Source organism: Diadema antillarum, unplaced genomic scaffold, assembly GCF_040938485.1.
Source record: "Diadema antillarum isolate AM-2024a unplaced genomic scaffold, OU_Dant_1.0 seq00000379_RagTag, whole genome shotgun sequence".
Lineage (NCBI taxonomy): Eukaryota > Metazoa > Echinodermata > Echinoidea > Diadematoida > Diadematidae > Diadema > Diadema antillarum.
The window spans coordinates 519,738-573,364 of NW_027271378.1; the positions used below are offsets into that span (position 1 = coordinate 519,738).

The window sequence follows — 53,627 nt, forward strand, 5'->3', positions numbered from 1 at the left end:
TTAATACAATAACTCAGTATATTGGTGACTGTTGTTTCAAGTTTGTTTATGGCAGAATCAAGGTTGCCCCCCCCCCCCCCCCCCCCCCCCCGAACCCAGTGGGGTGGGATGGGTCCAAATGGGGACTTAAAATTGTACATGTTCATATTCTTCTTGAAAATCTTCTTGAACACCCCTTGATGAATATTCACCAAACTTGGCAGGTAGCATGCCAAGGGATTAAGATCTCAATTTGTTCAACAGGGCACCATGCTCCCCTTGGGGGCCCCTGGGGGCCCCTAATCCCCCAACAATATTTACAACCAGAAGAGATAGAGCATAGTCCAATATTCTATAAAGTTCAGTGTACTTGGCAGATATTTTTACCAGTGTGATGGAATATGCAAATGGACACCATGCCCCCAGCTCTCAAAGCTAACCCCCATGACAAGTTTCCATTGTTCTCAGGTAAGTCTACTAGAATGCATGGAAGGTGAACTTGCGATACTCGGGTGAACGCTAGACCCCCGGGTCTCTTGTTTTTTTCTGCTTTGTTGTTGCTCAAGTACCAATTGCTTGATACATGTATTTGCAATTAAATACATGTATGCAATTTCTGTATTTTACTTATCATCTCATAGTACATTGTATCACTTCACAAAAATTTAGTGTGATTTTGTGATGATTATCATCAGTATTATCATTATTGACATCATCGTCAGCTTCCTCACTGATGTAAAATACCAACCCTTTATCATCAACAATCTACAATGTCACACAGCAGTGACACGACATTTGCTCCTAGTCTTATTTCTCCAAGGACTTAAGGGTTAGTGTTAGGGTGGTGGTAGGGTTTTAGGTTTAGTTTGATGTGAGGATTAGAATTAGGGCTATGTTTGTGGGCAGAAAATGTGTTTGGCCTAGCATGCAGATACAATGTACTGTATTTCAAGGGAGCAATTGTCGCCATAGCAAATGTCATGGAACCACCACAGCAGATAACTCACATAATTAAAGAAAAAACAAGGAAAAGTAGAAATTACGCGGTGCGTAACATATGTCCCCGCCGGAAGTAGCATTTTGTAACAAAATGTGCAATATAGGTAAAAAATCAAGGTCAAAGGTCAAAGAAGTCAAAGGTCAAAATTCTGTGTAGAAGTTTTGAAGCCCTCACCTAGTGCCATCACATAAAGCAAATGGAATCGAAATTGGGTTAGAAATGGCGAAGGAGTAGCATTTTGTAGCCAATGTACAATATAGGTCAAAAATCAAGGTCAAAGGTCAAAGAAGACAAAGGTCAAAATTCTGTGTAGAAGTTTTGAAGCCCTCACCTAGTGCTATCACATAAAGCAAACGGAATCGAAATCGGGTTAGAAATGGCGCAGGAGTAGCATTCTGTAGCAAAATGCACAATATAGGTCAAAAATCAAGGTCAAAGGTCAAAGAAGTCAAAGGTCAAAATTCTGTGTAGAAGTTTTGAAGCCCTCAACTAGTGCCATCATATAAAGCAAACGGAATCGAAATCGGGTTAAAAATGGCGAAGGAGTAGCATTTCGTAGCAAAATGTACAATATAGGTCAAAAATCAAGGTCAAAGGTCAAAGAAGTCAAAGGTCAAAATTCTGTGTAGAAGTTTTGAAGCCCTCACCTAGTGCCATCACATAAAGCAAACGGAATCGAAATCGGGTTAGAAATGGCGAAGGAGTAGCATTTTGTAGCAAAATGTACAATATAGGTCAAAAAATCAAGGTCAAAGGTCAAAGAAGTCAAAGGTCAAAATTCTGTGTAGAAGTTTTGAAGCCCTCACCTAGTGCCATCACATAAAGCAAACGGAATCGAAATCGGGTTAGAAATGGCGAAGGAGTAGCATTTTGTAGCAAAATGTACAATATAGGTCAAAGGTCAAGGTCAAAGGTCACGACTGAAATTCTGTGTAGAAGTTTCAAAGCTCCCATGTAGTGCTATCATATAAAGCAAACAGAATCAAAATTGGCTCATAAATGACAGAGAAGTAGCAAATTGAAGATTTTGATCACACACGGACGCACACACGGACACACGGACACACGGACGGACGGACGGACGGACGGACACACGGACACACACACGTACGGAGCCCGTTTCATAGTCCCCTGCTCGAACTCGTTCGGCGGGGACAAAAAAAGACTGGAAGTACTGTAAAACATAATATATTTGCAGCATGAAATTTTCACGAATTGGAGCCGACAGCCTTTTTTGAAGCATGAAATTTTCGCGAATTGCCACTGGCATTCAACGCATATAGTGTAGACAAGAACTTTCGAAAGCATTTTAATTTCGCGAATCTTGGCGCTAAATTAAAGTGCAAGGGAACATTCCTCACTTTACACTAGTCTCGAATGTGATAGTAGGGCTGTTTTGATTTTGCAAAGAGAACATCCGATCTTGACATCAACCTCGCTTTGACTTCTGTTTCGTCAAAATCTGCACAGCTCCGTCCAGAAATGAGCTTGGCTCACATGCCATGGTGACTACAGGAAATACAGGGACATGACTCAAAAAGTGATCATACTTGATAAAGATATTTTTATTAAAAATTTCAATTGCATACAAGATGTGAAATCATACAAATTAAGAGATAAACAAAACACGAAGGAAAAACTCATAGCTCATGGATTTGAACTGTGATAAGTTCCTTCCGTTGTGAGTTCCCTGAGAGTATGTAATACATATATGGTAAATGTATTCTGACCCTCATGAAACACATTCTTTATAATGATGTCACTTTAACAATAGAAAGTTCATACTTGCCTACCTTAACCATATAAAAAAATATACAATTCCTCAAAATGTGAGACATGATCACTCTTCATCTTTGTTACAAATTGAGTCCAGGAGAGCTGCCACTATTTTGTTCTTGCATGGTGTGGACCCTAATGGTAGAAAGTACTCTGATTATTGTACTATCACAAGTGTAGCTCTTGATAAATTCTCTATGACACTGCATACATCACAACACTTTCCATACATGTACAAGGAATTTGAGATTTGCACCTGTGTTACCTACAGAAAAGAACAGGAGAGGTATAGCCCAGATAGGTACTGACGTATCCTTGTCACTATTTTTTTTTCTTTAATTGGCAGTAGTCCAGTACTGGCAGTAGAGATGTTAGGCAGGACACTAATTAGGTCATGTCTCAATATTTTTGAAAGTGTGCCACAATACCAGTACACATGCCGATATGTGGCAGAGTTTTTGGTTCTTGATTCACATCTATGAATGCTTTTGTAAATAAAGTACAACCTATGTGAAAGTACTTAATTCATGCTCCATAAAATTGAGAACGATATTATCTGTCACTACATCACAAATCAACATGGAATTGTACAAGCACATATACCTAAAATGATTTGCATTGATTTTGATTACAGCATTCTATATAGACTTCCTCACACACAAATTAATAAACTTTCATCAAAAAGAATCCCAAACTCAACAACAAGATTACTAAATCATGTTCATAAATGTGACCTCATCACCCTAATCTTATGTGAAATACACTGGCTGCATATATAAAACCGGGCTAAAGTCCAGATTCTTTCATCAACTTTCTTTTGCTCACCAGGTTTTGGCCCATTATCTCTGCACAAAGAACTCGTCCAAAAATATCAACAAGGTAGAAATCATCTTTTAAAGTCCAAATCTCTCATCGTTGCAACCCCTTGTCATGACAAAATTTGATGGAGCATGAGTTTTGGCAGTGGCAGCGGCAGGACTGGAATGGTCTCCCTGGTGATATCACATATACAAAAGCATTTTAATTCTCTTAGAATGATGCAAAAAACACATTTATCATTTTACAATAAAATGTTCTATCTTTCAATACCACTCTAGATCTCACTATATCAATAGAGGGGATCCCCCCCCCCCCTCCATCATCTACTCTTTCTTGTCTCTTTTCTTCAACTGTACATAGAGACTTCTTTCAAAATGAGATATGAGCTATAAAAAAAAAAAACATTTCATCAATATTATAATTGGTTTGCCCAGAGCTCCATATTGAAAAAAAAAAACAACAATAATTATGGTGGAAGACTATTCAAAAAAATATAACAAGGCTGCACAACAGAGAGAGAAAGAAAGAGAGAGATAGGAAAAAAAAAAGAGCATAGGGTGCGAGCAGTCCTTTAAATTTGAGTCAATCAGGATTATTATTAGTTAGTATTCTTTGCTTGGTTGCCCCAATCTCTTATACTTCAATGATCATGAACTAAAGAGACAAATGTATTACATAAATGCATAAAAAAATGAACAGATAAAACACACATGGCACTTATTGGTCATATGATGCAGAACTGTGCAATTCTTAATATGAATATTATCATGAAGGAAAAAAAATGGATAGTTTGATAAAGAGTAACTCCTTTTCAAGAAACTTTCTGCTGCACTAAAAAATGACATCTACCAGTATTTGACCCCAAAAGACGAAAAGACTGAGAATTCACTGTGTTCTGGTGTAGCATACACATGCAGTAACAGAGGAAAAAAAAGTAAGGCATGCTTTGAAAGAAGACAATGGCACCCTTTGTTAGGATCTGGGAAAAGTGTGGAGGAACCATCCAGTACTGTTAGGGTAATACATATTGAAGATCTGTACGAGGTTCGTCATTGGTCTTTGTTCACATTGGACCAAATCTTGCATTGTAGTTATTCACCATAGCCATCGTTCAAATAGGTTCGAACAGCAACAACAAAATACATCCACGTACAAGCCAGCAATGCTACACTGTATGATGAGATACTCAAGACGGCAGAATTCTCCTCTTCATAACAAAATCTCCTGCGAACAAAAAAAGTCCATACGTTGCTTCACAAATATACAAAGGGTAGAAGGACTACAGACTGTTGTGACACATTGTACCCCATTTACTGACTCCCATTTTCATAAAGCACACTTTTATGAAGGAAGGCCTAAAACTCACTCATCTTTAGATCCTACATGTAACTCCTGCACAAACACACACACACACACTCACACACACATACACACACAGTTGTAAACAGCTACACGTATGCACATGCATTGTAAATTCATATGGACAAACGGGGCAATATAGCCTTCAAGACAAGACACACACGTAGAAATTACTTTCACCCAATAGATCGCCTTTAACATACCTGTAATATAAACTGTGTCTAAAAGGCAACATCGTGTGGGAATGACTTGTCATAATCTTTGGTATACCGGTACTGTTTTAATACTCTTCTTTTGGCAATCATTGATATTGCAGAAATATTCAAGTAAAGTTATAGAGTTCTGGTGGGGGGGGCGAAGGTTACATGTTATTTTACAGAATGCACCTCACTTTATATAGAATGGAATCTCCCAAATATCGCCATTGCAGAGATCAACTAATTTGACTAGTTGCAAATGACATGATTTTGTATTGGGTTATTAATGAATCAAGTACCTGACTACGCAACAACACATACTGTACTGTGTTAATTTACCAATTGGACACTTCAGGTTCAGGCCATTATCTTTCTAGGCAGCATGAAACAAGGGCATTTGGATAAAGTTGGGCTTTGAAACTTCATTAGAAGTCCTATGAACAATATTCGTCCATTACTTGAAAAGGAATCTATACGCAATAATACAGTGCTGTCAATGGGACCACTCTGGCTACAAAACATCACAACATGAGAACTTGAGACGTTTTGCAATACACATCCTCACTACTCTGAAAACTCACAATACTAGCTTCGACCCAAAAAAACTGAGAAGTTTCTGAAAGAACTGCACATTACTCATTCGACCATTCCAAGCATGCTGTTCTGTACGTGTGAAAGGCGAGTGGATAGATGCAAATAGCGCAGTTGCAGATATGAAACTCTCCGATACAGCCACTTTCATGTCTAATTGTCACATGCTATAATAGGAGGAGAGGGAGCGGAAGTCATGTGAGCGTAAACGCAATTTTTGTGCTGCGTGCTGTCTCATTACAAAACACCTGACAAAGCTTTGTGCCAAGTCAGAAAAATTGCACTCTGGTTTGAAATTTTTGGTGTGAAGTTTCCTGAGGAAAGTGGGAGAGCTGCTCCGTTCAACTTTTACCCAAGTTTTGGGATTTTTCTAACTTCACAAGTTTTTAAGCCCCATGAGAATGGCCCGTATGTTCAAGAATCAAAACCGGAGAGATTCCAGAAAACTTTTGGGAGGACTATCGTGAGCCGCACCCTGGTGGGTGAAATCAGATTCCAATCGTGGCAGCTTTCACATTCATCCCTCATGCTTCCAAGAAATAGTCACTGAAACAATTTCATGAAGCCTCCAGCAAAATCAAGAAGAACTGGCAGGTACTGCAATACAATCTACTTAATCAACAAGGACATAAAGGAATGATTCATGAAGAATACTTGCAAAGTTCTTGTGTCGTGCCACATGCACAAGTACCGAAAATTCAATTCAGTACACAGCTTCTACAACAGAGAAGTACTCAGAAAGACTGACCTAGAATCACTCAGATTTTGTTATCTACACTTGCTATTTACTTGCAATCTACAAGAGTAATTCATTCGTTATGCTACTTTCTTCACAAATTTGACGCATCGATGGCGAGTTTCGTGATGAAGAAAAAGGGCAGTGAAAATGAAAAAGAATTACAAACACACACAAGTAAGACTCATAATTACTTCCAAACTCACTTATTACAATGTTACCCTGTACTGCACAAAAATTCCTGCCGGCCACCTCTTGTAATGGACTATAATCCAAGCATTAGTAATTTTTAATCATCACAGGTACGTTACAACCACTTGGCGACTCATAACCTCCAAGCAAGCCCGAGTCACCTGAACAATACTTTGTTGGCATTTCAGTCAGTTTTGTTCAGACTGTGGCTTGTCCACATATATAGCTGATCCTTGTCGCCCAATCTCTAGTTGTAGATGCCCTTTATTCTCTGGTTGGTGGGGTCAAAGGGACTCTTGAGGTGGATCTGGGCCGGGTGGACATCCCCCATTCTCTCCAGGGTGTACTCCCCTTCCTTCAAGTAGCTGTTCGTCACCTTCCCACCGTCCGGCCGCATCACGTAGCCGTAGCCGAGGCTCTTGTTGAGCTCAAAGGCAAACTCGGCACGGCGCAGGAAGCCGACGACCTCGTCGTTGCGGCGGATCAGCTCGTGACCCAAGAGGGGTAGAGAGCTGCAGGGGAGAAAGATACAATCGACAGAAGAGATTGGAACCTGCCCTAACCCGGGAAGGGGGGGGGGGGGGGGCATGGCACGTCAAATGAAAACCTTCACTGGTTAATATGGCCGGTGCCTGCAGGCACTGCTAGGTTGACTAAAACAAGACAAAATCAGTACCTTGCCTGAGGACACTCCAGCTGTTCCGGGTTGGATAAGGTATTACCTACAAAAGTAGAATATCTCAATCCTTTAGAGCATTAGATTTGCAGGCAGGTGACACATGCCATGACAAGTACACCATATTGCAACCTCAATGTAACACACCGTCAGGTTTTGTCGTTAACTATCACTTCAGGAGTCTTATGAAAAATTATTTTCTTTCTTTTTTTATATGTACAGAAATATTATATGTAATGCAACTTACTTGAACGACCGCATAAAAAAAAGTTGATTCATGAAAGTTATAACCTTTGGGCCAGAAGGAGCTACGTGATGGGACAGAAATAAGGCTGCCCCATTAATTGACCAGTAAAGAGAGGTACCTTCACTCATATAGTTTTTTTTTCTATTCTTTTCCCCCCCCCCCCTCACTGGGATATTTATTATTCTCTTTCATCTGTACACGTAATACATCATAATATTTCAAATAACATCATATTTCAAATACAATACAATAATACGTGTCAAGAAAACAGGTGTCTAAACAGACACCGTTTTTTCTGAAACACTTGCAACTTATGATATTTCTTGCAATGAATTTCTCTTTATCATGATATTCCCTTATACTATATTTACATCAATCAAAACGAGGTATTATTTTTCTTATTTCACAAACATAAATTTCATATCTCACAAGCACAGTAATACAGTTCACTCATATAGTCGATCACCTCTTTCGAGCTCTGTTGTGCTAACCCACTTGTGCGCCTATGTTCATAATATGCACAGGTATTCAGAATCCAACCCTTAAAGGGAAGGTAAACCCAAAGAGCAATGTGGATTGAGTGAAAGCAGCAACATTAGTAGAACACATCAGTGAAAGTTTGAGGAAAATCGGACAATCAATGCAAAAGTTACATGACTTTTTAAAGTTTTGGTGATGGAACCGCTGGATGAGGAGACTACTAGAGGAAATGACGTATGAGTGGACAACGATACAAAGAAAATATAAAGGAAATTCAACAAAAATTCACTTTTCTAGAATTATGAAAGAGCAGTGGACCAACCGCTTTCAGAAAGCAGGGGGAATAATTGCTACCCTTAACATATGTCAATATCAAGTTGATGGAATTTGTAATTTTCATGAAAAATGGATTTTTGTAGTATTTTCTTTATATTTTCTTGGTATTGTTGTCCACTCATACGTCATAACCTCTAGTAGTCTCCTCATCCAGCGGTTCCAACACCAAAACTTTAAAAATTCATAACTTTTGCATCGATTGTCCGATTTTCTTCAAACTTTCACTGATGTGTTCTACTAATGTTGCTGCTTTCACTCAATCCACATTGTTCTGGGGTTTATCTTCCCTTTAATTAGCTCAGAACACATTACGAAATCCCTATTGCACCATGATGGCCTTCATGTGGGAATATTCACTGCTACAACTTAGTGGATTGTCAAAATTACATGGCTGCTAGTCTGTCTACATGCTTGTTTGTTTTGTTTTGTTTGTTTGTTTGTTGTTGTTGTTGTTGTTTTTTTGTTTTTTTGTTTTTTTTTTTTGGGGGGGGGGGGAATCATCCAAATGCCAATAAAGGGTGTTGCTGACTGCACAGGTGCATAACAGGTTAATAGCCTATATTGGGAGGGCAGGGGGCTCGTGCAGCTCTAGTTTATTCCATGAAAGAGGAAAGAGGGCTTTCTTTAACTGGAAGAATACTGAAATACTCACGGATCTGCAGTGAAGCAGGCAATCTTCTTCGTCAGTCCCTCCGCCTTCTGTCGCTCAAGAGCTTCCCTCCCCAGGAAGGGAGTATCCGACTTCAGCTTGCAGGTGAAGCCAAGGGCGCCCTCAAGGGGTGTGTCGTCTGCACGCAGGTCTGCATGCCAATGCCTGTACCCTAATGACAAGGAAACATAAAGACTTTTGAAAACAGAATTGGACCAGGTAACACTGCACAAACAGCGCCCTCACACTACCTTCAAGCATACAGCAGCTCTCTGTGCTAAACCCTCTCATATGTACACCAAAACGCATCTATTGAGTGCTAAGTTCCTGATAAGAAATATTAGCAGCCAATTACCTTGCAGGATGTCAGCCCATTGCCATGGTAGTTGCTACTATTGCAACTTCTACAGAAAGCCTTTGATAGAACAAACTAATTATCAAACTTCAAGGTTGAAGAAGGGTTGTTTTTCAGGCATCTCAATTGCTGAAACATTGTCAGAAAATCAGATGTTGCAATCAATACACAAGATGAATCAACATATGTCACTAAGGCGCTTTGATAGCAAAAGAATGCTAATTAAGGCAGAGTGTATAGAACTTTAAACAATGACACCATTACACAACTGTCAATACCTTTCTCAAGGCTAAGGGAATCTAGCGCCCGGTAGCCACCATTGGCAATGCCGAATTTGGAGCCTTCTTGCATGACGGCCTTGTAGACGTCGACGGCGGCATGATTCGGCACATGGAGCTCCCAGCCCAGTTCGCCAACGAAAGTCAGTCGGATGGCACGCACGGCGTGCCCAGCAACGGTGACAATCTTGTGTGTGGAGAATGGGAAGGCATCGTTGCTGAGGTCCGCATCGGAGATGAGTGCCTGAAGGACATCACGACTGGACATTTGCAAGAAAGAGCAATAATATCAAAGATCTGGGCATTGACCACATTGACAAAGCTCAATAGCTCCAAATTCTGCTACAAAATGGCGGATGCTACCGTGCAAATCAAATATTTTAGATGTCTTTAATGAATAGAGTAATGCAAACAGAGGAAATTTCATCAGAAATTAGACATGGAATGAGAAAGTTACAGAATTCCTCAAGTCTCATGGGAAGATTTTAACAGCACATACTCATTTCTCACATCTATATTCTGGTACTCCCTAACTTTGTCCCGAACATGCATCCAACAAGATGCAACATCAAATTGCACAAATACTCTAAAATTGATGCTCTGTGAAATTGTCTTTGGGGATGTCTATGTGGCACACTACGTACAATGCAATCCAATCATTTCTCTAAAATATATCAGGGCAATGGCAAAACTGGTGAGAAATCACATTGAGCAGTATAAACAAGGATTATCAACTGTCAAAAGCCACCCCTGGAATAAGGCACCCACGACATCATCCTTTGCCAATACTGCAAAACAGAAATTTTCACACACATGAAACTTTATTGAATTTCATGAGGAGCCAAGATTTGCATGAGTACAATGCATGCAAAATAAAGTGTTTGCCAATACACGATGCATTGAATGCCAGTCGCCAATTCACAAAAGTTTCACGGCGAGAATGTCTGCTTTTTTTCAGTAATGACCTTTGACCACTGACCTCTTGCGACCCTGCACACTGATCACCCCCATCTCCTCGGTGGCGTCGATCACCTGACAGTCGAAGTTTCGGTCCTGAATCTCCGTCAGCATGTGGACCTTGACGTGGTCGGCCGCGCCCCCTCCCGCCGCCACGTAGAAGCCCCGCCCTTCGAAGCTGGGGGCCAGGGGACCAGAGGTCGCGGCTGGGTCAATGACACTCACGGTAAGGTCACCCTCTGTCTGCCCCGCCGCATTGCACATACAGGTGTAGATGGTAGAACCTGTTTGTTGGGTATTTTCAGAAAAACAACAAAACATATACATATAAATGGTTACAGCTTTTATTCCATTGTCATTCCGTGCAGGGCACACATTCACACTATGTGACTTCAAATTTCAATGATGAATAATTCTTAGAATTTTTGTTCATGTACATGACCTTTAACCCTGACTATGCTTTGTTCACTGATTAGAACGCACACTGCAGTGCCATCCCATTGATGTGGATGTCCGAAAACTAACTGTCACTGAATACAAATTAACTAATCTCCCCCGCTTGGGAAAATTCGGGAAAATTTCCAGACCGAAAAAATTTTTCGCATTTACAGCATATCAATATGAGGTCTGTACAGACATTTCCATGAAATATCAAGTACCCTTTAACATGAAATACAGGATTTTTGGTTCCAGGACTTTAAACAAGTTATGCTGTGAAGCTGACATGTACATTTCTTGGTTAATATTTGCTTTTAATTGATTTGAGGCTTTAAATTTAGTTCCCTACTGTACTTCTACCAAAACTAAATGTCCTTTTCTATCCATCAAAGATTTCAAACACCTTAGGGTATCTGACAGCGCAGTGGCTACTGCATACCTTCTCCTTCAGACTAGGAATTGAATACTTTGATCCAACAACTTTATGAGTAGTCACATGACTTTGGAATGGCCCAATTCGGACAAGAGAGGGCAAAATCAAGTCAGTTCCTGTCCTCACCGACAGGCTTGTTGACATTGTTGGTGAAAATCCAGTCTGCTGCTGCTTGAGCATCTGGGCCTGTCAGGTAGAACTGCCCAAAATAGGACATGTTGAAGACGCCGACACTATTTCGCACCGCTAGGCACTCATTTCCGATCTGAAAGAAAACCACAAACAAACAAATGAATTTGCAAACAAGTACAAGATAGACATTTCTGACCCAAATATATTTTTGATTTTGATTTGATTTGATTTTATTGTTCCACATTTCAAAACATCAAACATGATACGATCGATTGAACATAAGATTGAACATAGCGTCGTAAATTACAAAGAATACAAGAGAAGACAATTTAACAAACATGAAATGTGGGGACCTACTAAAAAGCAAAGCTTGTAATGTATAGGTCCCTGTATATAATATGAAAGTGTTGGTCTTCTTAAACAACCTAGAAACGAAGACTATGAAAGGAAGGAAAGGGACGTAAAAGAAAAGAGAGCAAAAAGAGCAAAAGAAAGGAATAAAATATACGAAAGCATAGCGAAATACAAAGTAGCCACCTGTAACGCGTTTACAAGACTCCTTGTCACCCGAGCAACACAGTTACGTAACTGTAAGAATGCGCAAAAACGCACATGATACATAATGATTCAGTAATTCAGGAATAGCCTTGACATAAATGACTCAGTAAAAAAAAAAAAAAAAGGCAAACATGGAATACATATGATAAACAACGAATCTGATAAAGAAGAGGGAGTTCAAATAAAATTGCATGTTGTATTATTAGATATAAGCCTGCACAAGGGATTTTTTTAGTTTACGTTTAAAACAATTCAATGACAACGATTCAGTAATGTCGGAGTCAAGGCTATTCCAGAATGTCGGACCTGTATGTACTATTGTTTTAAGAGCAAATGCAGTTCTCACGGGAGAAAAGTGAAATGAATTTTCCTGTCTTGTAGGGTAGGAATGTATAACTTTATTTTTTACAAACATGGGAGTGAAAGCATAAGGTAATTCGTCTTTAGTTAACTGGTACATAAATATCCCAAGGGAGTAAGAATATATATCAAAAATCTTTAAGAGGTTATTACTTTTGAACAGAGGGCTTGTCGGTGCTAAATAATTGGTACAATTGATAATCCTTACAGCTCGCTTTTGTATTCTAAAGATAGACTCCAGGCGTATTTTGGAACAATTCCCCCAGGCCAGTATGCTATAATGAAGATAAGGCAATAACAAAGTCGAATATACGGTACGTAATATATATATGGGGAAAACATGCGTAAGCTTCTGTATAACACCCAAATTTCTTGATAATAACTTACATAAATGATTTGTTTGTTCCTGCCAAGATAATTTACAATCAATTAAAAGACCAAGAAATTTAACTGAATTTGTCTGTTGTAAGTTTACTCCTGTGATTGAAATTGAGCCAGGTAGACAAGTGATTGTATTACTAAACACCATAAAATTAGTTTTGTTTAGATTTAGGGATAATTTGTTACTTTGAATCCAATCATTGACATGATTCAACTCAGAGTTAAGCATATCAAGTAACTCAGTGGGATTTCTGTGCGTCAAAAAAAGACTTGAATCGTCCGCAAACAAGAGGAAAGAAAGGAGTGCTGACGACCTGGGCAAATCATTTATGTACACAATAAAAAGAAGTGGTCCCAAAAGGGAGCCTTGTGGAACACCACACATTATATTTGCTGTGCTTGAATCAGAATCATTAATGTGTACAAATTGTGATCGATTTGTGAGGTAATCTCTGAACCACTCCAAGGCGCTGCCACGAATCCCGTAATGAGACAGTTTGTACAGTAATATTTCATGATCAATTGTGTCGAACGCCTTGGAGTGGTCCAGAAAAACTCCAACAGTGTGAGATTTAGCTTCGATAGCTTGAACAACTTTATCTATTAACAACAAAACAGCGTGAGTAGTCGAATGTTTTTTGCGAAACCCAAATTGAGTGTCTACTAAGATATCATGGTCATTTAAAAACTTGATAGTTCGGGAGTAGACAACTTTTTCAAGTACTTTGGAGAATGATGATAAAAGAGATATAGGTCTATAATTGCCCAGGTCGTCCTGTCTGCCTTTCTTAAAAACAGGAATAATCTTGGCAACTTTCATTTTACTAGGAAAAACACCAGTCATTAAAGACAAATTGAATACATGGGTCAAAGGTGCGGCTACTTCATAAATGATTTGTTTGAGAAGAAACATTGAAATACCATCATAACCTGAGCTTTGTTTAGCTTTAAAATTATTTACAATATCAATGACATCCAATGCATCTACGGGCGTGAAAAATATAGAACTAGGATTGGGATTCACAAGAAATGAATGAAATGTTTTTTTTTTCTGAAAGATACGTAAATAAAACACATAAAATTTTGTCTTCACAGCAGGTTCAGGTGATGGAAATAGTGGTAGAAATTTCATTTTTTTTTAAGATAACAAATGTCACACTGAAATCATTATTTTAATCCTTGGCATTCAGAATAATTCATGCTGTTTTTCATTTAAAATTTGTCTTCATTCTTTCTTCCCCCCCCCCCCCCCCCCCCCCTCCTCTCTCTCTCTCTCTCCCTGCATTCCTGGTAATACATTCAAATGAACAGTCACTTTAACCCTAAAAAGACTGGGCTATTTTGATGCCTCGTAGGACTGGGGGAGGGCTCATTTATTTTTTCACAATTAATTATGCTCACTTATGCATGAATTTAAAAAAATGGCTGTAAATCTGTAATCGTAGGTCCAAAACTGCTGATTTTTTATTTAGGTACTCTGTGTAGGATTCTTATTGAATGTACATTAAAAAAAAACGGTGGTATCAAATTTTTTTCTTATGTATTTTATTGTTTTTAAAATTTCTTATGTATTTCATTGTTTTTTACTTTTTTTTCTTTATTGTTTTTTTCCATGGAAATCATCGGTGGCATTATTTGTATCATAAAGAACATGAAATTAATTGATTTTGATCAGTACAAGTAAAAATTTATACATTTAGTACATTTATGAATTTTGGTCAGAAACAGAATTTGCATTGGATTTGTACATGAAATCACATTTTTGAGTTATTTCGGGTCTGACATGCACTTACAAAATATTGCATAACTTCAGAACCATGTACCCGGGTGCCATGAATTTGGTCTCAAAAGTTGCGCAATACTTAAAAGAAAAAAGTCATGAAACGTCGCAGCGCGAGATTTTCACATTCCAGATTGATCGCGAAAAATGTCGAGGGGGGCCCAAAAGCCCCCCCCCCCCCCCCCCAGTCTTTTTGGGGTTAAACATACCATTTCATTATTTCTCTTGCCAGATAACCCCACCTGACAAAGTGCTTTACAACCATGAAAACTTAACAGTGATTTCTGTCACTTATGGCAGCAACTCTGCAACAACTTATCAGCTTTACATGTCTTTCATCTACTGTCATCATAAAGTGGCATCGCTTGCAAGTACCCATCGGAGAAGAGGGGTATGATTATCATCATGATTATCATTCATAATCTTTTTGAACAGCACGGAGAGCAGTTGAGAATTGCGATTGAGAAAATGTAATATGTCTTGAGACACACAGCAGTCGTGAAATACTGTCTCACAAGTCTTTTAATGCGTTCCCCACTGAATTCTGAAATGCCCATAGACTTAATACACAGAGCACCAGGTTCCCGTAAGGAACGGGTAAACCAGGGCTCGACACTAACGGTGGCCCGGTGGCCCGGGGCCACCAAAAATGAAAGTCGGGCCACCAAATTTCAAAAAAAGGGCAAATTTGGTGGCCCGCCTCGGGCCATCAAATTTTTTGGAAAAGTATGTCAATAAATTTGTAACTTTTTGCGCCGGAAATTAGCAGTTAAATTTGTTCAAAGGATGGATGAAAAGGACTGAATAAATGCCTGAGAGTGAGTGTTGCAAGTTTGTTGAAGTTTATTTATGAGTAGATATGTCCAACTTCTAGTTCTTACTATCATAAATCTTAAATATTTGACTCATTAAAAAAAAAGGACTTTTAATGTTTTTTATTGTTTTGTTTTTTTCGGGACACCAAATTTTTCTCTCGGGCCACCAAAAATTTATAATTTAGGATTTTGGTGGCCCCATCAGGCCACCAAACAAAAAAATTAGAGTCGAGCCATGGGTAAACCATTCAACATTTCCTTGCATATATAGGTACCCGGTCCATTCCAAAAGGGAAAAGCAAACATAATGCGTACAGCAGGGCTCCACATTAACTTTTATTATTGGTGGCCCAAAGGCAAACATCCAACCTTTTTTGGTGGCCCGATCAGGCCACAAAATTCTTCATTTCTGAAATTTTGGTGGCCCGACATGCGTTTTTGGTGGCCCCGGGCCACCGGGCCACCGTTAGTGTCGAGCCCTGCCTACAGCATCTCTCCTGGATGAAGGCATGAAGAGAGACAGCACAAAAAACAAGGTGAAGCTATGCAGAAAGAGAGGATAGGTGAAAGCAGCTGAGCAGAGGACAAGAAAATACAGAAAATAGGAGCAGCACAGACAAGGAAAGGGAGGAGGGTAGAATAGGAGAAATTAAAGAGAAGGAGAAACAGACAGACGGATACAGTATGACGCAACATCAGCTACATACCACATCATGGTGCTTTGGGAAGTCAAATGTGTAGTCGTCCTCCAGTCTTTCCTTATAGGCGTAATTCTCGTGCAGCTCGTTACCATAGTAACCGTAGTAATCATACTCTAGTAGCTACAAAACAATAAGGACAAAAAAATAGAGAAGCATTGTGAGATAAAATTCACATCTCTGGAAATGCTGCAAAAAAGAAAAAAGAAAAAGCAAAAGCAAAAGCAAAATAGCAAGGATAACAAAAGGTTTACACTTTTCAGTCACGAAATAATGGAATCTCATGCCTGCAGAGTAAAATATAAACATTACAGAGCAAATCTGCTGTATACATCAAAATGTCTCAAAACTCAGCTAAAAGCAGAGAGATATAACAGCACTTTAGTCACCTAAAAGACAAGTATATCTCAATCTGTTTGGCCGGTTGATATCAAAAGTTCACTTTTAGACAAAAATTATTCTCTATTTCCTTCTCCAACACTACTTACAGGGGTGGGGGCCACAACATCAGTCTGCAAATGTGTGAAAAAAAAAAACTAGAGCACTCGCACAGGAGACCCGTTCCAGCACATGTATCCCCCGAACCTGTCTCCCATACCCCATCTGGATTACTTTTTAGGCCAGAATGTTGTATAATATGGCAACTGTCACAGGATACAATAAAATCCGACGAGAAATGAGGCTAGTACATATAGCACATATAAGGAATATGACATGTCATCCTATAAAAGTTTGAACAATGAGAGCGCTGGCAATGAAAACTTTTGTTACCTAGAATAACTCCCCATAAACCTAAACAGCAAATTCGAACAAAATCTGACAAGAAATGTGGCTGATAGAGCGTGCACAAGAAATGTGACTGGCATCCAAGTTGGAGCATTGAGGGCACCACCACCACAAACTATTGTGTCCGACATGAACATGTAGAATGGCCATCCGTTCACCGATCCTTAGCAAGTCTGAATAAAGTCCCATGAGAAATGAGGTTACATGTAGTATAGCACATACAAGAAATATGACATAGCATCCTTAAAAGTCAGAACAATGAGGGCGCTGTCAATGGAAACTTTTGTTAACTAGAATAACTCCCCACAAATCTTAATAGCAAGTTTGAATAAAATCCGACAAGATATGTGGCTTATAGAGCATATACAAGAAATGTGACATGACCTCCAAGTCGGAACACTGAGGGCGCCGTCACCACAAACTGTTGTGTCCTTCATGTAAAATAACCACCCATACACCTCCTTAGCAAGTCTGAGCAAAATCCAGTGGGCAACAATCAAGTTATTGCAGAAATAAGCACTTTTGCAAATTTTGACATGATCAGGGTGACCTTTGACCCTGTAAAAGGTGGAACAGTGAGGGCAGCATTATCAATAGGTATAGGGCTCACACCCGTAAATACAAGGGAATGCCCCAGGCCCCTTCACAAATTCGTACCAAAGATACCAAAATAAATGAAGAAAAAAATTGATTAAAAATCAATGATGTAGTTTGGCAAAAAACTGAATAGCTGTAGATATTGAGTATGAATTCCTCTACAAATTGCATTTTGGTTGGAAGATGAAAGCTTTTCTGGTGGAATTTGAGGGGACTATATTTCATTGGGTACGTGTACGGAAAATGGGTGATTTTTTGAGTGATAAGAACTCGTAGTCTGGCTTTGCGGACCCCTGGACAGAATTTGAACTGAATTATCCACCCCGATCATTTGATGGATGAAAGGGTATATCTAACTTATCCAGGTTAGTGAAGCTGAAACACCTCATTTCTCCCAGCTGTTTTACAGAATTTTTTGAAATTTGATTTTTAACACACATCCCTATGGGGAAATATTTATGGGTGTGAGCCCTATAGAGGATGCATGCAATGCACACAAGTCTATGGGAAGTATTCATCCCATACAAACTCTGCTGGTTTATGTTGAACTATTGTGTCAGATCTCTTCCTCCCTCCCCCTTCCCCTTCCTACCCCCCCCCCCCCCCTCTCTCCTCTACCCCCCCCCCCCCCCCCCCCCCCCAACTCTGTTTGGCTACAATTTGTTTTCTTATTATCTTGTTGTGGTATAGATAGATCTTTGTACATAGCAGGCATCAGTATCACACAACTTTGAATGACTGTGTTATTTTAATGTATTTCTTTGTTTGGCTACCACTGAAACAGGTCAAACTTCATAAAGTTAGTCTGTTTGACAAAACAGAGTCTTTTCAAGTATTTTGTAGGCAATAATGTGATGATGACACCCCCATAATCAAAGATTACTGCCTGTCTCTAGGTATTCATCTTATGAAGAACTGATCCGCACTACATTTTTAATTTTTTTAAAAACCTCAAAGGGCATTAAGTTTCAAAAATGTCCCTTTGAGAAGCTTTATGACCTTTGAATGTGTAATTTCCCATATGATGTAGGTCCAAATCTCATCAAAAACACATTTATGATGTTTAAAAGTCAAATGAGAAATATGACCTCCACTATAGGGCTCACACCCGTAAATACAAGGGAATGCCCCAGGCCCCTTCACAAATTCGTACCAAAGATACCAAAATAAATGAAGAAAAAAATTGATTAAAAATCAATGATGTAGTTTGGCAAAAAACTGAATAGCTGTAGATATTGAGTATGAATTCCTCTACAAATTGCATTTTGGTTGGAAGATGAAAGCTTTTCTGGTGGAATTTGAGGGGACTATATTTCATTGGGTACGTGTACGGAAAATGGGTGATTTTTTGAGTGATAAGAACTCGTAGTCTGGCTTTGCGGACCCCTGGACAGAATTTGAACTGAATTATCCACCCCGATCATTTGATGGATGAAAGGGTATATCTAACTTATCCAGGTTAGTGAAGCTGAAACACCTCATTTCTCCCAGCTGTTTTACAGAATTTTTTGAAATTTGATTTTTAACACACATCCCTATGGGGAAATATTTATGGGTGTGAGCCCTATAGAGGATGCATGCAATGCACACAAGTCTATGGGAAGTATTCATCCCATACAAACTCTGCTGGTTTATGTTGAACTATTGTGTCAGATCTCTTCCTCCCTCCCCCTTCCCCTTCCTACCCCCCCCCCTTCTCTCTCCTCTACCCCCCCCCCCCCCCCCCCCCCAACTCTGTTTGGCTACAATTTGTTTTCTTATTATCTTGTTGTGGTATAGATAGATATTTGTACATAGCAGGCATCAGTATCACACAACTTTGAATGACTGTGTTATTTTAATGTATTTCTTTGTTTGGCTACCACTGAAACAGGTCAAACTTCATAAAGTTAGTCTGTTTGACAAAACAGAGTCTTTTCAAGTATTTTGTAGGCAATAATGTGATGATGACACCCCCATAATCAAAGATTACTGCCTGTCTCTAGGTATTCATCTTATGAAGAACTGATCCGCACTACATTTTTATTTTTTTTAAAAACCTCAAAGGGCATTAAGTTTCAAAAATGTCCCTTTGAGAAGCTTTATGACCTTTGAATGTGTAATTTCCCATATGATGTAGGTCCAAATCTCATCAAAAACACATTTATGATGTTTAAAAGTCAAATGAGAAATATGACCTCCACTATAGGGCTCACACCCGTAAATACAAGGGAATGCCCCAGGCCCCTTCACAAATTCGTACCAAAGATACCAAAATAAATGAAGAAAAAAATTGATTAAAAATCAATGATGTAGTTTGGCAAAAAACTGAATAGCTGTAGATATTGAGTATGAATTCCTCTACAAATTGCATTTTGGTTGGAAGATGAAAGCTTTTCTGGTGGAATTTGAGGGGACTATATTTCATTGGGTACGTGTACGGAAAATGGGTGATTTTTTGAGTGATAAGAACTCGTAGTCTGGCTTTGCGGACCCCTGGACAGAATTTGAACTGAATTATCCACCCCGATCATTTGATGGATGAAAGGGTATATCTAACTTATCCAGGTTAGTGAAGCTGAAACACCTCATTTCTCCCAGCTGTTTTACAGAATTTTTTGAAATTTGATTTTTAACACACATCCCTATGGGGAAATATTTATGGGTGTGAGCCCTATAGGGCTCACACGGGTAAATAATTCCCCATAGAGACGTGTGTTAAAATTCAAATTTCAGAAAAATCTGTAAAATAGCTGGGAGAAATGAGGTGTTTTATCTTCACTAACCTGAATAAGTGAGATATTACCTTTCATCCATCAGATTGCCAGGGTGGGTTGTTCTGCTCTAATTCTGTCCAGGGGTCCGCAAAGCCAGACTACGAGTTCTTGTCACTCAAAAAATCACCTATTTTCCGTACACGTACCCAATGAAATATAGTCCCCTCAAATTCCATCAGAAAAGCTTTCATCTTCCAACCAAAATGCAGTTTGTAGAGGAATTCATACTCAATATCTACAGCTATTCAGTTTTTTGCCAAACTACATCATTGATTTTTAATTAATTTTTTTCTTCATTTATTTTGGTATCTTTGGTACGAATTTGTGAAGGGGTCTGGGACAGTCCATTTTATTTACAGGTGTGAGCCCTATAGTGGAGGTCATATTTCTTATTTGACTTTTAAACATCATAAATGTGTTTTTTATGATATTTGCCCCTACATCATATGAGAAATTTCACTTTCAAGGGTTATAAAGCTTCTCAAAGGGACGCTTTTAGAAAATCATGCCCTTTAGGGTTTTTTTTAAATAAATCTTGCAGTTTTGATCAGTTCTTCATAAGATGAATACATAGATCCAGGCAGTTATCCTTGATTGTGGGTGTGTCATCATCACCTTATAGCCTACAAAGTACTTGATAAGACTTTGTTTTGTCAAACAGTCTAATTTTATGTATTTTGAGCTGTTTCAGTGGTAGCCAAAACAAAGAAATACATTAAAATAACACAGTCATTCAAAGTTGTGTGATACTGATGACTGACTGCTATGTACTAAGATCTAGTGACAAGAACATAATATTAAGAAAAGAAATAGTACCAAGGCAGAGTTGAGGAGGGGGGGGGGAAGTAGAGGAGAGAGGTAGAGAGAGGGGGTAGGGAGGGGAAGGGGAGGGAGGAAGAGATCTGACACAATACAAGATACACAATACAAGATTAACACACTCATTCAAAGTTGTGTGATACTGATGACTGCTATTTACTAAGATCTAGTACCACAAGAACATAATATTAAGAAAAGAAATTGTAGCAAGGAAGGGGGGGGGGAGTAGAGGAGAGAGAGGTAGAGGGAGGGGGGATAGTGAGCAGAAGGGGGAGGGAGGAAGAGATCTGACACAATACAAGATACACAATACAAGAAGTCATTCAAAGTTGTGTGATACTGATGACTGCTATTTACTAAGATCTAGTACCACAAGAACATAATATTAAGAAAAGAAATTGTAGCTAGATAGAGTTGGGGGGGGGGAGTAGAGGAGAGAGGTAGAGGGAGGGGGGGGGGGGGGAGTAGGGAGGAGAAGGGGGAGGGAGGAAGAGAGATCTGACACAATACAAGATCAACATAAACCAGCAGAGCTTGTATGGGATGAATACTTCCCATAGACTTGCATGTATTGCGTGCATTCTCTATAGGGCTCACACGGGTAAATAATTCCCCATAGAGACGTGTGTTAAAATTCAAATTTCAGAAAAATCTGTAAAATAGCTGGGAGAAATGAGGTGTTTTATCTTCACTAACCTGAATAAGTGAGATATTACCTTTCATCCATCAGATTGCCAGGGTGGGTTGTTCTGCTCTAATTCTGTCCAGGGGTCCGCAAAGCCAGACTACGAGTTCTTGTCACTCAAAAAATCACCTATTTTCCGTACACGTACCCAATGAAATATAGTCCCCTCAAATTCCATCAGAAAAGCTTTCATCTTCCAACCAAAATGCAGTTTGTAGAGGAATTCATACTCAATATCTACAGCTATTCAGTTTTTTGCCAAACTACATCACTGATTTTTAATTAATTTTTTTCTTCATTTATTTTGGTATCTTTGGTACGAATTTGTGAAGGGGTCTGGGACAGTCCATTTTATTTACAGGTGTGAGCCCTATAGGTGTATAGATTTGACTATGATACATTTACAAATTTGAAAAAACATTGGTCAAGAAACAAGGCCAGCGTCGCACACACAAACAGACCCTCTTAAATTTACCTTTTCATGACATGTATAAAGACGGAACAAGCGAGGGCGCCATCACCAGAAACAATAGGCATTTACTATAATACACCTTCATGCAAAATTTGAAGATGATCTAAGAAGAACTGCAGTGAGTAGAACGCTCACAAGAAAATCTCTGCGGCGGACGCAGACGCGCAACGAGGCCAAATCCATAGTATCCTCCCAACTCTGTTCAGAGGATACAATTAGTTGCATTTTCCTTTTTTTCCAGGCAAATTGAAAAAAATGACAATCACAGGGAATACTGCAATCTGGTACGTGAATGGGGTGGTTGCATCTGGCTGAGGTAAACCGGACCAAGATATGATACAACGCCAAATACTGGTAGTATTCACTCACTTTTGACACGCCCTTTGGTGAGAAGTAACCTGGTCGCTCCCAGCCCAGGGCCTCCTGATACACGCAGCCAGCATCCAGAAGAACCTACGCATAGATTTAGCCAAACACACAACAAAACAAAATTACATACAAGTCTGAAATGAAATAGGGTGTTTTTTGTGTGTGTGTGTGTGTGTGTGTGTGATTGTTTTTTTGTTGTTGTTGTTGTTGTTGTTTTTTTTTGTGATGGATGTGAAGTATTGTTAAATATACAAAATACTTCCAGACTAAACTGCCTACAGTTACGGTTTATTGAGAAAAATACAGATATCTCCTCACATTTTAGGCTTCGTGAAAATTTCATATGATAGGATGTTTTGTGGTACAACAGACCTACACATATGCATCAAATGTCATATCTTGAAAAAAATTTTAAATCACTATTCCCAAAGGTAAACCGGACCTTTCAGCCACAAACACAAATCAAAATAAAGATAAATACAAGTCTGAAACAGACATCAGTTTTTGGCTTGGAGATAAATGATGCATGTAAGTATGACACGATGGCCCACTTCAACACTGCAACTCAATTTGATTTCATAGTACATATTCAAAGGAGGGGGAGGGTGGGGGTCCAGTATAAAGAGTATGAGAAACTGGGTCTAGTCAATACACACACACACACAAAAAAGAAAAATTAATGCAAGTCTGAAATGAAACTCAGTTTTGAGCTTGGGGTTAAAAGTGAACATGACTCACTCACAATGGGCATATATATTTTACTTCAACACTTCAGTTTAGTTCTCATAATATAGCACACATTGAAAGGGGGGGGGGGTCCAATATCTAGGAGGACCTGGATTTAGCCAACACTCAACAAAATTAAATACAAGTCAGAAATGGATATCAGTTTTTGGCATGGGGTAGATGATGCGTGATCTTTTTTTCTTTTTTTTAATCTCAGTAGTATTATAAATCCTGCATCATTTAGATTGTATTGAAACATGTTTGGTGTGTGAGTGTGTGTGTGTGTGTGTGTGTGGGGGGGGGGGGGGGGGGGGGGCTGACAGTCAGAGCAGCCGGAGAACTAAAGGTGCTTTCAAGGCTGGCACAGTTTTGCTTGGGGCCCTAGCTGTATGATTCAAGCATTTAACCCCTCACTGAATTGTTTTGCACATTTCCCTGACAGAATGCATTTATAGACTGGTGCAAGCTGGGCGTAGGTGTTCGCCACCCAACTGGTTGAAACCAGCATTATCCAGTCACAGCATGAGCACATGACGAGGTTTTCCAATATTCAATGACCTAGCTGTGCAAGCTTTGAATCATGACTGCTGATTGAGCACATCATACAGGAATATCATGGGTGGAAAGATACCTAGTGTACTTTTGGGGGCATTAGTGCAAAAAGGGCACAGATGGAAGGATATGAAGGATGGCATTATTTTTGCCTTCTTTAATAGAGGACTTATTCATTCAACAATATGAACTCAAAACAATAAATGACGATGAGCAAAAAGATACAAAGGTCTGCAACAATCAATCACAGAACTACACTTGAGAACAAACCAGCTAAACAATTTGTGACTGTCCAGCTCAAAACCCTAAAAAAGTCACAATTAGGATTTGATCTCTATAATGGACCAAAATATGTCACTTACAAGTAGGTTGACAGACTGAATTTTTGAGTATTTCTTTGGAGGGAGAGTAATCTTTCTTCTACCAAAGTACTGTCAAAAAAACAACCAACAACAACCCTGGTATATTCTTGACCCACCTGGGCAAAATGAGTGAATCTCCCTCAACAACTACGGTATATTCCTGACCCATCCGAGCCAAAAATGTGCTATTAAAAATTGCTGCTTAACTTGGATGTATGTCCCGGCCATCCCTGGGTACCCAGGGGTTGGGACTATTGACAACTGCATGATTTGAAGGTGGAGGTTTGCGTGGTGGTGTCGATAACGAAGACTGATACCCCTTTCATAAACTCAATAATGCAGATAATATCCGCATCATTTGGTCGTAAAATCGGAGCGGGGGAAGAATAATCCTCTTTTTTTCGACGCTTCTATTATCCACATAATAGCAGCATTGGGACCAGATTTGGAGTTTATGAACGCAAACCCAAATAATGCGGATAATTGCCGGGGTGCGGTCAAACGTCACCTGTCTTTCCCGCAGGAGGGACGTGTGCAGTCACCATGACAATTATCCGCCTTTTTCAGGACGGGCGCTTGTAAAAATAATGTGGATGATTTTCAGAGTTTGTGAATGCATTTTTTATTAAAATGTCCGCATTATTCTTAGGCGGATAATTGGAGGATGAGTTTATGAAAAGGGTATGAGTTTACAGTTCACCATGTGGTAGTCCTAGACCTGAAAAGGACTGTTGGAAGAGGAGATAGGAGATAAAGTCAAGAGGGAGAGGTGAGAAAAGGGAGAGGTGAGAAAAGGGAGAGGTGAGATGGAGAGTAAGTGGGAGTAGAGGTGTTCTTTCTTGAAAATGTGTGAAGTCCCAAAGAGGACTGTGAACAAAAAGATAGGGCGAAGAGGTTCACAGTCCTTTTCAGGACTTAAATACCACATGGTGAACCATAGAGTCTTTGTTAACTGCATAATTGCTCATTGCTGGTATCAGTATATTTGTACACATCTCTGAGTCTAAATGCTATGCAGAAAACGCCCCACTGCCCCATTTCCATTCATTGTTCCAGTTAAAATGACTCCATGTCACCAACAGCCAAGATAAACATATTTGCAGTCAAGATGAGATAAACTTTAAAGAGAGCCATTAGTAGACACACAAATGCACTTACATACACACACACACACACCCCTTCCTGTACATGTGACAGTCTGATAACGGACAAACGGAAACCAGATCAGAGCTTTTATTCATAGTGCTGCTTCAAGCGGGTTCAAAACAAATATCAAAGGTCTGCTATGGATAAATACTCCAAGCCTACAAGGATTTGCTGAATCAGCGAAATGCGTGCAAACACACACAAACACACATGAACAGAGATAAAAGTAGTGCAAAGAAATGCCCTTCCCTCCTACAGTAATGTCAACTCTGTGAAAGAAGTAGGCCTACAGTTCACTGCACCAACAGTAGCATTTCTTACATTCACCACTACCTACACTACTGCAACCAATACTAATGTAACCCGTTGAGAACAGGTCCTGGGTATACTCGCGCAAGTGTCTATATGGGAATTGCCTTTTCTAGTAAAATCAGTCCATCCTCAACTGGTCAATGATACTACTTTGCATTAAAAATGTCTACAACATAAAATGTTGCAACTGAAACACTACCAACTGAAGGCAAATTTGATGTTCATTGATGAATATTGATTCAATTTGACAAGCAAAGCAATTTGCATTCTCTAAGATTGACTAAGATTGATATCTGGTATTGTATATATTGCTACAGAAATGTACAGTATCTTCCAAATTTATAAAATGAAAAGAATGTCCACTAAAACTGAGTATGTTCACACATCACTGTCCCCCCCTCTCCATCCCCCCTCCCCCTCTCAAAATCTGCAGACAATGGCTCGTATTCAGGGAGGTGGTCTAAATTTTGTCCGCGATTAATACAATTTTTTTTTTTCCGTACAACATGTGTATCAAAATGTGTGTGACAGATCACGTACACCAAGAGACATCCAATGATAACCCTACAATGATACTTGCGTGCGTAAGGTACTTTTTTTTTTCAAGCTTAATTTAGTCAATGGACTAAATGTGGACCATGATTTTGACCTGAATCACCACCTCTGTGAATATACTGTACAAGCGCCATATATTTCGCGAGTCTAAATTTTCGCGAATCGGGACTTCCCGACAATTTCGCGAGTGGTTAAATTCGCGATCGTGGAGTCCTGTACTGAATGGAGAAATGTATATTCGTACGTCACATTCATATTAGCATTAGAGTCAATATTTTCGCGACTTTAATTTCGCAAATAGCAGCTGACTCGCGAAATTCGCGAAAATAAAAACCTCACGAAATATTTGGCATATACAGTAGCCAAAGTGCCCCCTCCATCCCCCCCCCCCACAAAAAAAAAAAAAATGCCTTTACATGAACATCTTGATACGCTATCAAACAGCTGCTAAAACCATAGGAGGATGTTCTACCAGCCCTTGCAAGCAACAAAACCACATGTACATGCATCAGCCCGTGTTTGCACTCAGATACAGAAGGTACATTCGCAAGATCTTTAACTAACAGCTTGGCTTGGAGTTGTAAACTCTGATAATCGGCTGGTAGCTTAGTATCATAAAGATGCACTCAAAAGTTGGCCCTCTTCCAGATTACTCAATGATTTAATAAAGCCACATGATTTCTCGAGGTTTAGACTCTATACAAGAGCCACATGGGGCCCCACCCTCCTCATAGTTTAGCATCATGTGGACATGAAAATCAATTAAATTGAATATGAACTTTCTGTGAAACCTAATCTCCTCAGCTTCTGCCTCAATTCGCAGAGCATGTTGTACATTACTGCATCGTTGCATCATGACTGCAGTTGTCGTTAGCACTGCGGGCATGTATTTCTTCAAGTCCTGTGGTTTTATCATCGAGTGGGACTCTAGCTCAAAAATTCAATCATTGAATAATGAGGTGTCGAGTGGACACAAGCTGTAGTTTAGGAGGCAAGATCTTATCATTGGTGATTAGCTCCCATGTGAACATGTTTATACACCAACTGAGATAGAGAGAGAAATGAGATGTCGGGTACACAATAAACTAGGTCTCATGAATGGGATAGAAGGGGTTTGCAGAACTTAAAGGGACTGCTTATACATACCATCACCAAAAAGAAAAAAAAACCAAATAAAATGCTTTTAATAATTTGAGAGAAGAGAGTAAAAACCAATACAAAAGAGAAAGCAGTGAATGCAATGAGCACAATTATATAACACCGTAAAATGTTCTTGCTATCTCATCGATCAACAACTCACCATTATGTGACACTCGTTACAGAACACACTCATGACCATTTGTTATTCATACATCAACACAATACACGCTCAAGTATCAGCATCAAAAGTCTAACATGGCGTCCTTCGGGCATTCAAAAAAGTTAATTCCTCATCTATTTGTGTTTTGAAGGCCACTTATTTTACATCTTAACAAGGGGGCTTTTCTCCATGAGCTGATGACAAGTGAATCAATAATCCATGGTGGAACACACACACACACCATTCCTTCATGTGAGAGGTAAATATCTTTACAATTTACAGAATCAATCAATTGAATTCAGTCATTCCATCATTTTTTTTATTCATTTATTTATTTATTTTCTTTTTTTTTTGGGGGGGGGGGCACAAAAACATATCTCGTACCCTATAGAAGAAACACAGCCACGTACACACATACAGCACCATAATGTAAGATTCACCGATAATTTCAAATGGTTTACAACGAAAACATTCCGGGCATCCTAATGTTCTTGTTTTGTGCCTGTGCGTCATAATGAGGCTACAAGCATGCAAACAATGGCCTCGATGGTGAATATTCCTCCCCCCCCCCCAAAAAAAAAGAATATAACAAAGGTCACATTTTTCCTCCTTACTCACAAATTTTACAAAAGCACACACACACACACACACACACACACACACACTGTCTGTATTCACCTGCCATATCATGAACACAAAAGACGACCAAGTGCCTTTGTTCATATGTGCATTCAAACGTGTTATTTGTGCACCTCTTCCACAACAATGGATCAATGGCTGCTTATTATGTGTACATATGATAAGAATCAAGAATAGCTGGTGATTTTTTCCCCCCACTACGCAACGGTTACCAAATATTAAAGGGACAGATGAATGAGCAACCTGAAAACACAACGCCTCTGGCTACTACCTTCAAGTTTAACAGGGGCATACATAAAGAAACAATATAATATTTGACATAGAGGAGATTTGCTGGACAGAGAAGGTTTTATTTGCTAACACAAATATCGTCCTTTTTTAGAATTATTAGGAATATTTGATATCAAAATAGCTGTGATGTGTTCATGAGTGATATATCTGTCACAAAGCAACAACAACAACAAAAAAATCTTTGCCTGGCGGTACCCTTTAATTCTGTGTGTTGGGAAATTGACTTCTGATGCAAATATAGTCGGAACTAATTGCACCGGCATAGCCTCACAAGGTCAAAGTCCATTTACCTGCATGTAACACAGCATTTGTGCTTCAAGAATTGTTTCTCTTGCTGCTATTGAAAAGAGAACTTAAACACTTCTTGAAAGCCCACCTCTAAAGGTATTGTTAATCATTGGGAGCAGTGATTTTAAAAATGTTCAAGTGATCATATTTGATGCATCTGATATCTCAAGTAACATCTTACCATAATGGATATTTGGGAATAAAGCCTTAAATATGAGGGATATCACTATTTTTCTCAATAAAGCATAACTGTAGACAGTTTATTCTAAAAGCAATTTTTCATCAGACCTACTGTTCACATTGTGTATATTTAAAGATACTTTGAACACTGATCAAATTAACATTTTTACATTCGTTGTTTCTATCCCTCACTCACATTTTAGAACTATTTTGAAGCACCGAAGCTAGATTTTTGTTTTATCTGCAAATGGTAAATAAATGTGTCAAAGGCAAAGTATTGCATGTGACCATCAATGCATCATTTCATCTTGCATTGTACATCTCCACATATCCACAAATTCTGTCAACGCTTTAAACTTAAACTTAAAGGGACTATACAGTACTGGTTGAGGTGAGGATTCAGCTTGTAACGTTTTGCGAGATATTTAGAAACCACTCTATGAAATGTTAAAGAGCATACAATTCTCATGGGAATCAAAAGTTTATTTGAAGAAAATCAGTTTTGAAATGACTGAGACATCGAAAAACAAGCTATACTACTAAAAGTCATGGCCTGTCAATTCTATTAGGATCGCTTTTTTGATATCTCAGCTATTTCAAGGCCAATTTTCATCAAATGAACTTTGAATCCTTCTTGAAATTACATGCTCTATCATATTTCATAAGAGGTGTCTCATTATCTCACAAAAAAATGTTATAAACCTGAATCCTCACCTCAACCAGAAGGAACAAAACGAAATGAAATAACAAATCACACACACACGCACGCACACACAAACACAAAACAAATGAAACGAACAAAAACAAATAAAAGCAAGTGAATAATTGCCAGGAAGAGGGGCTGTCTTACCTGATGGAGGGCATCTTTCCTCATATTCCTGGAGGCCAGCGGTTGATCGTGTGGGAACACTGTGGAGTAGTTCTTAGCGTAAGCCTCGTGGCTCCTTTCCGTGATCCACTTTTTGTCATGCACCAGGGACTGAGCAAATCTCCTGCAACATAGGACAACAGACACAGCAAAGACATTATCCACTGTGATGTCGCCGCACTCGGATTAAAAGCATAGTCTCAACAGATATGAACCTATGCACTGTATGTCTAACTCCTATAAAATATTTTATTTCTATTTGCCAGAACTGTATTGCCCACACTGCAATAGAGATGGACTGGAAATAGCTTTTACTGTGAAAGCTGTCATATTCACAAGGGTTTGATTTTTGCCGATTTCATGAATCACTGTTGGGCTGTGAATTCAACAAAATGTGAAAATACTGCTATCTGATCGTTGCCCCATTCAATTTATGGACAGGATTATTGCACTTACAAAGGCCTCCGTGTTAAATCATGAAAACGATATCTCGCAAAAAATGTCTGTGTCCTCATTTGTGAAATAATCTTCATACGAAATATCAGCTCTTACAGCCTTTGGAAGACATTTCTAACCTGCAATGTACTATACTTCTTTGTACACTGTGAATAGATTTTTATTGAGGCAATATTTCTATGACACACAGGCAAACTACATCGATATCAATAACCTTCACTTATTCCTAAACATCACACTGTGGAAAGTGGCAAACCGGTTGTGTGTAAACTCACCTAATGTCATAACTGTACATATCAAGGTCTGGTCTGCCGTTGACTATCCATTTGGCTAGCTCCCGACCCGACCCTCCCCCGTACATGAGACCGGAGCTGTTGAAACCACACCCAAGATAAAAGCCCCTGAGCTCTGGGGCCTCCCCCATCAATGGTTTGTGGTCTGGTGTGAACGACTCTTTAGAACAACACAAAACACACACATATATGCAACATGGGAGTGTGAACATGCTCACTTACATCATATAGCAATCAAGGTCTTCTTTTCGTGATAATACAATGTACAATGTATTGACAGTATCTCTATCACAGTACTCATTTTGTTATCACCTAATGCACTTCCGCTGCACTGCCAAATATTGTAGACAACTGACAAACGGGTATTTCATATCTTTCTTATCTAGATAGTCCAGATATGAAAAATCATATAAACTCAAACAACAAGCATGTACCTTCAAGTGATATAAACCTTCAACTAACAAATAGTGATATGCAATGATCAATGTGTACATGCAGCTCATAGTCATCACACTCCAGTAGTTCGTAATACTATAGACTACAACCACTGGGGAGGGGGGGGGGGGGAGGGGAGAAAGAAAGACAAAAAGAGAGAGAGAAGAAATGTATGTATGCCAGTCAGTTTCTACCCTTAGCCAATGACATGGGGGTTTGCAATTTAGATCTAAAGAGCTCTACTTTAATACCCCCCCCCCAAAAAAAAAAAAAAAAAAAAAACCACCAACAACAACATAAACAACATAAACATAAATAAACAAAACATCAAACTAATCAGGTTGAGTAAACAACTCATGGGAAGAGTAAACATCGCTGAAGTGACCGACTATCCACACATTGATAATTCCAAGACTTTACCTGGTCCACAGACTGTGGATTTGATACCAGTCTCTCCTATGATTGGTAACCGGTGAACATTGCCCTCAATGTGAGCGCTGAAAACATCCCAGTCCAGGTCGTACAGTGAGAAGGCAAAGTTTGTCTTCATCTGCAAGTCGGGGAAAGATAGAATGGGTATCATACTCATGTATAAAGGCGGTTGTGGAAGTGATGAAAGAGAAGGAAACAGAGACAGACAGACAGACAGACAGACACACAAGCAGGTATATAGCAGACAAACAGATAAGCACACAGGCAGGTACATAGAGAGACAGGCAGGGATACACAGAGAGACAGACAGATGGATAGACAAAAGGGTAGACAGGGTAGACAGACAGACAGACAGACAGACAGACAGACAGACAGACAGACAGCCAGACAGCCAGAGAGACAGACAGTAAGACAGCCAGACAGACAGACAGATACGGGAAAACGAAAAGACAAATGAACCGATGGACGGACAGACAGAAGAACACAAGAGCACACAGATTGACAGACAAAAGGAGATGTACAAACAGACAGACAGATAGATGGTAAAAAAAAAAAGACAGGCAGAGAGCTAGAAAGACAGACAGACAGAGACAGACAAACAGATGAACAAACAGACAGACAGATACAGACAGGTACTGTAAAAGTGGATGTACAATATGTGCCAGACCCATCTTTTGCATAGGCCAGGTGAGATGCATTTTGCATGTTTTTGATTCTGCAGGAGCAAGACTTTAATTAGTGGAACATATGGCAAGCAAACATATTTGCCTGCTTTGACAAGATGGGAACCCTTAATGTTGACAAGTGTAGCTTTTACTGTGACTTCACCACACCAGTGAATCAGGTTTTACGTATGATTCTGATTTGTATGTGCTACTACATGTACCAGTACATATGTTTTGATTGATCTCTATTTATGCAAGCTTGTATTGATGTTTTGAGAGAATTTGATTGATGAGTGATAACTTAGAGACATGTTGGATGTGTCGTCTACTGCTTACAAGATAGTAAGCACATAATCAACGTTGGTGAAGGTGATAGGACAAACTATCACTTCCGAGGCGATCTGGATGTAGCTATCTTTCCGAAGCGCAGCTTCTGAAAGATAGCGTACACATTCAGATCGCCGAGGAAGTGATAGTTTGTCTCTTTGCCTGAAACTAAAAGTTGATTATTTGCTTTATATTCCACATCTAGGGTCCTAGATACAAAGTTGTATTCCCATTTTATTCCACATCTGAAATCGTTTTAGCTGTCTTAGGGTATCTTCAGGGCTTAGACTACATAGTTTACTTTAGACATATGCGAGTACCGGTAGATGACAAAACAACGAATTTGCTTCGCGCCCCGCGCATGGCACCAAAATAAAAGTGCGTTGCACTGTGGTCTATCACTTGACCCAGGTCAAATGATAGACCACAATGCAATGCACTTTTATTTCGCGCGTACTCCATATTAAAGTTGTATCACGCGTTAGGACTGAGTGGACTAAGAGATCAGCGAAACAAATTGACTATCATCATAGAGTGTAACAAACTTTCTTCTCAGGCGATGTGATGGGCAAAACTACGTTTTATCACGTGATCAGCTCTTGACCAATCCTATAGCAAGATTCTTAGTATGTGGAATATAATTCTAACTCTGAATGAACTGAGAAAAGTGGGTTTAAGGGGTACCTCGTCCAGGATGATGGGGTTGGCCTCATAGCCTCCAATTGACAACGCATCACCCTGGAGCTTCATGTAGATTGAGGCATCGTGGTCCCGGACATTGGGCATGTTCTGGATGCCCTCAATCCTCTCAGTGACAATGTAGGCGTGCTTCATGGGAACCAGGGGTACGGCCACGCCCGCCATGGCACCAATGCCTGGCGCCCACACACCTGTCAATGACACAGCCCCAGCAAAAATCTGTCACTGCTTGCTCTACGACTTGTGTTTCCCCATGAGTGCATCAAAACATGTGTTTTAAGTCAAATTCATGTTGAAGCTATTTCTTCAGTCCACATAGATTCCACTTAGGTGAGGTTGACTGCTCTTCTAACAATACACTCATAGCAAAACAGCCAATATTAACTTTAAAAGTAGCTCTATATAAAAGCAGGATTAGGAGCACATTCATCACATATCTTACTACAGGCAAGTCAAATGTACCAGGTTTCAACTACAGACAAAAACCTATAGATACAAATGAATCTAAAGCTCAGTACACACCTGTGCAGTTAACGACAACGGGCGTCTTGATGGTGCCTGCGGACGTCTCAACAGCCTTGACCCGCTTGACCCCAAAGTCGTCCTCACCGGTCTGGATTCCCGTCACCTGACAGTTGGTGATGACCTGCATGTATGTTCCACAAAAGTGCACTCACCTCAATCTTTCCAAGTGACAAAGTTAACTGTCGTACTCCATCTGATAAAACTTTTGCAGTAATACTGTATGTGGCACAAAAATGGAACTTAACAAAATATTGAAGGCAAAATATATAAAATCTATGATGATATTGAATGCTGCTAGAATTACTGCCTGTTCCCCTGGAGTGGGAAATTTAACTGACTTTTTATGTTTATGAAATTGAACACAACTCCAGAGCAGTTTAAATATTGCTGTATATTTCTCAACGAAATTTTTCTGTAGAAAAAAAAAACTGACACTAAACTACTACAAGTACTTTCTCTCACATTTTGAGGCATGAATGTCCCGCCCCCCCCCCAAAAAAAAAAACCACAAACAACAACAACAACAACAATGTTATACCACAGTCAACCAAGTTTACAAATGTTCACTCAAAATGTTCTCAGGCAAATCTAGTTCGGTACAAATAAAGAAAAGACTAGGGTACAGACTTTTGCTCCAGCTGCTGTTGCAGACCGCGTGAGAGCGGTGCAGAAGCCAGCAGGGTCGATGGTGCCGTCCCCAGGGCTGTAAAGGGTGCCGTAAAGGTCGGACACATTCATCAGTGGGTACAGCTTCTTCGTCTCTTCAGGGGAGAGGACGTGGGATTCTACTCCAAATGCCTTTCCCAACTATAAAGAAATACACACACATACACACACTCTTAGATAAAAGGGAACATGGGCGGTTACATTTAACTCTGCACTCTATCTGAACAGTATATGTGACCGTGCACCTCAAAACGAACATAAAGTCGCACACACTGATTTTGCGTGAGGACTGAAAATAAGTGGAATGGGTCAACGTAGCCAAACTCGACTTTTTCATATTTTCTGAAAGAGCGGGTCTTCTTTTACATTATGCTAAAATTTGGTATCATAAAACGGGCAGGAAAGTGTGTTTTTTAAGCAGTTTATCTCAAACATTTTTGGTAGAATAGTGTGATTAGGTGTGTCTTTAGAATCCCTTTTTCATTTCTGAAAAACCTTGTCCACACTCTTCACTTTCAACTCTAACAACTTTTCAAAGGATAGTGCTACTACTTTGAAAGTTGGCATTAATTATGGACAGAATGTGTTAATGAGGCATGCTTAATTTCAGTTTAATCTGATAATCCCTTCATTGTTGTTACTCTGGTGGTTTACTTCCTGTTTTTTGTCCCATTCATCGCACAGCCAGCACGGTTTGGTAAATTAAGCGCTTGAATAGACACTGTACTTCAGAGCCTCTTTTCTCAGTTCACACTTTTCCTGAGTTTGTGCTTTCTTTCCAATATTTAGATAGGTTAGGAGAGTCCATTTGATTTGAGTTATACATCATTTTAAAGCTTACAGTCTGCTCCTTCAGAATATGATCTTAACTAGAAATTTATGTCTGGCGACTTTTTGTTTGTTTTGAGGTGCAGGGTCACATATATGGAAACAGCTCTGTATGTAAAACTGGGGGAAAAAAAAACATGACTCTTCAAGCTCATTAAAGTGACACAGAGTGTCTCAAACACTTCAAAATGCCAAGCAAAAAACAGATCTTTAAATCTGAAGATACAGCATGCCAAAATACCAAAGGGTCAATTAATTGACTGTTTATCTAGAAAGTGATATCTTCGTATATTTTAGGCTTTATTGCAAAATTTTTATACGATAGGATGTTTTGCGATACAGCTGACCTACAAATATGCATTTTAAAATGTGATATCTAGAACATTTTTTAAATCACTGCTCCCAATGGTAAACAGTACCTTTAAAAACAGGGTATAACAAATTCTGGTTATTCAATATTCTGATCAATTATCTGATATTTCTTCCACAATTGTTCCTGAGAAGGATTCTTTATGCAAGTTGACAGAGAACCAACAGATTGGTAATCCACCTGTGTGAAAGCAGTCAAGCGGTACACGTATACATGCCCTTTCCATGGTCCACTACATGCACTATCAAACAATGGAAATATTGTATGAATAGAATGTGCACTGATGGGCTCACAAACTCTTTTGTTATACACAAAAGAGGCATCTGAGCAGGGTCAGCAAAACCACAAATCTATTGAACTCAACTTTCCCTGACATCTTCATACAAGTTTTATAGCAAAACAAAGCGCACACTACACGGGATAAACAGCAAATAATTCCGCAATACACACACTTTTCATACAGAAAGAAAACATATCGATACAAAAAACTCTAAATCTTTCTATCAAAGCCATTTTCTGGGCAGCAGAATAGAAATATTAAACATGAATTTAGGCCACCTATGCAGGCACTCTTGTCTACATTTTGGGAACCTGGTATACTGGTTCCTGTAAAGGAACGGGTCAAGGGTGTCATTATTCCCACCTGCCTTCTGAAGGAGGTAATTACCGAGTCAAGCACTTACTTTATATGCTAAAAATATGAAAATGTGTGGAATTTCTCTAACTTACAATATCTTTGTATCATTTGAGTACTGTGTCATCATATACAGGTACTGTTGTAGTCTTCTTATCTAGTGAAAAATGGCACATGGATTGAACAAGCACTATTAAAATTCAGAACTATCGAGCAGGTTCAACTTCACTGACATGTTCTACTGATGTTCCTGCATTTACTGATTCCACAAGAGCAGTAAAGTCCACTTTAACCCGTTGAGGACTGACTGAGTTTGCTACAACACGCATTTCCCATAGACACTTGCCCGAGTATACTCGGGGCTCGTCCTCAACGGATTAACAAATGCAACCAAACTCATCATGAAATGAGTGCAATGGATTCATGTTCAATTGAACCAGAGAGGTCAAACCGTCCCCAAAAAGTACAGAAATTCCATCGGGAAATTCTCAATACCGAGAGAGAGGCATACTCACCGTGCCCATGCGCTTGTATTCATCCAGCCTCTCCTTATTGGACGCTATGAACAATCCCCCATTTTCGATCCAGCCTGGTACCACGCCCGTTTCTTCCTCTAGTACGTTGCGGACAAGATGCCGCATGTAATTGAGGAGTTCCATATCTGTATCTGCTGGACGTAGTCTCCATACAAGCCCTACAGCGTGATTAAAGCAACATAAAATGTATGGAAGTATCAAAAATACCAATGTGCTGAGCTATTTGGTTTAGTTCTTCACCATTAGGTGACTGTTGGCATAAAAAAAAAAAAAGATTGAAGAAAGGATAAACTGTAAAGAGTGTAATTAGGGCCCCACTTGCTGCACTTTATTTAAAATGCAGGGGTTACCTGTAAATACGATCATATTTCTTTCTTTTTTTTCTATCTTCATTACTGGCTAGTCATTTTCACTTCCCTCGCCAAATTGACCCCTGACCTCTGACCTTTGAGATAGAAGATCTAAAATGGTGCCACAAAGCATCTCAATGATTTGCCTGCCACAAGTGAAACCTGCAGTTAGATAGAAATGATAAAAACCTTGCATTGTCCTAAAAGTTGTATGAAATAGGGTTTTTGCTGTGACTTCTAACCTTCAAAAGTCTGTCTGGACCTTGTAAACATGATCACATACAGAAAATTTGAGCTCCATCAGATTATCACTGTTGGTGTGTGGATGGACACACCAAAAACAGAGTGCAACCAAGGGGGCATTTCATGAAGCATTTTGGTCGGATATTTTTCTGACAAACTGTTACAAGCTACTGAAATCCTTGCATCTGATTGGCTGAGAGCAAATTTGTCTGACAACTTTGTCAGACAAAATGCTTCATGAAATGCCCCCCAGGACTGTTGCAAGGTAGAGGTGTCAAGCCGTCCTGAAGGCAGGATTTACTCTTACCTGCAGTGTGCCACGTTGTTCCTGCGGTCAACTGATCCTTCTCCAAAAGTACGGCACTCTTCACACCGCACTTCATGAGATGATACAGCGTGCTACAGCCGATAGAGCCCCCACCGATCACCACCACGTCTGCCGACTCCGGGACCGTGGTGGGACCCTCGGAGGCAGTCGCCTTCAGTTGCGTCTCGTACGGGACACCGCTCTCTGCCTTGCCAGTGCAATACCTGGCGCTGGACAGTCCTGTCCAGCGCTGTAAGAGGGAGCGCCTTGCCAGGGAGAGCGTCGCATTTCGCCACATCCTGATTGTTTGTCCAGCTGGTGTTTACACACAACCAAAAAGGAAACCGAAACACAAATACATGTGGGTAATTCTGTGAAGTTGGGGCACAAAGTGTGACATTTTAGCATAACTCAATACTAATTATGCTATACATATATTGTTTATAGGCTTTACATTTGTATTGAGACCATACATTTTCCTGGAAATTTTGTGCCATTCAGACTCAATTTTGATGAAGTTATCAAAAAGATATGTAACGGTGTCCTGTAGCATCGTGACGTGTCCATGTAGCATCGTGATAGTTAAAATCTGGTCCTAAAAGACAAATTAATGCAATTAGCTTGACCAAAATTTGATATAATATGCATAATTACTAGATTAGTCAGATACTGGTAGCTAAATATCTTAACTCTCCTTTCCAGTTTTACTTTTACAAGAAAATTACACAATGTGTCACTATGCTACGCGGTGTCCACCAAATGTCACAAAAAAGGACACCGCATAGCATCGTGATACATTTTGTAATTTTCTTTTAAAATTAAAACTGTGTACAGGAAATTTGAGATATTTAGCTATCTCATTCATATCTTGTAAATATGCATATTGCATCAAATTTTGGTCAAGCTAATTGCCATAATTTGTCTCCTAGGACCAAATGTTAAAATATAATGATGCTACATGGACACGTCACGATGCTACAGGACACTGTTACATATTGTTTAATAACTTCATCAAAATTGAGTCTGAATGGCACAAAATTTCCAGGAAAATGTGTGGCCTCAATGCAAATGTAAAGCCTACAAACAATAAATGTATAGCATAATTAATATTGAGTTATGCTGAAATGTATTTTTTAAATATCCCGATGCTACATGGACACTGCCCCAACTTCATGGAATTACCCATGTACGAATGCAGATTGACTGAAATCAGCAATGTGAATAGTGGAACACATAACTGGAAGTTTGACAAAAATCAGACAATCTGTTCAAAGTTATGAATCTTTGAAGTTTTAGTGTCATCATCCCTGGACAAGACTACCACAGTTCATGATGTCATATTGGGACAATTTAAAGAAAATATAAAGATACATATATATATATTCTCACTTTTCTAGCATAATGAAAGATCACTTGACTCACCTCTTTCAGAAAGCAAAGAGAATTATGTCAGCAACAATTAGATGGAATGTGTACTTTTTATGAAAAATTACATTTTGTGGAATTTTCCTTACATCTTCTTTACAATACATTGTTTCTTTCACTGGTGTGTTGTACTGATGATATTGCTGCTTTCACTCAATCCATATATTCATACCGGTATTTGGGTTTCAGTTTCCTTTAAAAAGGAGATTGACAGCAATAATGATAGTCACTGGCAGTGATAAAAGGGGGAGGAATCAATCATGGTACGGTATATAGATATTGATAGGCCTCACAGCTGTCTTTCGAAGCTATAGATGGCTGGGAAGTTAATCAATGTCCAAACACAGGGGAGCTTTGAAGCATTTCTTTTTTGTCTGGTTTCATGTCTCATGCAAGTGGCTGCATGCTGCTTCCGAAACATATCATAAACTAGATAAGCACTCTGAGAGCGCAAACTTCCGCCAAACAGCTCATTTCCACCGCTGATCTTGTCCACTGACCCACTGATCTTGCTCTTGCAGAAACTAGAGCATGCACTGTAGTGCACCTACTACATGCAAACCTAAAAAAATGCAAGCTTGAAGTTCATTGACCCTATCTGCCATTGTGTTGAAAATTCTTCATAAAATCCATAAAAATTCTCAGATCACTACCAAAATTTAGTCATCTGTTCCTTGTGTCATTCTCAACCTTTCCTGTAAGTTTCATCCTAATCCGTTCACAACTTTTTGAGTTATTTGGCACACAGACAAACAAGGAAACAAACAAACAAACTCCGATGAAAACATAACCTCCCTTCTTGGCGGAGGTAATAAATCATCTTCACACACTTATGACAGATTCAACTAGCCTGGAGCAACAGAAATTCCCGAAGGCAAGAGGAAGTGCTACAGAATTCTGCTGTCAATTGCAGAATGCATCTGGCAAATCCAAATCATCAGGGCACATAGTGCAGACATGTCCTTTGTAATTTGAATGTGATTGCAAAACCACATGCATGCTCTTTTCACACTTTTTCATATTTTGCGAACACTTTACCCCTTTTGTACTTTAAGGTTGAAGGGTGCACAAATAAAGACAGTATTAGTGCAGAATGGACCAAAGTTGAGGCTCCAGAAAGTTTTGAAGTTTTCTTCCTGTGTGTGATAATATTCCATTTCTCTTTCTTTTCTTTTTTCCATTTTCCTTTCACAGAGGGGTGTCATTTGTCAAATTTGCCAAGCCATGATGGTCAAACCATAAATATTTGCTTGCGGCATGACATTTTTTCTTGTGAAATTTGAAAAATTAAAATGCTTGCGAAAGTTTTTGTTTACTCTAATGCATTGAATGCCACTGGCAATTCACAAAAATTTCATGCTGCAAAAGGGCATGTCTGCTCCAATTTGTAGAAATTTGTGCCACAAATATTTCTGGTTTTACAGGTTAGGTAACTGATGCACAATTTCTCTGCTGTGAGAAGAGATGTTTCCAGATGATGAACCTCGATAAATGAGCAAGCAGATATCTACAGTGTAACTACTGGTAACACGTCCTTGGCAGATAATGGGACTTTTAATTTACCCCTCCTTTAATCCTGTCAAAAAAATGCCCACTGCCATTTGTTTGTTTGCTTATTTGTTTGTTTGTTTGTTTGTTTCATTTTTCCATCTGAGAAGATGGCTGAATAACCCATATTCAGCTGCACTACAATAGCTGGTCTTCTGATGGGGTCCAGTTTGATGTGAGGCGAGACCACTTCAACAAGTTACGCTCCCTTATACTCTTTTTGATGAATGAATGAAGCGGGATATTTTACATGCATGAGTTGTGATTCCCTCACACACAGGACTTCCATTCAATGTCCTATCCGAGGGACAGAGTGTTTTCCCTTTTACTTAGGGAATGGTATAATTACACACAATAGCAGATAGACTCAGGAATCAAACGCGAGCCCTTTGGATCTGGAGGCAGACGCGCTATCGACTGAGCCAAATCACCGCCCATTCAAGTGTGCAAGCTATTCATCACGAGCAGACCAAGGCCAAAATACTAGGCTTTACAAAAACATTTCCCACTTTTGATCTCTAGTAGTTTGAAAACTATATTTAACAACTGTCATTGAAATGAGTAATAGCTGAATAGCGTAGAATATAGTTGGAAGTGATTTGAATATGAAAGCATGAATCAGTTTCATTAAATCCACGATTGATTAGAATTAAAGTTAAGTTCCAGAGTCTGGTTAAATTTGTTCCCTCTGTACAAAACTGAACTTTACACAGGAACCACTGATGTGTACAAGAGTGTGTGCTTACAATGACCCTGCACAATAGACATGAATACTATGAATAAAATGTACCTTTTCAGAGCTCTGCTGACTAGGCTTCTGGTCTCTTGCTTCAAAGCACATGTTTTCGTGTGCTTGCATACTCTATATTTCAGGATGAATACAGACAAGCTGTGATAGTACCTTAGTGGAATTTCCCATCAATATGTAATACGAGCATTAAAACCCTGGTCATTGTCTGGGTGTTTAATAACCACACACTCTCATATATACCAATTGACTCCTGAGCAAAGTTACATTTTGTACAGAGGGTTGAAATTTAGAGCAAAATCAGAGCCCAAACTTAAAAATAAATCTTGAATTGAATGAAACTGCTTCATGCTTTCATTTTTAAATTACCGTACCTAACTAGCAAAATTGTACACTTATTTGGCAATGGTATAATAGCTCACATCAATGTCAGTGATTAAGGATCAAAAGTGGGAAATGTATTTTGTAACACCTGTATAAGTTTGAGGAAAATCAAACAAATTCAAAAGTTAAAGTTCCAGTGATGTCACTGCTGGATAAGAAGACTACTGCAGTTCATGGCATTGATTTTGGACACCAATACTAATAAAACAAAGAGAGAATTCCACATGACATGTATAGCTGTACACATTCCATCAACTTGTTACTGATGTGTGCTATGGGTAGTATTTATTCTGCATCTGCTTTTTAAGAGGTAAGTCAAGTGCTCTTTCATTTTGCTACAAAAGTGAAAATACACATGTTGAATTTTCCTTTTTTACATTGTCTTTATATTGCTGTCCATATGATTTCATGTTCATCTTCTGCCAGTTGGAATCTGCTTGCAATTTATCAAAAGGGTCTTCAAAAAAAAAAAACTTGTCTGGCTGACACTATTTGCCAGGATAATGAGTCGTTTTGGAGTACTTTGAAATCAAAAGAGTAAAACAATTTTGATCATACGGGTAGCCGGGGTAGAAGAGCCCTTCTCATTCAGCAGTGGGTGGGTAGAATGCTATATGATGATTGATCTTGCCCGAGTAATTGCATTTCCCAACAAGCTGCATGCGATATGCTCGCATGCAGAAGATCGATGGATAACTGCTATGGCCCGCTTGGTCCATAATCATTAATACTGTAAAAGTGGATATTTTCCTGTGACTTATTTTTCGCTCTCGGCTGGGTGAGAAGAGTTTCACATGTTTCTAATTCCGCGGAATCCAGACATCGAATACTGGAACATATGGCAAGTAAAAATATTTGTGTGCTTTTATTTTCGCGCTGGTTTCGGATTGCGCGAAATGCGCGAAAATTTCAACACTGCCAAAATTTCCACTTTTACAGTTATTGATAAACATACAGCATTAGGTAACAACAGCGATCAGGTTTTCAGATTGCAATACTGGCAGCCTACCTTTTTTATCTATACAACACATTGTCATTGTTATCCAAATGAAACAATGTTATCATAACTAACTGATTGATATGCAAACATATTTTATGCGTCCATTTTAGAGCAAAAGTTTCTGCAGGCATTTGAGACAGCGTTTAACTTGAAGTATGTAAATTATGCAGATCTGTGTGGGCCTTGTTGGGCAGGGAAGAAGTACGCACTTGTACCAAGGTAGAAATACACTGCATAATACTGTATGTATCTTGCCTTAGTCCAAACATGGCTGCTGTGAATACTCAAGTAAACACCTTAATCCTCCACAGCACCCATACACACAAAATACAGACACACACACAAAAAAACAAAACAGAAGAGATATAAAAACAGGCATTTATCAGAACTGTAAAAGTCGATATTTTCGCGCGACTAATTTTTTGCGCTCGGCCGGGTAAGAAGAGTTTCGCATGTTTTAATTCCGCGGAATCAAGACATCAACGACTGGAACATATGGCAAGCAAAAATATTTGTGTGCTTTTATTTTCGCGCTAGTTTCTGGTCGTGCAAAATGCGCAAAATTTCAACACTGCGAAAATATCCACTTTTACGGTACCAGGTATAGCAAAGTACAGAAGGAGGCTTAATCTGTCCAAAAGAAGGGGATAAAATGGTGGCAAAATGATACAGTGACATAAATGTGTTATCACCGGATCATCTTCACAAATCCAAAAAATACAGTTAAAGATGGAAAATATGATTGGTAAACCAAAATACTTGCTCTCACAGCCTAGTAGTAAGACTTACGTACATTGTACTGTGGAGTACATGCTACCAAGTGGTATACTCCATGTACATGTAGGTCTTTAACACTACCTTCATATTATCTACAATGGGCAGGAGGATCAGAAGTTTAGAACCACTGGCTGCTGTATAGCTGGGAACTGATCATGATATAATCTAAGGCAAACCCCTCCGGATATGTGACCTCCTATCTATTAACCTTGGTACTGATGGTACATTGAGACCACGAAACATGCACAGCTGCTGTGCTACAAGTGGTATACATCACACAACACATACTGTCTTTTACCCTGATGCTATTATACTGAACCATGCAAGAAACTGAACAAGCAAGAAGTGTACAATCGTCTTGTAGTTGTATTATACCTGATTTGTGTTTGCGAGGAAAAGTGGTTTTCAAAAACACCATATTCTTTCACACAGGGTATGCAAGAGGGACCATTAAGAATTTAATTCACTGAAGTCATGATTATGTCAGTAGTTCAGAAATGTGCCAGCTCCATGTATAGAGTCAGGGGTCTGGCCAAACACTTATTGGAGACTACTCAGATATTGGAGACTACGCAGATATGGAAACTGTTACACAAGGTGGGTGTTGTCCGATAGTCTATGTATACAGACAAATTTGGGACAGACGACTACCCCAGGTGAACACAGTGCAGTGTCTAAGGATGCAGAGTTCTCTGGTGAGAGTCCCTTTGGTATTGTACCCCCCCCCCTCAAAACACACACACACACACACACACACACACACACACACGCACACACACACACAAAGAAAAAAACAAACAAGCAAACATATTTTACATAATTGAAAACAAAATGTCCAACCATATTCATTAGGCCTAATTGCTTAAGTCATAAAAATTACTAGTTTAGGGTTAGGTCAGAATGTCGACAAAATGTGATCTGTCCTGGATTCTGGAGTTCTTCTATACTCCAGAGAATCAAGTAGTTAAAGCATTACATAATTAATACGTAATAATTGTTTTATAGGCCTAATGACAACATTCCCCTAAATAAAATACCACACCCTAGAAATTCATTCAATACCCATCAAAACTGTAACAGTGTCAATTAAGTTAGTGTTACCTTCAAATTTGAGTGGTCCTACTAGTGGTGGAATACAGCCCCCCCCCCCCCCATCCCCCACCCCCCCCCCCCCAAAAAAAAAGAACTTTATACAGGTCGCTGTAAAAAAAAAAAGCAACTGGGCTGTGTATACATGTAGTTAATACAAAACAAGGTCTTTCAGATTCAACTAGAAAAGCACTCTGAGAGGACAGACCGCCGCCAAGCAGCTACTTTCAAATTCCACCTATGATCTTGTTCTTCCATAGGGATCAGTGATTTCCACTTATAGATCCTTTATGCCTGCTGACAAATCACCCATTCTCCCAATTTATATAGAAGCCTTGGCTTTGGTATGTCATAAACCCTCAGCTGGGCAGTGCGCCTAGCTCTAGCAGAAACTAGAGCATGCACTTTATTGCGTGTATGAAAACCTCACAAATGCGCAGCTTGAACTCCCAAGTTCATTGACCCTACCTGCCAAAATATCAAAGATCCTTCATGAAATCCATAAAAATTTCCGGATCACTACAAAATTTAAATTATCTGTTCCCTGTGTCATTCTCAACATTTCCTGCAAGTTTCATCTAAATCTGTACACAACTTTTTGAGTTATTTTGCACACAGACAAACAAACAAACCCAAAGATACCTACCTGTGCCTATGGATACCTATGCTACGGATCTAATACTGAATGCAGGCTTTATAGGCCTCTTATGTATCAGATTCAGATTCTTTGGATAGATCATGTGTAGCTCCATGGTCTGGACAAGCTTTGGCAGTGTGAACCCATGAATGCCATTCCACCTGGCCATCCAACGCATCATGCCTGATCTAGCCATGGAGCTACACCATCACTATAGGTCCATGTCTGGACAGACCAATTTCAAACTGTCTAAATCATCCAAATTATTGATAGACCTACACATATTCTCTTTTCTTCTCAAATATCAAATTTATCACATCAACTTGACAGACAATGCAAATATCATCCACTTGGAAGTAGAGTACATCATCAGATTCAAAGTACCCCGCAATACACTATGCATGGAATTCTGAAACAGAAAGCATTTGATTGAACACTTGGCACTGACAACTGTAGTATTAAGAGTCTTTAGTACGACTTTACCAAAGTCAAGAGGCTTTGTTTGATGAATGTCAAGAGTCTTTCATTGAAATATTTCACAAATTTGATTTTGACAGGATTTAATACTTTGTATCATGCTGGGGGTAGGTTCAGCACAGCTCAGGGTAAACCTACAATCTATCTACATCCAAGAATAAATTTTGAAGAACCTAACGAGCCTGTGACTGCGACCCTGGCCCTGTGTGCGTGTGTTGATTGTCTTCAAGACACAGATCTTGTGCCACTTTCGAATGTTCTACTTTCCGAGGCGAGGCAGATTTCGATTTTAAAAAAATGGACAAACATATACAATATAAACATAGCAATGTATTACTTACCCTATACTATATCACGAGGAATTACGTACACGTTTAGTTTTGTCGTGACAACCGATTTTCAACGGGGATTCGACTGAGGTCCGCCTGCGGCCTGCTGGCTCTTCGACAGGCTGCTGCTCGGACTGCACTGGGCATGCAGCAGCTAGCTAGCTAGCTGCGTATTACATAAATAACACAGCGCCAATCACCACTGCACAATTCCAAGACGAAGCGGGTGCTTGTCGGTGCGGATGCGGGGGGGCACCGGGGCGGTACGCGGTACAGGGTACGGAACAATTTTGGAGGGGCACTTTCCAGACAACCTCTACATGTACAATGTACATTGTGCAGCGTTTATATGGGGCGTCGTTCTCTCAAAGGCCAGGAGAGGGGTGATACAGTTTCGGTTGGGATGGGGCTGGGTTCCAACTTTTTTGTGTTGTCGTGGGTATTTTTTTTTTTTTTTGATGATGATTGTTTTTATATGATTATGAGAAACCTGCTATGATATATGAAATAGTATGAAAGTTTAAGAGGAATTCAAAGTTTATTTGGAAGCAAATTGGTTTTAAAATGACTGAGATATCCAAAACAAAGCGATCGTAGTAACGCAAGGTGGGACATTTGCATCTTTTATCATGATTGCTTTGTTTTACTTTGTCTTTGGATATCTCAGCCAATTCAGAACCGATTTTCATCCAATGAACATTGAAATCGTCTTATAGAATTGTATGCATTTAAAGGTTTTCGAGAGTGGTTTTTAAGTACACTGTATGTCGCAAAAAGTTAAAAGCTGAATTTGCACCTCAACCAATATCATCCCTTTAATGCTTTCATCGTTTATCGAACAAAATGAGAACTATCACAGAAATCAAAACGAACGCTTTCTTTTAAGAAAGAGATTTTCTATTTGCGTGCTTTTCTTGCCACTGCATAAAAGCTGACAGATCATCTCTTGACATGATTAGTCCCATGATGATTGAGTTCTTTTCAAAGCTTCTTTAAAGTGCCACTGAAATACACGCTCTGGTATCATACACTGTTATCATTTCTTACCATGCTCCTCGTATTATTGAATCACCATACTCTTACGATATTTTCTAGCAGTTCCTCTCTATTGTATTATCTTGTCTTGGAGAGCACTTAGCGAGTCTCAAAAATGTCATCTACTCCTACATGGGGATAATGTGGAAAACTGCGTGATTCATGAATGCAAGAATTAAAGTCTGAAGAACATCTTTACGGCTCCTAACTAAACATGCCGGGGCTGCAGAATGGGAGGGCGGGGGGGGGGGGGGGGGGGGGGGGGGCTGAGAGCTGCCCCCAAACGCAGGTACACTCACACACACGTTTTTGACAATTTGGAAAAAAAAAAGAGAACAAAATCGGAAAAATCACAACACCCATGACATTCCAAAAGGTTCCGTCCTTTGATCGTTCCATTGACCTTGGCCTCCCGGTCGTGCGGCCCCCGAGTTTTAACCACAGAACTCGGTATAGGCCTACTATGTAGAGTTCTGTGATTATAACCAAAATCTGTGCTAAGCTAATCTGTGTACTTATAGGGCCTATTATGAATTATGGAGACGTGTTTGCAGTGGAAAGACTTTTCCATTTTACACGTTTACACCTATATAATATGTACATATATATTATGTATATATATATATATATATATATATATATATATATATATACATATATATATAACTTTATTGCGAAATGAGCTAAGAGCCATTTTTAAACATTTGAAAGTTAGTCCATCATCAGATAGAGCAAAACTTAACCTTTTCAGCAATAACTCACTTGTGACATAACAAGGAGTATTCTAGAAGTTATGATTAAAAATGTTCTGCTCTAATTATTTTCTTTGTTTTTAGCTGTTTTAATCACAAGTATATCAACTTAGCAATAATGGAATTAGCTCGAAGTTTGCGATAAAAACTCTTCATGATTTGAATTGATTGTATATAATTATCTAAGGCCTGAGAAGATGCATTACAAAAAGTTATGGGAGTAAAGTGAGTCGGCGCGTAATGTCGATGTGGTGTGCAGGATTCATACGTCGACAAAGCTGTGGTCCTTAATCAATTTATTTCGCCGAGGAATTATAATCATGTGTAGTGCGTAAGACTCAACTTCTTCAAATAGTATTGGTCCTATATATACATATATACCTGTATATAATTTTATATTGAGTATAAGTCGTCCACGTGTTGGCGGGATGATACCATCAAAAATAAAACTGAAACAAAGTTCATGCTGTATTCACCAACAGTTTATTTCGGCACACAAATTTTCGAGCGGTTCGCTCTCTCCAAAGTGTTGATACTGCAATGAGAGAACAATGTTGTTATTATTCTCGGCAGTATCTGTTCTCTCAGTATCAACACTTGAGAAAGAGCGAATCGCTCAAATTGATTTGTGTGCCGAAATAAACTGTTGGCGAATACAGCATGGACTTTGTTTCAGTTTTGTTTTTGATGCGATGATGATGATGATGATGATGATGATGATGATGATGATGATGATGATGATGATGATACTTTGTTTATGTGGTATCCACTTGAGTCTCTCATTGAAGATCTCTCACCAATTTGTTTGGTTTGGTTTGGTTTTATTTCCCGTCATAAAAAAGACATGCAAATGAAATGACTTTACAAATATACAGAGTTTACAGAAATACAATGTTTTACAAGCGTAATTATATGCAAATAAGAGAAAATTAACATCGTTGAAAAGTAAGAGTTTACAGAGAGAGAACATAAACAATAACAGCAGAGAAAGGGTAATAGATGAGATAGAGTATTAAACGACTGGACAAGCCATACTTGTATTCTTTTGTTGTTGTGATATTTTCTGTCAGTCCATTAGAAGATTAGTATGGAATAGAAATCTTATTCGTGGCGAGAGAGAATACTAACGATGATCGATGTTTCAAGTGTGTAAACTTGTAAAATTTCAAACCATATTTTTTTTTTTTTCATGCAGAATATCAAATAGGGGCTCGATAATGCATGTATAATTACTCTGAATGTGCGGCGTTATCATTGTCCGGTTTCCAAACTGACTTCGGCACATTTACGACGGCAGATCTTGCTGTTGTGATTTCAAAAGGTGCAAGCATCGATCAGAGGGTTCCTATACGTGTATTATGAGCGGACTAGCACGGGAGAGCCCTAAAATGACCAAACGACATAAGATTTTGAAAGTGACCGTTGGAAGTTCGTCCGACGTTGACTTACCCTGCATTGAATTACCGAATTTTGCTATTCATGATACATTATTGCTATTTTTCTTTTTTTAGAAACAATAATAATTTATAGTGTTTGGTGCATAATATTATGGTTAACAGTCAGAGAGCGCGGCGGCCGACGTCCGTCCCCAGACCACTGCCCTCCCATCTGTCCCAAACCAAAGCACGATCGAGTTTAGAGATGATCGTAGCGTAGAGCAAGATCAATAGACCGCCATCTAGCGGCAAGAACACGTACATTTTTCTCCAGTAAACAAGCAAGATGGGTGCCTTTCAGTCGAACGCCGACATAATTGATGTCCTTGACGACAGTACTAACAAGTGGCCTGTCCTAGAACTTGAGAAGCAAATATCTGTCTTCACTTATGATGAAGACAAGCCGGAAATCAAGGTTAGTATCGACGTAACGTCGACCAATGACATCTTGCGGAAAAATAAAAAAACTTTTCTCTGACGTTGTCACTCCCTGCTCTCGCTCGTACGTACTCGAGCCGAGCTAGGTTACAGTGCTCTGCAGTGCTGTAAGCCCGCCCAGCCCGACCCGGGGCGCTCCGCTGCAGCTGCTTCGCATTCGGGCTGCGGCCCCGATCCCATTTGCGCTCTAGTGCAGTAGGCCCTAGCCAAGGTCTATAGGCGGTCTAACAGTTAACTACGTATCTATACTCTATAGATCTACAACGAGTACAATTATTATAACTGCTGAAAATAACTGAAAATAACGTTGTGAAATGTATTCTATTGTAAGCGGGTTCCCATCCCGTGCCGTAGAAGTTGGACAGTAAATTGACGACCCGATCCGACCTGCCCTGTCATGTCGCCGAGCCACATACAGCCACTCTCTCTATTCAGTAGTGTAGTAATAGTATCACACTATTAACCTCCCTGCTCTATGCTCTAACTGCGACCAGCCCAAACGCCGCGCCAAAAGTAAAGAAGGCCTCTATTAACGTTAACGTTTTCAGGTCCTACACTAGGCTAGTCTAGGGCTTCCTGTCTTTGTAACCATTTTTGAAGATTGATTAAAAAGGGACATCACACGAAAAAAATACATCATGACTATATATTCGGGTCTCAACGTAAGAAGAAAACTAGGCGCGGCACCATTGCATTAAAAGTTTGTACTTTGTTAGAAGTTTACACATATTGTGGATGCATGGGCCATGGCCAATACTAAGCGTTTTTTACTCAATTGAGTACGAACACTTGCTTTTTTTTCTTTTTTTTTAAGTGTGCAAACCTTTGCTTCAAGTGCGTATGCGCAAACTCTCACTACAACTTCACAAGTGTGTACACCATAACATGTTTATCATCATGTTTACAGTGGTTGTTCTCTGTGAGACAGCATGTGGCCAGTAAAGATCAACACACAGCTCTTGACCAATGAGATCACAGGATTTTCACTACCCACTCTATAACATTTTCATTCTATTCTTACAGGTCTTGGTCTTAGGCGAGACGGTGTCTGCAGATTTGCTTCTAAGAAAGGTTGCCAAAGCCCTTGGTGAGCAGGATATGAATATGGGGGGGGGGGGGGGGGGCAGGATAGGATTAAGATAGGCAGATGGGCTTCATGAGCTTCAGAAATAAAGAAATTAGAAGAGGATATCTTTATTTGATTTTATATGTTGGTTATCATTTGTATTTTGTCAAGGACCACGGCTGTTGACTTTCCACGAAAGCAATTATTTTGATGTCTTTCTTCTCAAGAATTTCAACTTCATTTTAGTCAGTCCTTCATGTGCATTGCAACAGATTAAAAAACGAAAAAGAGAGTGAGATAATTATTTGATATCATTTTCCACAAGGATATGCAGAATGATCAATGGTTAAGCTCAGCTGTAGTATGGCAGAGCTGCAAAATCACCCTGATTCTGACGTAGTTTTGAAAAAAAAAAGAAAAGAAAGTTTGGTTACTGCCAAATTATATATTGCCCTGACAAGACAAAAGAAAAGCAAACTAAGGGCCTATTGGCCACTCATATTTATAAAGCAACTATTACATGTATCTCCAGCTGAGATGCATTAACACACATGCATCTCCCCAATAATGTGTTGGAATTGCCCTGAATTTGATGAACTGGTACCTACAGTCGGGAATATGTGATTAGTTGCCTCTCAGTTAGTTCCCCAGAATGTCCATGGGACTACGTGGTACTGTTGACAAAACTGGGCATTATACTCTACATTATACATGAAGCTTGTCACTGAATGACAGCAATGTTAAGTCATGCATAGCAATACTTTCTACATTTTTACCATATCTGCTTTTCTTCTCTCTTTTTGTTTTCTTCCCCAGATATGAAGGCGAGCAGCCTGAAACACTTTGGAATCTGTGAGGGACTTCACACCCCCATAAAGAAATACAAATGCTCCGATCGCATCAAAACCAACTCAAAAGGTGTTTTAACTTTTCAGATTATCTAGTAGTGTGAGAACATTATTTTCTTATTTGTTTTGAGAAGCACATATATTGTTGAGGACATGCTACTGCTTCAACAGTAAGATTTGGAAAATAAGGCATTGAATTACTGCAACTCAGGGTTGGAAAAGGAATGGACAGAAGACAAGCAGTAGTCATCAATGGAAAGCTGTCCCCTCAGACCACCCTTCGTTATGGAGTTCCACAGGGCTCAGTCCTTGGTCCATTGCTCTTCACACTCTACATTACCCCTCTTGGCTCTATCGTAGAGCAACATGGCCTTGGCGCACATTTCTATGCCGATGACACCCAGCTCTACCTCAACTTTTGATCCAAAAGTTGGAGGCGCTGAAGAATGTGCTACTGCTGCTGTTGGGGCCGCCATTGAGGAGATTCGCTGTTGGATGAACAGCAACTTTGTGAAGCTCAATGACAAGAAAACAGAGTATCTGTTGCTCTCATCTCCACATATGAGGAGCAGTATCATTGGTGCTCCAGTTCTAGTCGGTGAAGAAGCTGTATCTCCAAACAACAAGGCTAGAAACCTTGGTGTAATCTTTGACAGAAAAATGAGTATGGAGAAACACATATCATATGTTTGTCAGTCAGCATACTACCAACTCCGCCGGATTGCTGAGATCAGACACTGTCTTGCACGAGGTGCTGCAGAAAGTATCATTCATGCTCTGATATCATCCAGACTGGATTTCTGTAACTGTCTCCTTGCTGGCCTACCATCAACATCAATCAAATGCCAGCACCGGCACCAAGAAGTCTGACCATATCTCTCCAATACTTCGTGAGCTTCATTTTATTGGCTGCCTGTGCAACGCAGAGTGCAGTATAAGATCTTACTGCTTACTCATAAGGCTCTCCATAACTTGTCTCCTGGCTACGTGTCTGCACTTATCAGTGTACGACAGGGACTACCAGGACTACGTTGCACTGGCCTGACTCTCCATGTTCCCAATACCCGCCTAAAAATGTATGGGGATAGAGCCTTCTCTTCTGTTGCGCCACGTCTGTGGAACTCTCTACCAGTCCAGCTTCGGAATTGCAACAGCCTCAATACCTTCAACAAGTCTGAACTGAAGACTTATATTTTCCAGCAACTTTGTGAATGATGTGTGGCATTTTGTGGGAGCTGGGTGCCTTTGAATGTTTCTATAACAGATAAATGGCACTATATAAATGCTGTTGCATCATCATCATCTTTTAGTGCAGCATTAAGTACTGTGTTGTTAGATTTTAAGGTACAAGTAGTCACAAGTATCAGTAAGTCTATTACATCATTCAAATTTTCACCATTTGAAGTAATCTGAAAACTAAAAAGTCAATGTACCTTTCAAACAATGAAGATTTTGGTATTGAATATGTATTATATATTAGACATTAGAGTATCTTTTAGTCTGTGGGCTAACATTGTGCACCATGATATAATATTATAGGAGACAAGGGTCTTTCTTCTTTAAACAGGAGATCCTAATTATAAATCTTGCTCAGAGAAACGACCCTATAGACAAAATATTTAATGTCCAGTGTACTGTCCATCTTGACCCTTGTAGAAATATGTTTTCCTGGCATTGAGGGTTCAACAATAGTACATACTGATACAGTACCAGTTCTGATACTAATGAAAAGATCCTTGGGAACAGTGGTGCTGCCACTAAGAAGAACATGGTATTAGTATTGTGTCAGGTATAGTGTTTTGTTTTTGGTTGTGGGTTTTTGTTTTTGTTTAAAACTGCATAGTGGACAAAGATTAGTCTCCACTCAAGACATTTATGGAACAAAAAAAAAAGTAGATCCAGAAGCAGAGAATTGTTTAAAGATATTGTCTTGTATTCTCACCTGTG

General features: G+C 39.4%; 1 protein-coding gene across 1 annotated transcript; it reads right to left on the reverse strand.

Annotated features, from left to right (window-relative positions):
- Nucleotides 1–6,896: 6,896 nt before the first annotated feature.
- LOC139731567 (sarcosine dehydrogenase, mitochondrial-like) lies at nt 6,897–37,994 on the reverse strand. Its single transcript, XM_071642456.1, has 15 exons — nt 37,692–37,994; nt 36,771–36,949; nt 34,385–34,564; nt 33,755–33,878; nt 33,218–33,423; nt 31,530–31,659; nt 30,657–30,834; nt 29,908–30,049; nt 22,716–22,790; nt 16,232–16,345; nt 11,625–11,763; nt 10,650–10,911; nt 9,671–9,930; nt 9,041–9,209; nt 6,897–7,161 (listed from the first exon to the last, which is right to left on the reverse strand). The coding sequence occupies exons 1-15, from the start codon at nt 37,987–37,989 to the stop codon at nt 6,897–6,899; spliced, it is 2,721 nt and encodes a 906-aa protein (XP_071498557.1). The 5' UTR covers nt 37,990–37,994.
- Between the last annotated feature and the right edge of the window lie 15,633 nt (nt 37,995–53,627).

What these genes read in the sequence shown, in the direction of transcription:
- LOC139731567 (XM_071642456.1), bottom strand. Translation starts at nt 37,989, where the DNA reads ATGTGGCGAAATGCGACGCTCTCCCTGGCAAGGCGCTCCCTCTTACAG. An exon ending in ATGTACAGTTATGACATTAG is followed by an intron (nt 30,050 to 30,656) that starts GTGAGTTTACAC and finishes CCTATGTTGCAG; the next exon opens with GAGATTTGCTCAGTCCCTGG. An exon ending in TTCCCTTAGCCTTGAGAAAG is followed by an intron (nt 9,210 to 9,670) that starts GTATTGACAGTT and finishes CCTTGTCATTAG; the next exon opens with GGTACAGGCATTGGCATGCA.